At 42.7% G+C, this 71,845-nt stretch overlaps 2 protein-coding genes and 1 pseudogene across 3 annotated transcripts; 1 reads left to right on the top strand and 2 right to left on the bottom strand.

Annotated features, from left to right (window-relative positions):
- The first annotated feature begins 3,817 nt into the window (after positions 1-3,817).
- LOC119822287 (testis-specific H1 histone-like) lies at positions 3,818-4,813 on the top strand. The gene has a single exon (XM_038341346.1). It carries the CDS (start codon positions 3,818-3,820, stop codon positions 4,811-4,813), a length of 996 nt encoding a protein of 331 aa, XP_038197274.1.
- Positions 4,814-28,746: 23,933 nt separating this feature from the next.
- Znf641 (zinc finger protein 641) lies at positions 28,747-33,603 on the bottom strand. Of its 2 annotated transcripts, XM_038343469.2 has the most exons (6): positions 33,417-33,594; positions 32,687-32,778; positions 31,771-31,831; positions 31,339-31,468; positions 30,648-30,761; positions 28,747-29,819 (listed from the first exon to the last, which is right to left on the bottom strand). In XM_038343469.2, the coding sequence occupies exons 1-6, from the start codon at positions 33,549-33,551 to the stop codon at positions 29,065-29,067; spliced, it is 1,287 nt and encodes a 428-aa protein (XP_038199397.2). In that variant the 5' UTR covers positions 33,552-33,594; the 3' UTR covers positions 28,747-29,064. The 2 variants fall into 2 exon arrangements, with proteins under 2 accessions (XP_038199397.2, XP_038199396.1); XM_038343468.1 differs by lacking the exon at positions 31,771-31,831 and having other exon boundaries at positions 33,417-33,603.
- Positions 33,604-52,716: 19,113 nt separating this feature from the next.
- On the bottom strand, positions 52,717-53,929 carry LOC119823939 (annotated as a pseudogene).
- Between the last annotated feature and the right edge of the window lie 17,916 nt (positions 53,930-71,845).

The following is a 71,845-nucleotide window of genomic DNA, read 5'->3' as shown; positions in this document are numbered from 1 at the left end:
TGGGAATAACAATTATAAAGGTATCTTGACTTCAGAATTTGGGTCTAAGAATATATTGCTTTAGAAAAGAGGGTCTTCTTTGGTTTCCACAGAGGATGAGAACCTGTAAATTCATTGCAGGATAATATGGTTTAATAGACTACAACTCCCTGAGAGGTTGCCGTGAACACCTTCAAAAATTACTTTACCCAATAAACATCAGGAAGAAGTTTGGACAAAACTACACCCATATTCCCAAATATTGTTTGTAAATGTTTCTTTACATTTAAAGGGGGAGCCGGGCGGTGGTGGCGCACGCCTTTAATCCCAGCACTCGGGAGGCAGAGGCAGGCGGATCTCTGTGAGTTCGAGGCCAGCCTGGTCTACAAGAGCTAGTTCCAGGACAGGCTCTACAAAAGCTGCAGAGAAACCCTGTCTCGAAAAACCAAAAAAAGAAAAAAAAAATAAAGGGGGTTTGCTATAGAGATTTGCATTGGTATAGATCTTGGTTTATTGATACAAATTTAATGTCAATCTTGTTATATGTATATTTCTGCTTGTGATTAAGGTATTTTGATTGTATAGTTCATTTTAAAAATGTAATGTATAATTTAAATATATGTTAATAGATAATCATCTATAATAGTCAAGCTTGTATTCATGTTAGATTTTCTAGATGTGTAGAGATATATTTCAGTTAGATAGGTATTCTTCAAATCTTTCAGAGACCTTCACAATATGGCAATTAAAATGTTTGAAAACTGCCGGGTGGTGGTGGCGCATGCCTTTAATCCCAGCACTCGGGAGGCAGAGGCAGGCGGATCTCTGTGAGTTCGAGGCCAGCCTGGTCTACAAGAGCTAGTTCCAGGACAGGCTCTAAAAAAGCTGCAGAGAAACCCTGTCTCGAAAAACCAAAAAAAGAAAAAAAAATGTTTGAAAACTGAAGACTTTTTAAGACAGTGAGAAACATCTGTTACTGGTAGCACCAATTACTTCAAGAGGATGGTGGGCATTGGAGAGGCTCGTTATAGAGTTGGTTGATCATTTGGCAAGAAACTGCTCTTGCCTAGACTGCTTGATAAACTGGACATGAGGACCTGCAGAGAAATGACTGCTAAACTTGCCTAAAGGTGAGATGATCCTTTGGGGTTCCTGATTCATGAAAGAGTCTGCTAGACATTCTGCAGGACACAAAAAAATGTGATGGACAAACTGCCAGTATAGGCAGAACTGTCTTTGAAATTTCCTGCTTTGTGGAAAAGTCTGCTGGATACTATGGGCCTGTAGGCTGAAGATGGATGCCCCAATGGTACAGAAGAACTTTGGGTGACTGTCTAGTTAGCGAGATGTCTCTGTCAATTCTAGAATTTTAGAAGTTGCTTGCAATGCACTTCCTGCTTGCGTAGATAATATTATATGCTTCTGGAGTCTTTGATGGAGTTGAAGAATTTATAGTTATAGTTTTCCTTAGTTATGATAAAAGATAAAATAGATATAAATATTGTAATTGTAATTCTTGCTTGATAACTGTTTTGTTATATATGTAATTTTACTATGTGAAAGTTAAAGCCTTCCTTTTTGTTTAAACAGAAAAGGGGAAATGGTGTGGGAGATCCTTCTGTCTATGTGTTGCTTTTATTGGGTAATGAATAAAGAAACTGGCTTGGCCTATAGCATGGGAGGAGAAAGGCAGAGTTAGAGAGAAGCCATGGAGCCACTGGAAATAGACAGTGGGAACATTATCCGGTAAGAAACAGCCACATGGCAATATACAGATTAATAGAAATGGGTAAAATCATATATATATATATATATATGAGTTAGCCAATAAGAAGCTAGAGATAATGGGCCAAGCAGTAATTTAATTACTACAGTTTCTGTGTGACTATTTTGAGTCTAAACTAGTTGGGTGGCTGGGAACCAACATGCGGCCCTCTCCAACAGAAACCAGGAAGAAGGCAAAAAATGAGCACTACGGAAAAGGGATGAAAAAGAAAAATGTATGAATATTATATATGAGGATGCCATAATGTAACCCCTCTTTCATGATGAATTCAAAAAATTAATTAAAAGTAACTGTCTTAATTAAGATTTCTATTGCTCATATGAAACACCATGACCAAAAACCAAGTTGGGGAGGAAAGTGTTTATTAGTCTTACACTTCAGCATTGCTGTTCATCACTGAAGGGAAGCAGAACAGGAAGTCAAACAGGGCAGGATTCTGGAGGCAGGAGCTGATGCAGAGGCCATGGAGAAGAGCTGCTTACTGACTTGCTCCACAGGGCTTGCTCTGTCTGCTTTTATGTAGAACCCAGAACCACCAGCCCAGGGATGGCCCCACCCACCATGATCTCTATAGTATTTTGAAAGTAATTGGCCCTTATAAGCTCATAGGGAATGGCATCACTGGGAGATGTGGCTTTGTTGGAGTAGGTATGGCCTTGTTGGAGGAAGTATGTCACTATGGAGGTGGACTTTGAGGTTTTATATATGCTCAAGCTATTCTCAGTATCTCAGACTACTTCCTGTTGCCTGCAGGTTCAAGATGTAGCTCCTTCTTCACTCTCAGCTCCTTGTCTAGCACCATGTTGGCCTACATACCTCCATGTATGTATGTAGTACCATGTTGGCCTGCCATGATGATAATGGACCAAACCTCTTGAACCATAAGCCACCCAATTAAATGATTTCCTTGATAAGAGGTTCCACGGTCATGGTGTCTTTTCACAGCCCTAGAAACCCCAAGACAATCACTAATTGTGAAAATCCTTACAGCTAGATCTCATCAAGGCATTTCTCCAACTGAGGTTCCTTTCTCTGTGATGCCTCTAGCTTGTATCAAGATGACATGAAAACAGCCAGTAAAGTAACACACATAAGCAGAAAATCTTAGGAGGTATTTCATCATAGTGAAGCTTTCGGCTTGGTTTTCAGTTGGCATTTTAGCTTGAGGTGTTGGACCACCACATCTTCTGTTAGAGTAGCATTCTGGGTTTATGGACCTATGTCTCCTAACCAAAATCCAGGTTTTTTTCTTTCCTAAAACTTCCTACATGCATTGTACCCTTACATACCAAATTAAAAACAAAACAAAAAAGCGCGTAGGATTACTGAAATAATTGTGGTTGTGGTAATTAAGAAGGATCAATTGGCCTAGAGAGCGTCAGTTTTGGAGAAAGAATTTTAGCAAGAGCTTGAAAGTTTGTCTAGGCAGGGAAAAAAGTAGAGTGGATAGGCAATCCAAGAAAGTATTTTCTGGGGATTTGAAACCTGGTTAGTTCTGGCCATTCTGTCTATGGGAAGGAGGCCTCTCACCTTCCCATAGTGAGAACCTGAACAGCAGGGAGACCACAGAAGAGCTTCTTTCTCTCCTGCCCTTGGGCTCCTTCCACTGCATAACCAGGTTGCTTTGAGACAGTAAGTGCAGAGATGGCAGTGAGGGTGGGGGTGGGGCCCTGAGCTTTTGTTTCTTCCTTTTTACACACATCATATTGGTTTCTTGGTGTGGGTTGGGAGCAGCTCCTCTTTTCCTGGGTGAGTGTTAGCACAGTTACAGAAAGATAATGAACTCCTGCAGGAACTGACCCAGATCAAATCCCTGGAGGGAAGAGAAAAGCAGCTCTGAAGAACTGGGGGGGATGGGGGGGGCAGGGGGCGGGTGAGGATGGGAGTCATAAAAGTCAAAGGAGGTCAGTCTGCAGGCAAGCTGTGTCTGCCCTCCCACCAGGTCACAAGCATGGAGGCCTCCCTTTGTGACGTGGGCGCCCCAGAGCTCCATACTTTGTTAGTCCTGAGGCCAGATCAAAGTAGGGGGCCCCGCGTAGGGAAGCGGGGCCCATGGCTGAGGGGGCCCAGCCCAGAGGAGAATCCCAAGGCGCAGAAATTACGATCCAAATCCAAGAGCCTGCAGAGAGAACACCGGGAACACCGTCCAGGAAGGGCCCGCGCTCGGTGCTCAGGGTGTCCCAGCTACTGCTCAGGGCGATCGCTGACCAGCCTCGGCTGACTCTGGCAGAGCTCAAGAAGGAGCTGGGAAATGCTGGCTATGAAGTGCGCCGGAAGATCAAAGGAGACAACGGGGACTCTACCAGGTCTGAGAGAGGTACACTGCTGCGGGTCAGTGGCAGCGATGCCACAGGCTACTTCAGGGTCTGGAAGGCTCCTAAATCTAGGAGAAAGGTGGGCCGACGCTCTTCAAGGAAGACCCTGCTCCAATCCCGATCCCGACCCCAATCTCGATCACCAAGACCATGCAGACCCGGCTCGCGTCGCAAGGCAGCCAAGAAGGCCAGAGAATTCTGGAGACACAAGTCTAGGACTTTGAAGGCAAAGTCCAGGATAACCAGATCAATGGTCAGGACAAGAGTCAGGTCAAGGGCAAGGGCAAGGGCGAGGTCAAGGGGGAGGTCAAGAGCAAGGTCTAGAGCCATGGACCAGGTGTGTGCCAGGGCCCAGGAACAGGCTTGTGCCAGGGGCAAGGAACAGGCTCGTGCTAGGACCAGGACACAGGAGTGTGTCCAGAGCAGGGAGCAGGAGTGCACCAACGCCAGAGAAGAGGCACATATGGGAGCCAGGATGCAAACCAGGGCCAGGGCAACGGAAAACATCAGAGCAGGACCTTCAAGAGAAGACAGCAGGTCTCCATCTAAAAATGAGAGCAGGTCAAACTCGAAATCCAGGAACGAGAAGAGGCAGGAACCTGAGAGGCTGGTAAAACGAACCATCCAGAAACCAGCTGTGGCCAAAGCTGTCAGTGGTTCCAGCCAACAAGGAAAAGCAGGCACCAAGGCTTCTGCGAAAAGCGAACGTCCTGGGTGCTCGAGGAATCCTTAATGCCGAAGCTGTTTTCTGGGCGCTGTTTTTTGTTTTTTGTTTTCCAGACAGGCTCCAAGGAGAGTAACTCTCTTTCATTGAAGCTATTTACAAGACCTTCCTGTGTCTGTGTTTCCTCTTGCTCACCACTGGAAGGGAAAAGGGTGGTTGTTGAGGTGAGATCCATAGCACAGGGTCTTGGAAGGGGAGGGGAGCAGGAATTGAGATTCTGCTATACCCACGGGGCCTTTCATAAAGAAAGGAAATAGGAAGAGGGAAATCACCAGGGCTACACAAGAATGCCCGCCAGGAGCGCCCTCAAATCCTCAATGAGTCCTTGAGACGAGGGCAAGAGAAGAATAACCTCTGAATGTCCTACTAATTCAGACATGTCTTTAAATTAATTTTGGGGTAAAACTTGATTACAGGGACTTTGTAGCTTTTATCCTGAATTACAGTATTTTATATACAGTATATAAAATCTTGGACGTGAATGCAAGGTTAAATGAGGTCGTGGGTGAAAGCATTCATCATGGGGTGTGGCACAGTGTAGGCATTCTGGACAAGTGTTAAATGTGTGTAAGTGGTTCCTGATGGGGCGCTGGTGTCAGCAGAGCAGGACCAGATGGGGACTTAGAAAACTCAGGGTTCCAGTCAGAGCTCTGCTCTTCTGACTTTAGCCATGCCATTCTCCTAAGCACCTGTGGTCTTGGATTGTTTATTTGTAAAATATTGAGATTGTCACACAATGTCAGAAAAAAAGAGACTAAACCTCATAGTGTGGACTCGACTTAGCACAATTCAGCAAAGGGATTGAGAGCTAGGAAAGTGTTAACTCTCAGAGGGGAAACTGCTAATATTGACAACACGCTTCTGAGAAGTGCAGGCAAGAAGGCAGCCAGAAAAGGAACACTTTGCTCGTGCACTGTTCTAGAACAAGTCTACTGTGGGCGCAGTGAGCCTAGAGTGAGCACAGGTATGGTTTAGCTCTGCATGTGAGGGTGAGGGTTAGAAGGAGCTGTTCTCTTGCCACAGCTGTGACTCTAACTTCCTGGATAAGGAAGGCATCAGGACACAGACCGTCTGCCTCCAAGTGAAGCCAAATAAGTGAGAGAATGGTTGCTTCTGGGGGTGTTTTTATTTTTGAAAAAAAGGTCATAGTGGACATGGGAGCTTTTCCCAGTTGTATAGCTGGCCGTGTTTTTCCCAGGACAAACTTCATCATCCACAAGGGAAAATTCAATCAGTATGCATTCACGTTATGTATAGGAAAGCATGCTACTGTGAACTTCCTTTCATGCACAGGAATGACCATGTTAATATCACCAAAGCCAAATCAGAAAGCACTGGCAGTGTGTCTCCCATGGATGTGATCTGAAGTGTGAAACCCCCACATCTGCAGTTCTGAGCACTTGAATGTGAGTGGCCGAGTGAAGCAATAGGAATGAGAATAGGGTCGACCTGGAGAGAGGAACATTGTCTACTGGACACAGAACAAAGCTAAATGCCCTTATGGCTGGAGGTTACGGCATACCCTTCTAGTCCTGGGTTTTAACTCAAAAAGTACAATGATCTAGAATTATTTCTACCTAAAATAAGCTGTGAAAGACTCTGGTCACTTATCTATTTTTCTTAGAAACCACCACACTTCTCTTATTACTGTTTAAGCAAAATATCATTCAGTACAACTTAATCAACCTTATATTACTTTGATTAGAACCAGTAGCAAATAGGAGATCCAAACCCTGAGCCTGTCTGGACTAAGATGATTATTCCATTTATTTTCATTGATAAATTCTGGAGTAACTATTTTAGGAAAATACAGGAAATCATGGACTCAATTCAGGCTGCCCAGTTCATTGGGCTATCTGGGTGCACTATCAAAGGACTTTCTCCAAATAGCTAATTATATCTCTCACATCCAGTCATTAATGCAAGACTCCGGGTCCTATCCTGAGAACACTAAAGTGAATAAGTCATAATCCCCACTTTTAATATACATTGCATGGGAACTTTTGATTCTTTTAATCAGAGCAAGGAAGTGAATGTCCCTAAACTCAGTTCTTGGCTTTCCTCTTACCACACCTGTCTAATACAATGATCATCAGATTATTACTGGGAGTAACATTTTAGTGAACATTTATGTGAAACTATGAACAAATATCTGTTTACACCAGATAAGGAACCATGACAGATAAAGTGAGGCTACAACCTCAGTCCAACTTGGTGAACATGAGTTTTATTGGGGCTACAATAATGTGGGTGAGAGTTTACTGACAGGAGCAGAAATGACTCGAAGACAGCTGTATCATTCCCAGCCCTGTGTAAGACCACTCACAGCCCTGTGTAAGACCACTGCTTGCTCTCTGACTTCACTCTCTGGGGGCTTTGTTAACTCTTGTGGCAGACCCATTTCCTTCTCCTTGTAGACCCTTCCAGACCTTTACTCTCCTAGTCCAAGCCCATTCCTTTAAGCCAGCCTCTAATATATAGAAACACATTCTACCTGGAAGCCCCAGGAACCACATATGGCAGGGACTCAGAAGTACTCCCTACCAGACAAACCATAGTCACCACAGTTTCCTCAGATCCAGAGCTGGTTACAGAACCAAGGAACAGAGCCCTCAACCCAACAAAGACCAGGTATCAACACCTACAGTCATGGATATCCACAAATCTAGAAACCTAGATGCCACTGAGAAACCACACTCACACCACCCTAAACAAGAAGCCTCCGCCAGAGCCCAGGAACTCTCCTACAGTAGGCCCCGAAGAGCAAGACAGCTGAAGTAAAGCCAAGCCTTCAAATAGCTGTTGTGAATATGCTTAAAACTGCAAAGAGGAGATCAATCAATCCCCTATTAAAGTCTGTGAAAGCATAAACAGTGGAAGGAAGTGAACGGAACAGTTCAATGTCTGAAATTAGAAACAATCACTAAAGAAAACCCAAATTGAGGTAAAACTGGATATTAAAGTTTTAGGAGGTGAAACAAAATATGTCTCACCAACAGAGTATGAGACTTATGTCTTAAAGTTTCTGTTGCTGGGAAGAAACATCATGACCATGGCAACTCTTTTTTTTTTCCCATAGTTTATTTTTTTTTCTCATTTTTTTATTAAAGATTTCCATCTCCTCCCCTCCTCCTCCCCCTTCCCTCCCCTCCCTTCCACGCATACCCCCACTCCACCCCTCTCCAAGACAAAGAGCCATCAGGGTTCCCTTCACTATGTTAAGTCCAAGGTCCTCCCAGCTCCCCCTAAGTCCAGGAAGGAGAGCAACCAAACTGACAAGGCTCACAGTGAGCCCGTCCATGCTGTAGAGTTCATGTTCATTGCCGTTGTCCTTGGTTTCTCAGTCCTCCTCCACCGTCAGCCACATCCAGAGAGTCCGGTTTGGTCCCCTGTTCCATCAGTCCCATTCCAACTGGACTTGGTGGTCTCCCGTTAGCTCTGTCCCACTGTCTCAATGGGTAAACACACTCCTCACGGTCCTGACTTCCTTGCTCATGATCTCCCTCCTTTTGCTCCTCATCAGGACCTTGGGAGCTCAGTCCGGTGCTCCTATGTGGGGCTCTGTCATTTTCTCCATCCAATGCCAGGTGAAGGTTCTATGATGATATGCAAGATATTCATGAGTATGGCAATAGGATCTGGACATTTCTGGCACCCTCTCCTCAGCTGCCCAAGGACCTAGCTGGGGGCGTCTTCCTGGACACCTGGGAACCCCTCTAGAGTCAAGTCTCTGCCAACCCTAGAATGGCTCCCTTAACTAAGATATATAATTCCTTGTTCCCATATCCACACTTCCTATATCCCAACTATCCTATTCCCCCAAGCTCTTCCCATCCTCCACTTCACACTTTTCTCTCCCCATCCCCCCTCCCCCCATCCCACCCCACCCCCATGTTCCCATTTTTTGTTCGGAAATCTTGTCTACTTCCAGTATCCAGGAGGATAACTATATGTTTTTCTTTGGGTTCACCTTCTTATATAGCTTCTCTAGGATTTTTTACGGATTATAGGCTCAATGTCCTTTATTTATGGATAGAAACCAATTATGAGTGAGTACATCCCATGTTCATCTTTTTGGGCCAGGGTTACCTCACTCAGGATGGTGTTTTCTATTTCCATCCATTTGCATGCAAAATTCAAGGTGTCATTGTTTTTTTTACCGCCGAGTAGTACTCTAATATGTATATATTCCACACTTTCTTCATCCATTCTTCCCCTGAAGGACATCTAGGTTGTTTCCAGGTTCTGGCTATTACAAATAATGCTGCTATAAACATAGTTGAACAAATGCTTTTGTAATATGATTGGGCATCTCTTGGGTAAATTCCCAAGAGTGGGATTGCTAGGTCCTGGGGTAGGTTGATCCCAAATTTCCTGAGTACCTCCACACTGCTTTCCAAAGCGGTTGCACAAGTGTGCATTCCCACCAGCAATGGATGAGTGTACCCCTTACTCCACATCCTCTCCAGCAAAGGCTATCATTGGTGTTTTTGATTTTAGCCATTCTGACAGGTGTAAGATGGTATCTCAACATTGTTTTGATTTGTATTTCCCTGATTGCTAAGGAGGTTGAGCATGCCCTTAAGTGTTTTTTGGCCATTCGAACTTCTTCTTTTGAGAATTCTCTGTTCAGTTCAGTGCCCCATTTTTTAATTGGGTTCATTAGCATTTTAAAGTCTAGTCTCTTGAGTTCCTTATATATTTTGGAGATCAGACCTTTGTCTGTTGCGGGGTTGGTGAAGATCTTTTCCCAGTCAGTAGGCTGCCTTTGTGTCTTAGTGACAGTGTCCTTTGCTTTACAGAAGCTGCTCAGCTTCAGGAGGTCCCATTTATTCAATGTTGCCCTTAATGTCTGTGCTGCTGGGGCTATACGTAGGAAGCGGTCTCCTGTGCCCAAATGTTGTAGAGTACTTCCCACTTTCTCCTCTAACAGGTTCAGTGTGTTCAGATTGATATTGAGGTCTTTAATCCATTTGGACTTGAGTTTTGTGCATGGTGATAGACACGGATCTACTTTCATTCTTCTACAGGTTGACATCCAGTTATGGCAGCACCATTTGTTGAAGATGCTTTCTTTCTTCCATTGTGTGCTTTTAGTTCCTTTATCAAAAATCAGGTGTTCATAGGTTTCTGGGTTAAGATCTGGGTCTTCTATTCGATTCCATTGGTCAATTTCTCTATTTTTATGCCAATACCAAGCTGTTTTCAATACTGTAGCTCTGTAATAGAGTTTGAAGTCAGGGATGGTAATGCCTCCAGAAGTTCCTTTACTGTATAAGATTGTTTTGGCTATCCTGGGTTTCTTGTTCTTCCATATAAAGTTGATTATTGTCCTCTCAAGATCTGTGAAGAATTTTGATGGGATCTTTAAGGGGATTGCATTAAATCTATAGATGGCCTTTGGTAGTATTGCCATTTTTACTATGTTGATCCTCCCAATCCAAGAGCAAGGGAGATCCCTCCATTTTCTGGTATCCTCTTCAATTTCTTTCTTCAAAGACTTAAAGTTCTTGTCAAATAGGTCTTTCACTTCCTTGGTTAGAGTTACCCCAAAATATTTTATGCTATTTGTGGCTATCGTGAAAGGTGATGCTTCTCTGATTTCTTTCTCTGCTTCCTTATCCTTTGTATATAGGAGGGTGACTGATTTTTTGGAGTTGATCTTGTATCCTGCCACGATACTAAAGGAGTTTATCAGCTTTAGGAGTTCTTTGGTGGAATTTTTCGGGTCGCTTATGTACACTATCATATCATCTGCAAATAATGAAAGTTTAACTTCTTCCTTTCCAATTCGAATCCCCTTGATCCCCTTGTTTTGTCTTATTGCTATTGCTAGAACTTCAAGCACTATATTGAAGAGATAAGGAGAGAGTGGTCAGCCTTGTCATGTTCCTGAATTTAGTGGGATGGCCTTGAGTTTCTCTCCATTTAATTTGATGTTAGCTGTCGGCTTGCTGTAAATAGCCTTTATTATATTTAGGAATGACCCCTGTATCCCTAATCTCTCCAAAACCTTTATCATAAAGGGGTGCTGAATTTTGTCAAATGCTTTTTCAGCATCTAATGAGATGATCATATGGTTTTTTCCTTCAGTTTATTTATATGATGGATTACATTGATAGATTTTTGTATGTTGAACCAGCCCTGCATCTCTGGGATGAAGCCTACTTGATCATAGTGGATAATTTTTCTAATGTGTTCTTGGATTCTGTTTGCCAGTATTTTATTGAGAATTTTTGCGTCAATGTTCATGAGTGAGATTGGCCTGTAATTCTCTTTCTTGGTTGAGTCTTTGTGTGGTTTAGGTATCAGGGTAATTGTAGCTTCATAAAAAGAATTTGTCAATGACTGTTTTGTTTCTATATTATGAAATACCTTAAGGAGTATAAGTATTAGGTCTTCTTGGAAGTTCTGGTAGAATTCTGCATTGAACCCATCAGGTCCTGGGCTCTTTTTGGTAGGGAGGTTTCTGATAACAGTTTCTAATTCTTTGCGACTAACAGGACTATTTAGAGCATTTACCTGGTCCTGGTTTAACTTTGGTATATGGTACTTACCTAAGAAAGTGTCCATTTCTTTTACATTTTCCAATTTTGTGACATACAGGCTTTTGTAGTAAGATCTAATGATTCTCTGAATTTCCTCTGTGTCTGTGGTTATGTCCCCTTTTTCATTTCTGATCTTATTAATTTGTGTGTTCTCTCTCTGCCGTTTGATTAGTTTGGCTAGGGGTTTGTCAATCTTGTTGATTTTCTCCAAGAACCAGCTTCTTGTTTCATTGATTCTTTGGATTGTTTTCTGTGTTTCTATTTTGTTGATTTCTGACCTCAGTTTGATAATTTCCAGTCTTCTACTCCTCCTAGGTGAGTCTGCTTCTTTCTTTTCTAAAGCTTTCAGGTGTGCTGTTAAGTCTCCAATGTGTGCTTTCTCCGTTTTTTTTTAAGTGGGCACTTAGTGCTATGAATTTTCCTCTTACCACTGCTTTCATAGTGTCCCATAAGTTTGAGTATGTTGTGTCTTGATTTTCATTAAATTCAAGAAAGACTTTAATTTCTTTATTTCTTCCTTGACCCAGGTGTGGTTCAGTAGTTGACTGTTCAGTTTCCATGAGTTTGTAGGCTTTCTGGGGGTAGCATTGTTGATGAATTCTAATTTTAATCCATGGTGATCCGATAAGATGCAGGTGGTTACTAATATGTTTTTGTAACTGTGGAAGTTTGCTTTGTTACCGAGTATGTGGTCAATTTTCGAAAAGGTTCCATGAGCCGCAGAGAAGAAGGTATATTCTTTCCTGTTTGGATGGAATGTTCTATAGATGTCTGTTAAGTCCATTTGGTTCATTACCTCTATTAAGTCTCTTAATTCTCTGTTAGGTTTCTGTCGAATTTACCTGTCCATTGGTGAAAGAGGAGTGTTGAAGTCTCCCACTATCAGTGTGTTTGGTTTGATGGCTGCCTTGAGTTCTAGTAATGTTTCTTTTATATAAGTGGGTGCTTTTATATTAGGGGCATAGATATTCAGGATTGAAACTTCATTCTGATAGATTTTTCCTGTAATGAGTATAAAGTGTCCCTTTCCATCTCTTCTGATTGATTTTAGTTTGAAGTCAACTTTGTTAGAAATTAGTATGGCCACACCGCCTTGTTTCTTAGGTCCATTTGCTTGATAAACCTTTTCCCAACCCTTTACTCTGAGTAGATGTCTGTCTTTGTGGTTGAGGTGTGTTTCTTGTAAACAGCAGAATGTTGGATCCTGTTTTCGTATCCAATCTCTTAGCCTGTGCCTTTTTATAGGTGAATTGAGTCCATTGATATTAAGTGATATTAATGACCAGTGGATGTTAACTCCGGTTGTCATTTTTTATTTGGTAGTAGAGATTGTGTGTTTCCTTTCTTTGAGATGTGCTGGTGAAGGGTCGCTAGATGTCTGAGTTATTTTGGGCAATGCTGGACTTCTTTGTTTGTGAATTTCCTTCTATTACTTTCTGTAAGGCTGGATTTGTGGCTATGTATTGTTTAAATTTGTTTTTATCCTGGAATATTTTGATTTCTCCATTTATAGTGAATGAAAGCTTGGCTGGGTATAGTATTCTGGGCTTGCATCCATGGTCTCTTAGTTTCTGCAAAACATCTATCCAGGACCTTCTGGCTTTCATGGTTTCCATAGAGAAGTCAGGTGTTAGTCTGATAGGTTTACCTTTATATGTTACTTGACCTTTTTCCTTTGCAGCTCTTAATATTCTTTCTTTATTCTGTATGTTTTGTGTTTTGATTATAATATGGTGAGGGGATTTTTTTTTTGATCCAGTCTATTTGGTGTTCTGTAAGCTTCTTGAACCTTAATAGGAATATCTTTCTTTAGGTTTGGGAAGTTTTCTTCTATAATTTTATTAAATATATATTCTGGACCATTGAGCTGTATTTCTTCTCCTTCTTCTACGCCTATTATTCATAGATTTGGTCTTTTTATTGTGTCCCAGATTTCCTGAATGTTTTGTGATGAGAATTTGTTGGATTTGCTGTTTTCTTTGATCAGTGCATTTATTTTCTCTAAGGTATCTTCAGAATCTGAGATTCTTTCTTCTATCTCTTGTATTCTGTTGGTTATGCTTGTTTCTGTAGTCTCTGTTTGTTTACATAGATTTTCCAAATCCAGTTGGCCCTCGGGTTGTGTTTTCTTCCTTGCCTCCATTTCAGTTTTCAAGTCTTGCACTGTTTCCATTATCTGTTTGATTGTTTTTTCTTGGTTTCCTAGGATATCATTTATGGATTTACTCAATTTTTCAAACTTTTTGTTATTCTTCTTGTCCATTTCCTTAAGGGAGTTTTTCACCTCCTGTTTATGGGACTCTATTACTTTCATAAAGTCAATTTTTCTACTTCTTCTTGATTAGTGTGTTCAAGCCCTCCTGTTATAAGTTCGCTGGGTTCTGGTGCTTTCATGTTGTTTTTCAAATTGTTGGAGGAATTCTTGCATTGGCGCCTGCCCATTTCTTCCACTGAATAGTCCCCTTTGGGACTTTTTTTTAGAAGTTCAATTCACCCCAAAGAATTCAATTCACTCACCCCAATGAATGATGGATCCTCTGGCAGACTGTCAGGTCTCCTTGCAGGCCAAGCAGCTCACTGACAAAGGGCCTACCTCGCTGCAGGCAGGCTAATGAAGGAGGGGACCTCCCACTGGCCAGGGTGCATTCAATTCCAGGTCCCCCGCACCCAAACAGGCTGAGCTGTGGGATTTTGTGGCCCCAAAGACGGGAGGATGAGGCAGGGGGAGGGGGGAAGATTCTGGGTGCAAGCTGGGAAGGGACAGGAAGAGAGAGGCAGTATCTGGGGAGAATAACCCCTGCAGGAAGAACAGGAAGTGTGCGGGTGGGGGGGAGAATTGAGGAATGTCGGTGGTCCCTCTCCGGGCTGCTGTCGCGGTTCAGGCACTCACTCTTCACTCACCCCAATGAATGATGGATCCTCTGGCCGACTGTCAGGTCTCCTTGCAGGCCAAGCAGCTCGCTGACAAAGGGCCTACCTTGCTGCAAGCAGGCTAATGAAAGAAGGAGGGGACCTCCCACTGGCCTGGTGCACTCAATTCCAGGTCCCTGGCGCCCAAACAGGCTGAGCTGTGAAATTTTGTGGCCCCAAAACCCATGGTTTATTTTTTTATATTTAAAATTTCCATCTCCTCTCCTCCTCCTTCCCCTTCCCTCCCCTCCCCTCCATCCATACCCCCCTCCCTCCCTCTCCAGGCCAAGGAGCCATCAGGGTTCCCTACTCTATGTTAAGACCAAGGTCCTTCCAACTCCCCCCAGGTCCAGGAAGGTGATCGACCAAGCTGAGAAGGCTCCCACAGAGCCCGTCCATGCAGGAGAATCAGAGCCCAGCGCCATTGTCCTTTGCTTCTTAGTCAGCCCCCACTGTTGGCCACATTCAGAGAGTCCGGTTTGGTCGCATGTTCCATCAGTCCCATTCCAACTGGAGTTGGTGATCTCCCATTAGTTCTGTCCCACCGTCTCCATGGGTGAACCCACCCCTCACGGTCCTGACTTTCTTTCTCATGTTCTCTCTCCTTCTGCTCCTCATCAGGACCTTGGGAGCTCAGTCCAGTGCTCCAATGTGGGGCTCAGTCATTTTCTTCATCTATCGCCAGGTGGAGGTTCCCTCACGGTTCTGACTTTCTTTCTCATGTTCTTTCTCTTTCTGCTCCTCATCAGGACCTTGGGAGCTCAGTCCAGTGCTCCAATGTGGGGCTCAGTCATTTTCTTCATCTCTTGCCAGGTGGAGGTTCTATGGTGATATGCAACAAATTCATCAGTATGGCTATAGGAACTGGCCTTTTCAGGCTCCCTCTCCTCAGTTGCACAAAGAACTAACTGGGGGCGTCTCCCTAGAAACCTGGGAACCCCTCTAGGGTCAAGTCTCTTGACAACCCTCAGATGGCTCCCTAAATTAAGATATATGCTTCCCTGCTCCCATATCCACCCTTCCTGTATCCCAAGCATCCCATTCCTCCGAGCTCCCTCCATTCTCCTCTTCATGCTTTTCTCTCCACATCTTACCTTGGCCACGTCTCACCCCACCCTCAAGTTCCCAATTTTTGCCTGGCGATCGTGTCTACTTCCAATATCCAGGAGGATTACTATATCTTTTCTTTTTGGGTTCACCTTCTTATTATCTTCTCAAGGATCCCAAATTATAGGCTTGATGTCCTTTAATTATGGCTAGAAACTGATTATGAGTGAGTACATCCCATGTTCATCTTTTTGGATCTGGGTTACCTCACTCAGAATAGTGTTTTCTATTTCCATCCATTTGCATGCAAAATTCATGATAAACATTTTCCCAACCCTTTACTCTGAGTAGATGTCTGTCTTTGTGGTTGAGGTGTGTTTCTTGTAAACAGCAGAATGTTGGATCCTGTTTTTGTATCCAATCTCTTAGCCTGTGCCTTTTTAGAGGTGAATTGAGTCCATTGATATTAAGTGATATTAATGACCAGTGGTTGTTAACTCCGGTCATTTTTTTGTAGTAGAGTTTGGGTGTTTCCCTTCTTCTAGTTGTGCTGGTGAAGGGTCGCTAGATGCCTGAGTTACTGTGGGCGTAGTTGGACTCCTTGGTTTGTGATTTTCCTTCTATTACGTTCTGCAAGGCTGGATTTGTGGCTACGTATTGTTTAAATCTGTTTTTGTCCTGGAATATCTTGTTTTCTCCATCAATGGTGAATGCAAGCTTTGCTGGGTATAGTAGTCTAGGCTTGCATCCATGTTCCCTTAGTGTCTGTAGCACATCTATCCAAGCTCTTCTGGCTTTCATGGTTTCCATTGAGAAATCAGGTGTAATTCTGATAGGTTTCCCTTTATATGTTACTTGACCTTTTTCCTTTGCAGCTCTTAATATCTGTTCTTTATTCTGTATGTTTTGTGTTTTGATTATTATATGGCGTGGGGATGATTTCTTTTGATCCAGTCTATTTGGTGTTCTGTAGGCTTCTTGTACCTTCATATGAACATCCTTCTTTAGGTTGGGGAAGTTTTCTTCTATAATTTTGTTGAATATGTTTTCTGGGCCTTTGAGTTGTAATTCTTCTCCTTCTTCTACCCCAATTATTCTTAGGTTTGGTCTTTTCATGGTGTCCCAGATTTCCTGGATGTTTTGTGTTAAGACTTTGTTAGATTTGTTTAGTTCTTTAATCTGTGAATTTATTTCCTCTATAGTATCTTCAGAGTCCGAGATTCTTTCTTCCATCTCTTGCATTCGGTTGGAAATACTTGTCTTTGAAGTTTCTGTTCGTTTACTCAGAGTTTCCATTTCCAGTCTTCCCTCAGCTTGTGTTTTCTTCATTACCTCCATTTCATTTATCAGGTCTTGTACTGTTTCCCTTACCTGTTTGATTGCTTTTTCTTGTTTTTCTTGGGTATCTTTGAGAGATTTATTTATTTCGTCTACTTTTTTGTTTGTCATCTCCATTTCTTTATGACAGTTTTTTACCTCCTGTTTAAGGTCCTCTAATATTTTCATAAAGTACTGTTTAAGGTCGGTTTCTTCTATATCTTCTGGGGTAGGGTGTTCAATTCTTGTTGTTTCAGGATGTCTGGATTCTGGTGATGTCATGTTGCCTTTCATGTTATTGGAGGAGCTTCTTCTCTGGTCTGCTCTATTAGGTGTTCTGCGTACTTTTTGCATCGACGCCACTGTGTCTTTCTATAATCTACTTCCTTATATTGTTTCTGTGTTGGTGAAGGTTACATGTCCAAACCCACTTCCACACTATTTGAATGTCAAGGGTTTCAAATTAGCAAATTTCTCCTCCTCTCAGCTCTGGGGAACTCCAACATGGCAAGCTGCCTGGTTGAGCTGACTCTCATTAAAGCCAAAAGCCAAGCACCCAGAAACATGAAAACTGGCAGTCTGAGGATTTAATATAAGGACAACATAACAAGGTCCAAAGAAGAGAATTTAAAACCTGAGGTGGTGTGAGCATGAAAGCATGGATGGAGTAGACAGCATGTCAGAATTTCAAGTATTTGTTGAAGCTAGTTGCAGACAGGGGCGCTCCCAATGAATTCAGAATCACAATGGCTGTCCTTTCTTTATTCTCAATTCCGTAATATCTATCTGTATAGTTTTCAACCATGTATCAGAAAATACCAGATTTGTTAAAAAGGTTTCTCAAGTCGTTGAGAGCAAACACAAGGAGACAATCAGCCTGAGAAACCCTCAGAGGCATCTGAAGAACCACCCTTAAGCTGGGTTCCCCTAGGCTTCTTTCTATTGCATGGAGTCCCTACGGCCCTGTGCTACACTCAAGAGGTAAAGAGGTTCTACCTGCAGCCTCAGGGGGCTTTTTCTTAAAAGATCAGTGGGTCAGCCATCAGCCTCTATGGCCCTTGTCCAGTCCCTTTCAAAGCAACCCTGGAGTCAACTTTCTCTGTGTCTTAACTCCACCTGAGCCCACTTCAAGCTTCCTGTAGCTTCCCCCAAATATCTTGATTCTGTGATCTTGCCTTGAGGTCAGTTGGAGGAGGTCATCACCACCTGGGGCTTCCTACTCCAGCACTTGCAGAGTGGCCCCGAGACTGGGTGGAGAATTGGAGTGTGGGGAAGAGTGTCCAAGGTCTGTCCTCATTCACAGGCCCTACCCTCTCCATGCAGCACTGCAGCGCCCTCTAGAGCTAGTCACTGACCCAGCAAAACTGGGAGCTGGGCAAGGTGAGGGGGCTTGTTTTCGAGGCTGGGGCGACTGGGGGCTGGTTGAGATCGAGGCACAACCTCCCCTTCACCCCACCAACATACCCCTTAGCAATACTCTGTCATCGCTTTTAAAAAATCTGGAGAGAAGGGGACCTGACAGTCTGCCAGAGGATCCATCATTCTTTGGGGTGAGTGAGGAGTGAGTGCCCGAACCGCCGCAGCTGCCCGGAGAGGGACCACGGACACTCCACAACTCCCCCTGCCACCAGCACACTTCCTGCTCTTCCTGCAGGGGTTATTCTCCCCGGAGACTGCCTCTCTCTCCCTGTCCCTTCCCAGCTTGCACCCAGAATCCTCCCCCCCTCCCCCTGCCTCATCCTCCCGTCTTTGGGGCCACAAAATCCCACAGATCAGCCTGTTTGGGCTCTGGGGACCTGGAATTGAGTGCACCCAGGCCGGTGGGAGGTCCCCTCCTTCATTTGACTGCCCGGGGCAAGGTAGGCCTTTGTCTGAGAGCTGCTTGGCCTGCAAGGGGACCTGACAGTCTGCCAGAGGATCCATCATTCTTTGGGGCCATCTACCCAGAGGAATCAGACTCTGGCCTCCAGGAAGAGATGGGCAGGCGCCAATGCAGGAGCTCCTCCAACAACATGAAAGGCAACATGACATCACCACAATCCAGACATCCCGAAACAACAAGAATTGAACACCCTACCCCAGAAGATATAGAAGAATCCGACCTTAAACAGTACTTTATGAAAATAATAGAGGACCTTAAACAGGAGGTAAAAAACTGCCATAAAGAAATGGAGTTGACAAACAAAAAGGTAGACGAAATAAATAAATCTCTCAAAGATACCCAAGAAAAACAAGAAAAAAGCAATCAAACAGGTAAGGGAAACAGTACAAGACCTGATAAATGAAATGGAGGTATTGAAGAAAACACAATCTGAGGGACGACTGGAAATGGAAACTCTGAGTAAACGAACAGAAACTTCAGAGACAAGTATTTCCAACCGAATACAAGAGATGGAAGAAAGAATCTCGGTCTCTGAAGATACTATAGAGGAAATAAACTCACAGATTAAAGAACTAAACAAATCTAACAAATTCTTAACACAAAACATTCAGGAAATCTGGGACACCATGAAAAGACCAAACCTAAGAATAATTGGGGTAGAAGAAGGAGAAGAATTACAACTCAAAGGCCCAGAAAACATATTCAACAAAATTATAGAAGAAAACTTCCCCAACCTAAAGAAGGAGGTTCCTATGAAGGTACAAGAAGCCTACAGAACACCAAATAGACTGGATCAAAAGAAAGCATCCCCACGCCATATAATAATCAAAACACAAAACATACAGAATAAAGAACAGATATTAAGAGCTGCAAAGGAAAAAGGTCAAGTAACATATAAAGGGAAACCTATCAGAATTACACCTGATTTCTCAATGGAAACCATGAAAGCCAGAAGAGCTTGGATAGATGTGCTACAGACACTAAGGGAACATGGATGCAAGCCTAGACTACTATACCCAGCAAAGCTTGCATTCACCATTGATGGAGAAAACAAGATATTCCAGGACAAAAACAGATTTAAACAATACGCAGCCACAAATCCAGCCTTGCAGAAAGTAATAGAAGGAAAATCACAAACCAAGGAGTCCAACAACGCCCAGAATAACTCAGGCATCTAGCGATCCTTCACCAGCACAACTAGAAGAAGGGAAACACACAAACTCTACTACTAAAAATGACTTAAGTTAACAACCACTGGTCATTAATATCACTTAATATCAATGGACTCAATTCACCTATAAAAAGGCACAGGCTAAGAGATTGGATACGAAAACAGAATCCAACATTTTGCTGTTTACAAGAAACACACCTCAACCACAAAGACAGACACCTACTCAGAGTAAAGGGTTGGGAAAAGGTTTATCAAGCAAATGGCCCTAAGAAACAAGCGGGTGTGGCCATACTAATTTCCAACAAAGTTGACTTCAAACTAAAATCAATCAGAAGGGACACTTTATACTCATAACAGGAAAAATCCATCAGAATGAAGTCTCAATCCTGAATATCTATGCCCCTAATTTAAAAGCTCCCACTTATGTAAAAGAAACACTTCTAGAACTCAAGGCAGCCATCAAACCACACACACTAATAGTTGGAGACTTCAACACTCCTCTCTCACCAATGGACAGGTCAATCAGACAGAAACCTAACAGAGAATTGAAAGACTTAATGGAGGTAATGAACCAAATGGACTTAACAGACATCTATAAAACATTCCACCCAAATAGGAAAGAATATACCTTCTTCTCTGCGGCTCATGGAACCTTTTCGAAAATTGACCATATACTTGGTAACAAAGCAAACTTCCACAGTTACAAAAAAATATTAGTAACCACTTGTGTCTTATCGGATCACCATGGATTAAAATTAGAATTCAACAACAATGCTACCCCCAGAAAACCCACAAACTCATGGAAACTGAACAGTCAACTACTGACCCACACCTGGGTCAAGGAAGAAATAAAGAAAGAAATTAAAGTCTTTCTTGAATTTAATGAAAACAAAGACACAACATACTCAAACCTATGGGACACAATGAAAGCAGTGCTAAGAGGAAAGTTCATAGCACTAAGTGCCCACTTAAAGAAAACGGAGAAAGCACTCATTGGTGACTTAACAGCACACCTGAAAGCTCTGGAAAAAAAAGAAGCAGACTCACCTAGGAGAAGTAGAAGACTGGAAATAATCAAACTGAGGGCAGAAATCAACAAAATAGAAACACAGAAAACAATCCAAAGAATCAATGAAACAAGAAGCTGGTTCTTGGAGAAAATCAACAAGATTGACAAACCCCTAGCCAAACTAATCAAACGGCAGAGAGAGAACACACAAATTAATAAGATCAGAAATGAAAAGGGGGACATAACCACAGACACAGAGGAAATTCAGAGAATCATTAGATCTTACTACAAAAGCCTGTATGCCACAAAATTGGAAAATGTAAAAGAAATGGACAGTTTTTTAGATAAATACCATATACCAAAGTTAAACCAGGACCAGATAAATACTCTAAATAGTCCTGTTAGTAGCGAAGAATTAGAAACTGTTATCAGAAACCTCCCTACCAAAAAGAGCCCAGGACCAGATGGTTTCAATGCGGAATTCTACCAGAACTTCCAAGAAGACCTAATACCTATACTCCTTAAGGTATTTCATAATATAGAAACACAAGAGTCACTGCCAAATTCCTTCTATGAAGCTACAGTTACCCTGATACCTAAACCACACAAAGACTCAACCAAGAAAGAGAATTACAGGCCAATCTCACTCATGAACATTGACCCAAAAATTCTCAATAAAATACTGGCAAACCGAATCCAAGAACACATTAGAAAAATTATCCATTACGATCAAGTAGGCTTCATCCCAGAGATGCAGGGCTGGTTCAACATACGAAAATCTATCAATGTAATCCATCATATAAATAAACTGAAGGAAAAAAACCATATGATCATCTCATTAGATGCTGAAAAAGCATTTGACAAAATTCAGCACCCTTTTATGATAAAGGTCTTGGAGAGATTAGGGATACAAGGGTCATTCCTAAATATAATAAAAGCTATTTACAGCAAGCCGACAGCTAACATCAAATTAAACGGAGAGAAACTCAAGGCTATCCCACTAAATTCAGGAACACGACAAGGCTGTCCACTCTCTCCCTATCTCTTCAATATAGTGCTTGAAGTTCTAGCAATAGCAATAAGACAACATAAGGAAATCAAGGGGATTCAATTTGGAAAGGAAGAAGTTAAACTTTCATTATTTGCAGATGATATGATAGTATACATAAGCGACCCCAAAAACTCCACCAAAGAACTCTTACAGCTGATAAACTCCTTCAGTAACGTGGCAGGTTACAAGATCAACTCCAAAAAATCAGTCGCCCTCCTATACACAAAGGATAAGGAAGCAGAGAGGGAAATCAGAGAAGTATCACCTTTCACAATAGCCACAAATAGCATAAGATATCTGGGAGTATCTCTAACCAAGGAAGTGAAGGATTTATTTGACAAGAACTTTAAGTCTTTGAAGAAAGAAATTGAAGAGGATACCAGAAAATGGAAGGATCTCCCCTGCTCGTGGATTGGGAGGATCAACATAGTAAAAATGGCAATTCTACCAAAAGCAATCTATAGATTCAATGCAATCCCAATCAAGGTCCCATTAAAATTCTTCACAGAGATTGAGAAGACAATAATCAACTTTATATGGAAAAACAAGAAACCCAGGATAGCCAAAAAATCTTATACAATAAAGGTACTTCTGGAGGCATTACCATCCCTGACATCAAACTCTATTACAAAGCTACAGTATTGAAAACAGCTTGGTATTGGCATAAAAACAGAGAAGTTGACCAATGGAATCGTATAGAAGACCCGGATCTTAAACCACAAACCTATGAACACCTGATTTTTGATAAAGGAGCTAAAAGCACACAATGGAAGAAAGAAAGCATCTTCAACAAATGGTGCTGGCATAACTGGATGTCAACCTGTAGAAGAATGAAAGTAGATCCATATCTATCACCATGCACAAAACTCAAGTCCAAATGGATTAAAGACCTCAATATTAATCTGAACACATTGAGCTTGATAGAGGAGAAAGTGGGAAGTACTCTACAACAAATGGGCACAGGGAACCATTTCCTGCGCATAACCCCAGCTGCACAGACATTAAGGGCAACATTGAATAAATGGGACCTCCTGAAGCTGAGCAGCTTCTGTAAAGCAAAGGACATTGTCACTAAGACACAAAGGCAGCCTACTGACTGGGAAAAGATCTTCACCAATCCTGCAACTGACAAAGGTCTGATCTCTAAAATATATAAGGAACTCAAGAGACTAGACGGTAAAATGCCAATTAACCCAATTAAAAATTGGGGTGCTGAACTGAACAGTGAATTCTCAACAGAAGAAGTTCGAATGGCCAAAAGACACTTAAGGTCATGCTCAACCTCCCTAGCTATCAGGGAAATGCAAATCAAAACAACTTTGAGATATCATCTTACACCTGTCAGATTGGCTAAAATCCAAAACACCAATAATAACCTTTGCTGGAGAGGTTGTGGGGTAAGGGGTACACTCATCCATTGCTGGTGGGAATGCACACTTGTGCAACCACTTTGGAAAGCAGTGTGGCGGTTTCTCAGGAAATTCGGGATCAACCTACCCCAGGACCCAGCAATTCCACTATTGGGAATCTACCCAAGAGATGCCCAATCATACAACAAAAGCATATGCTCATCTATGTTCATAACAGCATTATTTGTAATAGCCAGATCCTGGAAACAACCTAGATGCCCTTCAGTGGAAGAATGGATGAAGAAACTGTGGAATATATACATGCTAGAATACTACTCAGCGGTAAAAAACAATGACATCTTGAATTTTGCAGGCAAATGGATGGAAATAGAAAACACTATTCTGAGTGAGGTAACCCAGACCCAAAAAGATGAACATGGGATGTACTCACTCATAATCGGTTTCTAGCCATAATTAAAGGACATCGAGCCTATAAATTTGGGATCCTTGAGAAGATAATAAGAAGGTGAACTCCCAAAAAAAGATATAGTAATCCTCCTGGATATTGGAAGTAGACACGATCGCCAGGCAAAAGTGGGAACTTGAGGGTTGGGCGAGACTGGGCCAAGGGAAGATGGGGAGAGAAAAGTGTGAAGGGGAGAATGGGGGGAGCTCGGAGGAATGGGGTGCTTGGGATATAGGAAGGGTGGATATGGGAGCAGGGAAGCATATATCTTAATTTAAGGAGCTACCTGAGGGGTGTCAAGAGACTTGACCCTAGAGGGGTTACCAGGTTTCCAGGGAGACGCCCCCAGTTAGTTCCTTGGGCAGCTGAGGAGAGGGAGCCTGAAAAGGCCAGTTCCTATAGCCATACTGATGAATTTCTTGCATATCACCATAGAACCTCCACCTGACGATAGATGAAGAAAATGACAGAGCCCCACATTGGAGCACCAGACTGAGCTCCCAAGGTCCTGATGAGGAGCAGAAGGAGGGAGAACATGAGGCAGAAAGTCAGGAACGTGAGGGATGCGTTCACTCATGGAGACGGTGGGACAGAACTAAAGGGAGATCACCAACTCCAGTTGGAATGGGACTGATGGAACATGCGACCAAACCGGACTCTCTGAATGTGGCCAACAGTGGGGGCTGACTGAGAAGCAAAGGACATTGGCGCTGGGCTCTGATTCTTCTGCATAGACGGGCTCTGTGGGAGCCTTCTCAGCTTGGTCGATCACCTTCCTGGACCTGGGGGGAGTTGGGAGGACCTTGGACTTAGCATAGAGTGGGGAACCCTGATGGCTCCTTGGCCTTGAGAGGGAGGGAGGGGAGGTATGGGTGGAGGGGAGGGGAGGGAAGGGGGAGAAGGAGGGGTGGGAAGGGGGAGGAGGAGCGGAGGGAGGGGGAGGAGGAGTGAAGGAGGTGGAAATTTTTAAATATAAAAAAAAATAAACCATGAGAAAGAAAAAAAAATCTGGAGAGATGAACGAGGAATAGAAATTTAGAATAGGGCACTTTAGGTCTTCCTTTTGGGCCTTCCTGCCTACCCCTGTTGAGCCAAGAATTTAGGGAAAGGAATGGAAAGACAGGTTGACGTCAGCATGGTAGAATTAAAGATGAAACTAGGCAGTGGGCAGAGGAACAAATGGGATCACGATGAGGTGGAATTAGCCAGAAACTTGGAGAAAACTAGGTTCTCAGAGACAGAAATAGGGCAAAATAAGATACTTTTAGAAAGGGGTGAGATTGCTCAGGCCAAACAAAACCCAGATAGAAGTGAGGAAGGAACAGGAAGTATGTTGCTTGTGGGGAAGCAGAAGTGGTGGCAAGAAAGAGGGGCAGTGCCTGAGGTGTGGACTCAAGCGTTTGTTTTGTTTGGAGTGTAAAATAATGAGATATTGAAATCTCCAGTCTCAGTCAATTACAGGAACTTGACATTTCAGATATTGGTGGCCAACTCTCGTTCTTTGGGGACAAGGAAAGAAACTAGGGGACAGGACCCAGGATGAGCCTCCTGAGTGTGATGTTCCAGTTAGAAGGTAAAGCAGCATCTCTGCTTGGATGAAATCTGAGTCTCCAGCCAGTGGTCCTCATTCTGGAGGGCATGCTTAAAAATCATCATTGGGGTCAAAGACCACACTTTTAGAAGCACAGTGTGGTGTAGGAGGGTTCTGTCTATGTGTTACTTTCATTGGTTAAATAAAGAGACAGCCTTGGCCTAGTTGATCGGGTAAAATCAGGTAGGCGGGGAAGACAGAACAGAATTCTGGGAGGAAGAAAGCAGAGTCAGAGATAGCCGCCCGCCATGAAGCTGCCAGATCAGACATGCTGAATCTTTCCCGGTAAGCCACGACCTTGTGGTGACATACAGATTATTCGAAATGAGTTGAATCAAGATGTGAGAGTTAGCCAAGAAGAGGCTAATTGACCAGGCAGTGGTTTAGTTAATACAGATATCCGCGTGATTATTTCGGGCATAAGCTAGCCAGGTGACCAGGAGCCAGGCAGGACCAAACAAAGAGCGGCCAGGGCAACAAGTAGCCTGCTGCCCCTCTTCACTACACCATTGTGGTAGAGCACACAAGGAAAGATGGGATTTTGTCAGCTCAGTTTCACGCAGCCCTGTTCAGTGTGATCCACTGAAGAAGGACAGAAGAAATCTCAAGGTCTGGGACAGGGCTCACACTGCCCTTGCTGGAGACAGGAAACAGTGGTTTCTTTGTAGGAGTGTTGGGAAGGGAGAAGCTTTGTCCCAAACCATGGCCCCCATACCTCCTCTGAAAGCATAGCATTTCTCTAGCAAGGGACAAACGTTTCCACTCTGGTTTAGAATACAAAGCACCTTGAGAAAGCAATACCCTCTGGGCTACAGTGTGCTGTGTAAGGGTTCTCTAGGAGAATGAAAGGGGGGGGGGATAACCAGAATAGTGAGGACATACTGCAAACAGGGAAGCACATGGGCTCCTCCAGGTGGGGATAGACCACCCTATTTACAATTTCCCAGAGAGAACACTGGTACATTTTATTTAAAGGGGCCAGTGCAGGGCTCCAGAAAGCTGACTTGACATTTAAGAGCACTTGTTGCTCTTGCAGAGCACAGGGATTCCATTTCCTACACCCACATGGTGGATCACAATCATCCATAACGACAGTTCTGGGAGATCCACTGCCCATGTCTGACCTCCGAGGGCATCAGACACACGTAGTGCACATACATACATTCAGGCAAAACACGCATACACACAAAACTTTAAAGAGTTAAAGGGATAGTGTGGTCATGAGGTACAAGAGTTGAGAAGGTGAAAGGTTGAAGTTGTTCATTTAATGGCTGTTGCTTGTTTTATTATTTGTCCAAGGCGGTGGTATTGGACCGAGGTAGACCAGATGAGGAAAGGAGCCAAAGGACTGTTCCTTTTGCACAAAGCCCTTGAACTCTACTTGCCTGTCAGGAGGGTGCTGTATGTGCACCTCCACTTTGGGGGCTCCACTTTCTACCACTGCAATGACTAGGAGAGAGAAAAGGCTGGAGGTTAAGTGTGGTTATCACCAGGCACAATTTGATAGGACGAAAGTTAACTTCCGCATGCCCTTAAAGCCAGCTGTGCGAGCTGATCTGTGAGTGTGTCCGTGTCCCTCAGAACAGGGGATGGTGTAAGCAGATTCCAGTAGTGTAGACCCGGCCTTGGCCTCATCTCTCAACACCTCTAGGATTTTAATCCTTAAAATATGTCCCGAATCTTGCCTTGTACTTCTTGATGCGGGCATATATACAACAACCACGAGTCAGGCAGGAATAAATTCCTTCTGGTTTTTAGACAGAACCTCATTACATAGCTGTTGCTAACCCAGAAGTTAGGGATCCATCTGCTTCTGCTTCCCAAGCGCTGGGATTACAGGTGTGAGACACCACAATGAGCCTTTGAATCGCGTTCTCTTACAGAGGGCGTTGCCCAGAACTGACTTAAGTGGGAGATTTTTCTCTTTCTCTTAACACTGACTCCAAACTGACTTTGTTCCTGGGGCCTAGGGTAGGGTCTGCTCACAAAGGGCTGCCCGCTTTTGCTGAATTCATCAGAACACAAGACAAATACATTCTGGCTCCAGAAGGAAGGCTAGTCTCAGCAGTAGGAGGGAGTTAGGGGTGGGAATGCTTAAGTAACCAGAATGCCCAGTCAGCGAAATGACTCTACTTCAATTCCTCTTGAGCCCAGGGCCCAAGAGCTCTGTCTGATTCACCCAGAACTTTCTGAGCAGAACCCCCATCAACTAGATTGCTGCAAACCACTTCCTCCTGCTTCTCTGGCTAATTCCAACTGTGTTTGAGAAATGAATGTCTTAGGGGAAACAAAAACAGCATGTAAGCTTTGAAGAGAAATATATCCACTTTTACATACTTTGCTCTTTCCCTCCTTAACTCCAAACTTCTCTTATATAGAAAATAAATTGTATGTTGTAAGACTGGTTAGATTATAAGATTAATACCACCACCAAAATGAAAAACAGTGGCCAACTCATGAGCCAACAGATGTGAGGGCATTGGTAGGAGCTCTCGTGCAGGTGGCTAACCTTAGAGTCAAGAGTCTCTGTGTAAGGCTATTCCCAGAACACAGAGGAACGAACCCTCTCAGAGAGCTCTTTATCCTCACCAGCTGCCAGGCTAAGCTACAGCCTTTTCCCCTAAAGTTCCTTTTCCTGGAAGAATGAGATGCTAGGCAACAGTTCTTCCCTTTGAAGAAGCTAAGAAAATCCAACAAGAACGATGGGAGTGACTTCCGGTGCTGCTATTCCTGTCCTAATCTTCTAGCACTTAAAACAAGACAAAACTGCACTGAGCACGACCCGCCGGCACCTTGCCTGAAGTCAACAAAAAACAGTCTCTTTCCATCTATATGGGAAAAAATAATTTTCATCACAGAGATTCGGATGTGGATATACAAATCCACAAATGTCTACATCCCAAGAATACCTGGGAAACTGTACACAACTTAAGCCACCATTGCACCGTTCTACTGTGAATCCCTTTACCAAAGAAAACCAGAAATGCATTCTGTCCCCATGAGTCTTACTCTAGAACACAATCTAGAAAACCTAGCGTGTCCAGTCTGCCCTGAGCATGCTTTTCACAAAAACCCTTCACACATACACAGACACCAAATACAAAGGGAAGGCTCTTGAGGGGAATAGTGTTTTCTTCGGCATGGGCCTGGATTACTTGGGGGTGTAAGGTCCATCCTTTAGCTTTGTAATCTGATCCTCAGCCCTGTGTGTGTGTGTGTGTGTGTGTGTGTGTGTGTGTGTGTGTGTGTATGTGTGTGTGTCTGTGAGAATTGGGAGTGAAAGGCCACTCTATGTTTTTCAGAGGTAAGGGTGTGAGGCACGTGTAATGATGGGGAAGGATGACAGACCTATACCACAATGTCTGGCCCCCATGCTTTTGTAGATAAACATGGGGGTTCTGAGTGCCTGGTCACTGTTTCTTTCTTGTTTTTGTGTTGCTTTTAAACTCAGTGATGACAGAAATATGTTTCACAGGGTCACCAGTTCTGTGGGGATCTGAAATAGATACTGAGGCCAAATAAATTTAGAAAACATTACACTAATAGACACTAATTTGACTGCAGAAGTTCTCAGGGCCCTTGATATATTGACATGGCCGCTTTCACTTTCCTTCTCTTTGAAGAGGGGATATAATCAGCATACAAGGGTGATGTATAAATATTGACTTCAACATAGACTCCAACTAATAAGCATGAACCTCACCCATCACTACTGGTTCCACTGTTTTCTTGACAGTTGGTTCAAGCTGAATAATCACAGATTTTGTACTGTTTCCCAAAATTTTGCCCAAAGAACTCCGTTTTCGTACGAACTGGTAAGAAATGCTCTGGCCATCAGGTACAGGAGAGGGGAAGCTCTGGCAGTGGCTGCTGATAGTATGGCTGAGAGGTTTGACCATAGCAACAGAAGAGACAGATTTCAAAAGGCAGATGTCCCTCTGTCCCAGCTGCTCCCAGGACTCTGTCCCTGGTGGGTCAGCAGGTGCCTGTCCAGGTGGTGCTTGCGGCCAAAGCTCTTCTCACAGCGAGGGCAATGGAAGGGCTTCTCCCCAGTGTGGGTCAGCCAGTGTCTCACGAGGTGGTGCCTTCGGCCAAAGCTCTTCCCGCATTCAGTGCACACATGACACTTTGGCACCGGTGGGGCAAGCTGCTGTTTCCTGGCCCCGGGACTCTCTCCGATCTCTTGGCCCTTGTAGGACTTGCCCTCCGCATGTACTCTCTGGTGGCTGGCCAGATGGGAGTTGCATCGAAAATTCTTGCCACACTCAGAACATCTGCTTGGCTTGTCGCGTAGATGGGTTTTCTGGTGCCTAATCAGGTGATGCCTTCGCCCGAAGCTTTTGTCACACTTAAGGCAGCTGTAGGGCCTCTCCCCAGTGTGGGTTTGCTGATGCCTGGCGAGATGGGAGCCCCACACAAACTGTTTCCCACACTGAGGGCATGTATGGGGTTTTAAGAGAGACTCCATGCCACCACTACCTAGAAAGCTTGAGAAGCTGCCTTCCCGAAGAAAGGGTGGGCTGAGGAGCATGTCTCTCGGGCCCCTAGGCATGGACTCCCAGCTCCGAGCCTGCCCTGGATTCCAGGGAACAGTATCTTCAGATACACTGGATAACATCCTGGGAGGTTCAGCCTCTAGTTCAGGAGTGTCACCTTCATGTTCGCTTCCATTTCCTATGGGGAAGGAAGAATAGCACTCTTAGAAGGAGAGTCTGAAGATGCTATTCCAGCACTCAGTCCCAGGAAAAGTTGTATGGTGCCAAATGTTATCCCAGAGGGGCTGGAAGAACACGTGTGTGAAATCGCAAGGTTGTGCAATAGCTACAGGGATGTTCATGAGCCTGGTCTTAATGGGAAATGAGTCACGTTTTCATCTGAGACTCCTTACCTTCTAAATCTTCATTTCATTCATAAAACAGGAATGCCCCCCCCCCGTGTGTGTGTGTGTGTGTGTGTGTGTGTGTGTGTGTGTGTGTCTTTCTCTCTTTCCCAGTAAGACTAGAATCTTTCTTTTCAGGATTATATCCGCTCTTGGTATGCACTCAGTAAGTGATAAATACTCTATTATTTTTCTACCAACATTATGTATTTACTACTGTTCATTACTACCAGTCCCATCTTCACACCTGCATCTAAACAGAGAGGGAAGGAATGAGGTGCAGTCATCGCTGGTTAAGTCACCAGATGTCAGCATCAGTAGATCCATTTAGAAGACATCTATCTCTGCAGTGACTTGGACGCTGACCTACAGCGTCAATAACAACTCTTATCGGATGACTGTTACGTTTTGATGCTCTTCTGCAATCAGGTGTTAGCACATCTAGCTGTAATAACTTAGAAACAGGTATGACCTATGATTCAAGCCCACACAGCCTGACTTCAGGGTCTGCCTTGCATGCCTTCTGCACCCCAGCCTTGCTTTTGGAAATATAAGAACTCTGAGCTTTTTGGTTAGCGACACAGTAAAGACAACACCACAAGAGAGTGTTTCTGGGTCCTCACCTGTATATGTGACCTTTAGGATATCTCTCCCTTCTAAGTCCTGGGGGTCAGGTACCCACTGTTCTTCTCCTCCCTCTAGTTGAGAAAGCATGTCCAGTTTGGGAATCGGAAACCCTGCCCATAAGAAAAGGAAACAGATGCACACCAGCTTACTTCAACAGCAATTCTCTATTAATGAACAAAACCACTCCCTAGATTCTTACTCGGGATGCCAGGATGGAAGAGTTGAACACAAGCCTTCAGACACTTCTGTTAGTCCCTCTTTCTTTTTCTAGAAAACCACAAACTCTTTTCTTAAGAACCAGTTCTCTTTGACTCACAACCTCTCAGGCCATGTCCTTCTGGTCGCGACTGTACCTCAGATCCACTGTAAGTCCCACTGCAGTACCCTTACCTTCCCATGGGGGTGCTCCAGGTCCCAAGGATCTAGCTCCAGGTGTCCCTTTCTCTGCTCTCTAAGAAGTCTCAAATTCCCAACCAAGATGAGCTTCAAGTTTTCCCTCCATAATTTGGCATTATGTACAAAGAGATTCCTTGCTTCAACTCTTTTAGGCTTAGCCCAACATTCTTTCTTTGGTGGAAGTCTACCTAGACAGAGTCCCTGCCAAGGGCAGGTACTATCCAACAGCCCTCAGAGAGGTGGTCCCACCCTCCCAGGAGAGCCTTTCAGGAAGCAGAATGTGCTGCTTACTCAGAGAGACGACAATCCCACAGTTTTCCTGCATGACATATTCTCCATAAAAGTCTGTCTGCGAGGGATCCAGGCTCCGCCACTCCTCCTGGGAGAAGCACAACGACACATCCCTGATGGTTACCAGTCCCTGAAACAAACACAGAGGTTGTCTGCCAGGAGCTTCTCTGATGGGAAATACGATCTTACTAGGAAGGGCTGAGATAGTCCAGGAAGGATGGCGAGAGAGGACCCAGCTAGAGAACTGCCACCAGGTCAGCTGGCAAGACCCATAGCATTGGTGAAGAGAAAATGAGGAAAGAAATGAGATCAAGGAGTGAGTGAGGATCACGTCACTAGACGAGGTTCCCATGTGAGACCGTGAGAAGGCAGAGCCGTGACAAAGGCATCACTCCCTCTTTAACTATAGGTGTCTACTAAGTCTCCTCTTACCTCCTCATCCTTTCTCGCAGACTGTACCACAGCCTCCTTCCTCCACTCGACCTTCCCTTCTCTGTCAACACAACATGACATGAACAAAACACGCTGGCTCCCCTGGTATGCTATGATGTCCTATCAGATGCTACAGTACAGTGGGTAAGCCCAAAATCTGGAGCTAAGTGACTGTTGGCTCTACTGCGTCTTAGTGGTATTATCCGAATGCCTCCATCTCTCTCTGCCCCAACGTTCTCACAATAAAATGGAATGATTGCGTGGCTCTCATATTACATAGCACATACACGGTGCACAGGAAACACTGCAAGTGATAAGCTTTCTGCATGTGTTGCTATTAGCGATGCTGCTGTCTCTCCTGGCTAGTCTCTAAACTTGTGCTCTCTTCCTGCTTCTTCCTTCTCTTCTCTTTCCTAAAAGCTGCACAATCTACACAACCCTGTCTGCTTTGTGCTTTCCAAGCTTTCCCTGGACCCTCTCTTCTCACTTCCTCCAGGATTTTTTTCTTTTTTCTTTCTTTCTTTCTTTCTTTCTTTCTTTCTTTCTTTCTTTCTTTCTTTCTTTCTTTCTTTTTTTGAGAAAAGGTCTCATCATGCTACATAGACTGGCCCAAAATTCTTGGGCTCCGGCAACACTTGTGCCTCAGTCTCCCTTGTAACTGGAATTTCCCCTGCGCACCATCATACCTGATTATAGATTTTCTTCCCCAAAGAAACCAATTAGTTATTCTGAATTCCCCACCCCATCTCACAGATAACATTAAAAACCAATATACATCCCTTAGAAACAGAATCTACTCGGCTATAAGCATACCATTAGTGTTCATTGGAACTAACAAGCCAATGGGATGATGCCAAAGCTATAGAAAGGCAACTGCAGTGACCTTAGGAGAGGATGGGGCCAGAGAAGAACTCACCTGGGATCCGGCTGCAAGAAGTGCGGCTGCCATTTCCCAGTCTGCAGTGTTGCCCTCCTGGGGAACTGCAGGATCCCAGGGAGCAGACTGAGCTGATAAGGGGAGAGAGGAACTGTTAGAGATAAACCACCCATCTGTCCCAGCATGCACTGGGGCCCATTTACCTTCTCAATCTATGCTCCCAGGTAAAAACTCAAATGTATACATAAAAATGTAGAGGCCTTCACTCAACATGTTCTGTAAAAATTTAATGACATTTAATTGGAACAGGCATAGCTTGAATGGATTCTTAGCAAGTATCCTACATATTATTGACCGTTTTCTACAATAATAATAATGAGTCTCTAGTACTTCCTGTGTCTCCCACACCCAATACCATTAACGCTGCACTTGAATGTAGGAGGAACCACACTATGGGAGAAACAGAAGAAGCCCATTGGCACAGTTAGGGAAATGCAGGGCCCCACTGTGTACTGGATAGCAGGGTCCAGGAAAAACAGGCTGGATCTGGTATTATGTCCTTCAGTCCATGGCCCTTAGAGTTAATTGTTGCTTGAGATGTAGCTCAGGCTGGCCTAGAACTTGTGGCAATCTTCCTACCTTAGCCTCCAAGTAATGAGATTACAAGTGTGAGCAACTGCATCCATCCAGGTTGGGAATTTCTAACACTACTTTTTGAGCAGAGACTAGAAGACATCTAGTGCTTCCAAGGCACCCCGTGTGTCCTCACCCTTCTCCTGAAGGGACAGTGGCTCCTCTCCAAGGTCACAGTGAAGGTGCTCCAGTGGCCCTGGTGCTGCTCTCCACGGGCCCTCTTTCTGGTTTCCTCTCTCCATCTGGGGCTCTGCTCCATCCAGATGTACATTTGTTGACTCCCATCCTGCTCCCAGGGCTGCAGGCTGTTCAGAAAGCATTTCTGCAGCAAGCACAGACCGTGACCTGGAACACGCCAAAAGCAGCTACAGAAAGGGAGGGCGGGCATGACAAAGGCCACTTCAGAGAAGGCTGAGGATGACAGTGAGAGGAGCCTGACAGGAGACAAACTCGCAAAGCATGATGTTGAGTCAAAACTTTTCCGGAGGAACTAAGGAACTGACCAACGCCACGCGGTCAAGGCGCTGTCATTTTGGAGACCTCGTGCTATATATCCCTGAGGACCGCAAGAACTTCACTTAAAAATAAAAGAACAATCCCAAAAACCCAGAGGCTATCCGTTGCATTTCTATCATCCAAAGTGCAGTGGATGTGGGGGGAAATTCAGGAAGGAACGCACTCAACAAAGATGGGAGTGAGCAGACCCAGAGATTCTATGCCACAAACTGCAATCTCAGCAGCTGACTTAGATGTCCCACCCAGGGGCATGACCTGTCATGAGCACCTGTTCAGATAGCGTCTCCTGTAAGAAAAGCCTCAGCAAAGGGACATGTGTCCTGTCACTCATATGCAGGAATGAACAGTGATAGAAACATAGCAGAGAAACCAGGATCCCGGAGCCTATAGCTGAGGTATAAATGCCCAACATGGCCCTAACTGATGAGAGAAACTGCAGGTCAGCGAGGAGCTGAAGTAATTGGAGAAAGCAGAAAAGAACAGAGCTTGGACAAGAGATGGAAACCAGGTAAGCTGTGTTATTAACACAAACTTTTGGGGGAAATCAACAGCCCCATGGTCTGAAACGCAAACACACACTTGCTTGATAGGCACCAGTCACAATGCATTATACATATACATATATACTCAAGAATGGTGTGGAGAAGACAGGATTTGCTCATTGGAAGAAATTCAAGAAAGGGACAGCACACACCGTCAGTGGAAAAGCTAAAAATAATGGACACCGTTTTCGCTTGTCAAGCACAGAAGGCTGAGCAGTCACACCAGCTGTAAACATCTGTATGTATCAAACAGAAGGAACAGGTTCTGGACCCAAGAAAGAGATTTAGGTTAGTTTTGTTTTTAAAGAATCAGTCCTACAGAGCTTACGATCAAGTCTGCACTCTTCTTTGGACATTTTTAGAACAAGACAGGTCCCATTTGAGAATGACTTTCTGCTTGGCAATCTATTTTTGTGATTCTTACACAATACCCAAATAAACAGGGTCACCAAAAATCTCCCAAGAGTGGGTCAGAATTTCGGTAGCTACTTTGGCTATCACGTGATCACTCAGGAGGCTGGAAAAGGTTACAACAGACCTCAGGCCACTTACTTTCTTGTCTGTTTTTCTTTGACAAAAGATTTCTAAGCACAGTGTACAGGAAAAACAAATTTCTCTTTCATCTTTGAAGCCCAAAGATGGCTTTGGGGCCTCGTGGATGCATCCTGGACTAATACCCATAATAATACTAATACTGGACTAATAATAGTTTACGTGGTCTCCCTTTCAGAGACTTCTCATGAGAAAGGAAAAGAGTAAAGCATACTAAGGGGAAACCTCAATTATAGCTCTCCTCTGAATTTCAGCCCCTGTGTCCGGTTCATTTTTAAATGCACAGGGCACCGATCGCCCTTCTTCTCCATAAGCCACCCTTATTTTCTGGCTGCCTGCGCAAGTTCTCCAGCACATTTCAAGTGCAGCCTAGCACCTGGACACCTGCCTCCAACCCATTTCCCTCTCATGTCCTCGGCAGACAGGTCCTCCACGGAAGCCTTTCCCAAGAGCCCACTAGGCCGGCTGGACGACGACAGAAAAACCTTTGAAAATGCTGGCAAAACCCGAGCAAAGGAAGGCGTGGATAACTGTCACCTCATTGCATTCCCTAAGGAGATCATGGCAGAGCCAGCACCTGAGCTGCAGGATGAACCTGTTTTCTCTCCTTCCTTTCCTTAGTTCAGAATGATCCCCATCCGGCTGGAGCATAGGTTCTTGGGCTTTCCTTCCTGTTGTTTGCTTAGGTACCTGGGAGGCTGGGCAGCTGCAGAAAGTTTTTTTTTTTTTTTTTTTTTTTTTTTTTTTTTTTTTTTTTTTTTTTTTTTTTTTGTAGCGCGATCTGTTGCACAGAGAGATAGGGCCCTGGTATCAAAGAGTGGCCCAAGGGCACAGGGACGTAAGTGGCTCCAGTAGCCCCGCCACGGGTGTGGCACGGCCCGGGCCCCGAGCCTGCAGCGAGTAAGGTTTCTTCTCTCCGGGTCACAGCACCCCGGGGAGGGTCAGATTTCAGAAGACTCGGGCGCGGCAAAACCGGAGCGGGCAAAGCCGGGCCAGAAAACAGGTTCCCTCGAGCCGGGGCTACAGCGAGTGAGAGTAAGGGTGCCGCGGGCGTCCGCGAGAGTGACAGCAGTGGGACCGGGCACGCAGCATCGAGGCCACCGTCCCCACTGCCAGGCCGGTTCCCTCCCCCTTCGCCCGCCCGCGTCCCGGCCCCACTCACCCCGGCTCGGCCCCTTGGTGCTGCCTCCCGCCTGGCGCGGCAGAGCCCGCGGCCCGCACAGCCAGCGACAGGCGACGGCGGCCAGAGCGGGGCGGGCACAGGAAATCCCGCCGCTTCCGGGGCTCCTTGGTGCGGGCGGGGGTGGGCGCAGGCGGAGGGGACAACTGGACCCGTACTCGGGTCGCCGCAGCCCCGGGGCGCGCTGCTCCGGGGGTCCCGCCCACACCGGGTGCCTCCGACCACCCACAGCGCCCGGATGGCCAAGCTGGTTGGTTCCCTCTGGCTTGCCCTCGCGACAGCCAAGGCCGACCAGAGAGAGCACCGAGGACAGTGGACTCCGAAGGAAGCCTTTTGGTTCTACCAAGATGGTGCTGTATGAAGGGGGCTGTGCCGCTGCATGCTCTGCTCTTCTGAGCTGAAGAGACATGGGTTGCCAGCGTGCATACCACATTTAGAAGATTTGATTTTTTTTAAAAAAAAATGTAATAATTAAGCTATGTTAGTTAAGTATGTTAATTTCGCACATTACAAATGTGACCTGCGCTACATTTCTTCTGGGCATTTCCACCTTAAAGCATTAAGAGGAAAGTGACTGGAGAAGACCAGAAAGGCCTACAAAACTGATAATGGTAGAACCAGCTAGTAAATGTCACAGTGTTTCATCAAACATTATCAAAATCACTCTGCAAAATCTAACTGCTCGGACTTAAAGAATAAATGACTCAAGGCAGAGCATACGTGACAGGCATTTCTTTAATAGGCATTAACTTGCTGTTAAACGTCATTCGGTGTAAATGTATGCTGGAAATCAAAGAAAGAACTGTCAGGGGAGGCTTGCGTCAATGGCTATTTGCCATAAACTATAATGTGATTTGTTTTTAAAAATCTTCCCTGAGCTAGGAGCGAAGGCAAGTGATTGTGTCTGGGAGGGAGGTTGGAGACTCACGAAATCGGCGGAGGAGCAGAAGGGGAGGATAGCAGGCTCGCATCCCTCCAGCCCCTCACTGGATGTGTGGGAGTGATAGGACCAGAATGTTCAGCCTCAGCTCCCGTGCAGGTTCAGGGGTTCTCACTTACACACCATGAGAGGCGCTAATTAGTGTGAACTGACATCTCAGTGCCCGGACTGGTAAAGGGAAAGGCCTTTTCATACCGTTTGCAAAGCTCTGTGAGTTGGTTGAGACCAGGGGGAGGAGGTTCGGCTCTTTGCATTTGTGAAAGGGACCAGACACCTTTCATCTACTGTCTCCCCCATCTCAGTGACAATTCAGCAGCAGCTCTCTTCCCTCGTCTTACCCGTAGACTTGACTATTCTAAGGCCAATTCTGGAAATGTACTTAATCTTCCTTGTACCTGGAATCCATGCATCTGCTTACATGGCCACAATTAAATTTAGGGTGGCTGTGGTGTGAAGTGTGGGCGCCTGATAGACTCGAAGCTCCTGATGCATGGTGGTAAATTGAACATACCAGAACACCTAAACCAAACTTTACCTGAAAAGCCTGTTTAGGAGAAGCTGATAAACATCGTAACAGCCAGGATGCTCGTCTTCCCCACTGGAGGTAGGGGCATTGTGAGATACTATCCTACACCCTAGAAGAAGGAAAGGAAGCAAAGTAAATTTAAATCTAATGAAATGGGACACTAATGTTTAATGAACATCTATTTTATGCCAAGACACTATCTTAAACATCACAGGGAATAAACGTTAAGATGCAGTCATATTTGCTCTTGACGGTTCCATCTCTTTCACAATCAATCAACAAGTCCTGTCAAGTGTAGCTATTACTGCTACATGAGTTCAGGGGCATGGAGTGGAATGTTAAAAAAGAGAGAGCCCTGGTCTGAGTGCTAATCTGGTGCACCTGTCTCTGGAACAGTGTCTTATTCTCTTTCACCCTGATTATAGGGAAGCCCAACGCCACGCCACATTATGTGGAGAACAGCAGGCAGAAATCTCCACCACTGTTTAGGTGTTTCTGATGGACAGGTTTAAATACCAACTTTGGAGGTGGGATGTAAGAAGGGCACTGCAGACAGGAAGGTGCTAATGAGTGTGCTAGGTGCTACGGGAAGGTCACAGACATAGGCGTGTCTGTCTAGAGTAGAAAAGAAATAAAATAGGAAGCTGGTAGAGAGGGTCAAGAGTTTTATTTTAATTTGCTACGTCAGGTGATAGTCACTGTCTTTACACATTTGTTTATATGGAAATGATGTCACTATCTATGTGTTTATACCGAAATGGTTCTTAGTATATCCTTCTTATTATTATGGTTCTTATAACTTAGAACCTAACTGTCCCAGCCTATGCTTTTGGTAAAACTCTGCTTTTAAAAACTGAATGAATTGTCCTACAGTAGGATTCTAATATGTAGAACACAGGGTACTTTAACCTAACTAAGGAAGTTAACTAACTAACACTAACCCTAACCCAAAACCTAACCCTAACCCTAACCCTAACATAACCCTACTCTCCTTAGAATGTAGCAGTCCTTCCTGGGCACAGGGAGAGGTCTCTGACATTTAGAGTTCTCAGGAAAACTTTCAAATGTCTTAAGAGGTCAGTAGTCTTTGCCTATTAGCCCTGGCTCCTCCATCTTTATGCATTAATCCATAAATATTGAGCATTGGGGATTTTTACAAATTCTTGGTGCCTATGCTTCTCCACCCCTCAAGTCTAAAGATTCTAGTCTAGAATAGAATCTCTGTGGAATGTCTTTTTTTTTTTTTTACTTTACAGTCTTCCTTGGCAATTCTTATGTCAGCCCCTGCTGGGAGTCACTTCTCTATAAGATTCTCTTATGAATCAAAGACACAAATAAGTAAACAATTAAAAACACCACACCGAAAAGGTATTTATACACCTATGCAAAGTTATTTTGTCAGACTGTATGCATGCTTCTGCCTCTACTTAAGACATTTTGTACATTGATACAATTTCAGAATATATTTATATTGCACTATACATTTCTACCTCTGATCAAGATACTTATGCATTGTTCACATTTTGAGGTCATTGTCTTCATTTGCTGCATAGTTGTTTAAAGATTGTTTAATATTCTAATATGAAGTCTTAGTCTTTAAGCTATATAGGTATTAAGAATTATAGGTCACTAGTCATCCATGTTTGCCATACTTATAGTTAGACTAATCAGGTTCTTTAGATACATAGAGATTGTATTCTGCATAGATAGGTAATCTTCAACCACTTCAAAAAACTGTGGAATATGGCATTTAAATAACTTAGGGTTCTGTGAATGTGAGACACGATTGCTCCTGGCAGCACCAATCTACTTCCAAGAGAATGTTGAGCACCGGACACTCCACTTGGAGCTTATTTTCTTCTTGGAAAAACTGGCCTTTGGGCAAGCAACTGCCCATGCCTCAACCACTAACAAAATACACAGTGTCCAGACAGGACAAGCAGGATACAAGAAAAAGAGGCTGCTAAACCTTTCCAAGATAGGGTAAGATGGTCTTACAACTTTCCTGCCTTTGAAATGGCTGTCAGTTACTTTGGGCCTTAGCCAAAATTGGTTGTTCCAACGTTGCAAATGAGACTTTGGGTGATTGCCCAGGTGGCCAGCTGTCTCTGTCATCTACTGCATATTTTGAAAGCTGCTTGATTGCACTTCCTGCCTACTGAAGTCATATTGTCTCCCTTCTCAGGTCTTCCATGGGGTTGAAGACTAGATAGTTGTAGTTACTTTCCTCTTATGACTTAGCCAAGTCATTTCTAAATAAATCTTAGACTCCTTAGGATAAAATAATTGTTGAAATGTTTAGCATATGTTTCTTGTTTAATATTATTTATGCTGATTGTAATTCCAGTTTTTATACTTGATATCTGTTCTTATTGTGTATAGTTTTGTGTTGAGTTTGGAACTCTCCTATTTAGACAAAAGAGGGAGGTGATAGGGAACCTCCTTCAGCCAGTAGCCTTTGAGAAGCTGAACCAGGTTGGGCATGGCCTTGGGTACTGAAAAGGTGCACATCTTTTTCTCTCTCCTCTTTTACCTGGATGCTGGATTCAGTTCCTTTCCCCCATTTATGAAGAGGACTGTGATCTATGAGTCCCCCTTAAATGAAGAACCCCTTATTATACTTAGTTCTGAGCTAGTGTGGGATTAATTTATTCACATTCTCCTTTATCCCATGGGGAGTCAACAAAGTCTGTCATAACACTTGAGAAGGGACCAAGGCCCTCCACCCAGTATCTAGGCTGAACAAAGTATCCCTCCATAGGGAATGGGCTCCAAAAAGCCAGATCATACACTAGGGATAAATACTGGTTCCACTGCTAGTGGCCCACTAACTGCCCAAGCCAAACAACTGTCACACACATTCAGAGGGCCTAGTTCACTTGTATGCTGTTTCCCCAACTGTCAGTCCAGGGTCAGTAAGCTCCCACTAGCTTGAGTCAGCCATTTCTGTGGGTATCCTCATCATGGTCTTGGCCCCTTTGCCATAATATTGCTCCTCCCTCTCTATGACTAGACACCAGGGGTTCAGCCCAGTGCTTAGCTCTGGATCTCTGCATCTGCTTCTATCAGTTACTGGATGAAAAGTTCTATGATATCGTAGGGTGAGCGAGAAACCAGGTACTAGGGGAAGTCCCAGGAAACCACAGGGATGACCCTAGCTAAGAATCTAAGCAACAATGGAGAGGGTACCTAAACTGCCCTTTCCCTGTAATCAGATTGATGATGACCTTAATTGTCATCACGGAACCTTCATCCAACAACTGATGAAAATGGTTTTGTTTTTTTTTTTTTTTTAATTATAAACTGGTTGGCCTATTAGCTCAGGCTTCTTCTTCTTCTTCTTTGTTTTTTTCCTCATGGTTTATTTTTTTTTATATTTAAAAATTTCCATCTCCTCCCCTCCTCCTCCCCCTTCCCTCTCCTCCTTCTCCCCCTTCCCTCCCCTCCACCCATACCTCCCCTCCCTCCCTCTCAAGGCCAAGGAGCCATCAGGGTTCCCCATTCTATGCTAAGACCAGGGTCCTCCCAACTCCCCCCAGGTCCAGGAAGGTGATCGACCAAGCTGAGAAGGCTCCCACAGAGCCCGTCCATGCAGAAGAATCAGAGCCCAGAGCCATTGTCCTTTGCTTCTCAGTCAGCCCCCACTGTTGGCCACATTCAGAGAGACGGGTTTGGTTGCATGATCCATCAGTCCCATTCCAACTGGAGTTGGTGATCTCCCATTAGTTCTGTCCCACCGTCTCCATGAGTGAACACACCCCTCTCGTTCCTGATTTCTCCCTCATGTTCTCGCTCCTTCTGCTCCTCATCAGGACCTTGGGAGCTCAGTCCAGTGCTCCAATGTGGGGCTCAGTCACCTTTCCCATCTGTCGCCAGCTGGAGGTTCCCTCACGGTCCTGACTTTCTTTCTCATGTTCTCTCTCCTTCTGCTCCTCATCAGGACCTTGGGAGCTCAGTCCGGTGCTCCAATGTGGGGCTCTGTCATTTTCTTCATCTATCGTCAGGTGGAGGTTCTATGGTGATATGCAAGAAATTCATCAGTATGGCTATAGGAACTGGCCTTTTCAGGCTCCCTCTCCTCAGCTGCCCAAGGAACTAACTGGGGGCATCTCCCTGGAAACCTGGGAACCCCTCTAGGGTCAAGTCTCTTGACAACCCTCAGGTAGCTCTTTAAATTAGGATATATGCTTCCCTGCTCCCATATCCACCCTTCCTATATCCAAAGCACCCCATTCCTCCGAGCTCCCCCCGTTCTTCCCTTCACACTTTTCTCTCCCCATCTTCCCTTGGCCCAGTCTTGCCCAACCCTCAAGTTCCCAATTTTGCCTGGCGATCGTGTCTACTTCCAATATCCAGGAGGATTACTATATCTTTTTTTGGGAGTTCCCCTTCTTATTATCTTCTCAAGGATCCCAAATTTATAGGCTCGATGTCCTTTAATTATGGCTAGAAACCGATTATGAGTGAGTACATCCCATGTTCATCTTTTTGGGTCTGGGTTACCTCACTCAGAATAGTGTTTTCTATTTCCATCCATTTGCCTGCAAAATTCAAGATGTCATTGTTTTTTACCGCTGAGTAGTATTCTAGCATGTATATATTCCACAGTTTCTTCATCCATTCTTCCACTGAAGGGCATCTAGGTTGTTTCCAGGATCTGGCTATTACAAATAATGCTGTTATGAACATAGATGAGCATATGCTTTTGTTGTATGATTGGGCATCTCTTGGGTAGATTCCCAATAGTGGAATTGCTGGGTCCTGGGGTAGGTTGATCCCGAATTTCCTGAGAAACCGCCACACTGCTTTCCAAAGTGGTTGCACAAGTGTGCATTCCCACCAGCAATGGATGAGTGTACCCCTTACCCCACAACCTCTCCAGCAAAGGTTATTATTGGTATTTTAGATTTTAGCCAATCTGACAGGTGTAAGATGATATCTCAAAGTTGTTTTGATTTGCATTTCCCTGATAGCTAGGGAGGTTGAGCATGACCTTAAGTGTCTTTTGGCCATTCGAACTTCTTCTGTTGAGAATTCTCTGTTCAGTTCAGCACCCCATTTTTTAATTGGGTTAATTGGCATTTTACCGTCTAGTCTCTTGAGTTCCTTATATATTTTAGAGATCAGACCTTTGTCAGTTGCAGGGTTGGTAAAGATCTTTTCCCAGTCAGTAGGCTGCCTTTGTGTCTTAGTGACAATGTCCTTTGCTTTACAGAAGCTGCTCAACTTCAGGAGGTCCCATTTATTCAATGTTGCCCTTAAAGTCTGTGCAGCTGGGGTTATGCGTAGGAAACGGTTCCCTGTGCCCATTTGTTGTAGAGTACTTCCCACTTTCTCCTCTATCAAGCTCAATGTGTTCAAATTAATATTGAGGTCTTTAATCCATTTGGACTTGAGTTTTGTGCATGGTGATAGATATGGATCTACTTTCATTCTTCTACAGGTTGACATCCAGTTATGCCAGCACCATTTGTTGAAGATGCCCTCTTTCTTCCATTGTGTACTTTTGGCTCCTTTATCAAAAATCAGGTGTTCATAGGTTTGTGGTTTAAGATCCGGGTCTTCTATACGATTCCATTGGTCAACTTCTCTGTTTTTATGCCAATACCAAGCTGTTTTCAATACTGTAGCTTTGTAATAGAGTTTGAAGTCAGGGATGGTAATGCCTCCAGAAGAACCTTTATTGTATAAGATTTTTTTGGCTATCCTGGGTTTCTTGTTTTTCCATATAAAGTTGATTATTGTCCTCTTAATCTCTGTGAAGAATTTTAATGGGACCTTGATTGGGATTGCATTGAATCTATAGATTGCTTTTGGTAGAATTGCCATTTTTACTATGTTGATCCTCCCAATCCACGAGCAGGGGAGATCCTTCCATTTTCTGGTATCCTCTTTAATTTCTTTCTTCAAAGACTTAAAGTTCTTGTCAAATAAATCCTTCACTTCCTTGGTTAGAGATACTCCCAGATATCTTATGCTATTTGTGGCTATTGTGAAAGGTGATACTTCTCTGATTTCCCTCTCTGCTTCCTTATCCTTTGTGTATAGGAGGGCGACTGATTTTTTGGAGTTGATCTTGTAACCTGCCACGTTACTGAAGGAGTTTATCAGCTGTAAGAGTTCTTTGGTGGAGTTTTTGGGGTCGCTTATGTATACTATCATATCATCTGCAAATAATGAAAGTTTAACTTCTTCCTTTCCAAATTGAATCCCCTTGATTCCCTTATGTTGTCTTATTGCTATTGCTAGAACTTCAAGCACTATATTGAAGAGATAAGGAGAGAGTGGACAGCCTTGTCGTGTTCCTGAATTTAGTGGGATAGCCTTGAGTTTCTCTCTGTTTAGTTTGATGTTAGCTGTCGGCTTGCTGTAAATAGCTTTTATTATATTTAGGAATGACCCTTGTATCCCTAATCTCTCCAAGACCTTTATCATAAAAGGGTGCTGAATTTTGTCAAATGCTTTTTCAGCATCTAATGAGATGACCATATGATTTTTTTCCTTCAGTTTATTTATATGATGGATTACATTGATAGATTTTCGTATGTTGAACCAGCCCTGCATCTCTGGGATGAAGCCTACTTGATCGTAATGGATAATTTTTCTAATGTGTTCTTGGATTCGGTTTGCCAGTATTTTATTGAGGATTTTTGCGTCAATGTTCATGAGTGAGATTGGCCTGTAATTCTCTTTCTTGGTTGAGTCTTTGTGTGGTTTAGGTATCAGGGTAACTGTAGCTTCATAGAAGGAATTTGGCAGTGACTCTTGTGTTTCTATATTATGAAATACCTTAAGGAGTATAGGTATTAGGTCTTCTTGGAAGTTCTGGTAGAATTCCGCATTGAAACCATCTGGTCCTGGGCTCTTTTTGGTAGGGAGGTTTCTGATAACAGTTTCTAATTCTTCGCTACTAACAGGACTATTTAGAGTATTTATCTGGTCCTGGTTTAACTTTGGTATATGGTATTTATCTAAAAAACTGTCCATTTCTTTTACATTTTCCAATTTTGTGGCATACAGGCTTTTGTAGTAAGATCTAATGATTCTCTGAATTTCCTCTGTGTCTGTGGTTATGTCCCCCTTTTCATTTCTGATCTTATTAATTTGTGTGTTCTCTCTCTGCCGTTTGATTAGTTTCGCTAGGGGTTTGTCAATCTTGTTGATTTTCTCCAAGAACCAGCTTCTTGTTTCATTGATTCTTTGGATTGTTTTCTGTGTTTCTATTTTGTTGATTTCTGCCCTCAGTTTGATTATTTCCAGTCTTCTACTTCTCCTAGGTGAGTCTGCTTCTTTTTTTTCCAGAGCTTTCAGGTGTGCTGTTAAGTCACCAATGAGTGCTTTCTCCGTTTTCTTTAAGTGGGCACTTAGTGCTATGAACTTTCCTCTTAGCACTGCTTTCATTGTATCCCATAGGTTTGAGTAAGTTGTGTCTTTGTTTTCATTAAATTCAAGAAAGACTTTAATTTCTTTCTTTATTTCTTCCTTGACCCAGGTGTGGGTCAGTAGTTGACTGTTCAGTTTCCATGAGTTTGTGGGTTTTCTGGGGGTAGCATTGTTGTTGAATTCTAATTTTAATCCATGGTGATCCGATAAGACACAAGTGGTTACTAATATTTTTTTGTAACTGTGGAAGTTTGCTTTGTTACCAAGTATATGGTCAATTTTCGAAAAGGTTCCATGAGCCGCAGAGAAGAAGGTATATTCTTTCCTATTTGGGTGGAATGTTTTATAGATGTCTGTTAAGTCCATTTGGTTCATTACCTCCATTAAGTCTTTCAATTCTCTGTTAGGTTTCTGTCTGATTGACCTGTCCATTGGTGAGAGAGGAGTGTTGAAGTCTCCAACTAATAGTGTGTGTGGTTTGATGGCTGCTTGAGTTCTAGAAGTGTTTCTTTTACATAAGTGGGAGCTTTTATATTAGGGGCATAGATATTCAGGATTGAGACTTCATTCTGATGGACTTTTCCTGTTATGAGTATAAAGTGTCCCTTTCCATCTCTTCTGATTGATTTTAGTTTAAAGTCAACTTTGTTGGAAATTAGTATGGCCACACCCGCTTGTTTCTTAGGGCCATTTGCTTGATAAACCTTTTCCCAACCCTTTACTCTGAGTAGGTGTCTGTCTTTGTGGTTGAGGTGTGTTTCTTGTAAACAGCAAAATGTTGGATTCTGTTTTCGTATCCAATCTCTTAGCCTGTGCCTTTTTATAGGTGAATTGAGTCCATTGATATTAAGTGATATTAATGACCAGTGGTTGTTAACTTCAGTCATTTTTAGTAGTAGAGTTTGTGTGTTTCCCTTCTTCTAGTTGTGCTGGTGAAGGGTCGCTAGAAGCCTGAGTTATTGTGGGCGTTGTTGGACTCCTTGGTTTGTGATTTTCCTTCTATTACTTTCTGCAAGGCTGGATTTGTGGCTGCGTATTGTTTAAATCTGTTTTTGTCCTGGAATATCTTGTTTTCTCCATCAATGGTGAATGCAAGCTTTGCTGGGTATAATAGTCTAGGCTTGCATCCATGTTCCCTTAGTGTCTGTAGCACATCTATCCAAGCTCTTCTGGCTTTCATGGTTTCCATTGAGAAATCAGGTGTAATTCTGATAGGTTTCCCTTTATATGTTACTTGACCTTTTTCCTTTGCAGCTCTTAATATCTGTTCTTTATTCTGTATGTTTTGTGTTTTGATTATTATATGGCGTGGGGATGCTTTCTTTTGATCCAGTCTATTTGGTGTTCTGTAGGCTTCTTGTACCTTTATATGAACATCCTTCTTTAGGTTGGGGAAGTTTTCTTCTATAATTTTGTTGAATATGTTTTCTGGGCCTTTGAGTTGTAATTCTTCTCCTTCTTCTACCCCAATTATTCTTAGGTTTGGTCTTTTCATGGTGTCCCATATTTCCTGAATGTTTTGTGTTAAGAATTTGTTAGATTTGTTTAGTTCTTTAATCTGTGAGTTTATTTCCTCTATTGTATCTTCAGAGTCCGAGATTCTTTCTTCCATCTCTTGCATTCGGTTGGAAATACTTGTCTCTGAAGTTTCTGTTCGTTTACTCAGAGTTTCCATTTCCAGTCGTCCCTCAGATTGTGTTTTCTTCAATACCTCCATTTCATTTATCAGGTCTTGTACTGTTTCCCTTACCTGCTTGATTGCTTTTTCTTGTCTTTCTTGTTTTTCTTGGGTATCTTTGAGAGATTTATTTATTTCCTCTACCTTTTAGTTTGTCATCTCCATTTCTTTATGGCAGTTTTTTACCTCCTGTTTAAGGTCCTCTATTATTTTCATAAAGTACTGTTTAAGGTCGGTTTCTTCTATATCTTCTGGGGTAGGGTATTCAATTCTTGTTGTTTTGGGATGTCTGGCTTGTGGTGATGTCATGTTGCCTTTCATGTTGTTGGAGGAGCTCCTGCATTGGCGCCTGCCCATCTCTTCCTTCAAAAGGAGCCCGGAGGCATTTGGTGTCCTAGACCAATCTTTGCTGTGACTGAAACTGGTTGGATCTCCCCAGTGCCAGAGGAGGACCTATTCCTTGCGTCACAATCTGAAGAAGCCCGCACTCCCTTGCAGGAATCCTCAGACCTGCCTGGAGGCCAGAGTCTGATCCCTTTGGGTGGATGGCCTTAGAACAGGAGCAGGACACCTGAGAACACTAGGGAAAGCTTGGGAGACACAAGCCTGCAGAGGGAAGTGGGGGTAGGGGGTCTGTGCTCTCTTCCAGGGCAGGTTGCCCCAAGGTCCGCATTCACTCACCAGTTCAGATGGAATGTCAGGGCACAGGATCAGGGATTCCAGGCAGCCCAGGGTCGCAGCCCAGACAAAAGGGCCAAGGTGGGGGCACGGCGGGATGGAATACCACACAGCGAACCTGGCAGCACAATCTGAAGGAGCCCGCACCCCTCCTCAGGAATCCTCAGACCTGCCTGGAGGCCAGAGTCTGACCCCTTTGGGTGGATGGCCTTAGAACAGGAGCAGGACACCTGAGAACACTAGGGAAAGCTTGGGAGACACAAGCCTGCAGAGGGAAGTGGGGGTAGGGGGTCTGTGCTCTCTTCCAGGGCAGGTTGCCCCAAGGTCCGCATTCACTCACCAGTTCAGATGGAATTGAAAATGGGTTTTAAACAAGAAGAATGCATGCTTTGATTCCAAACATTTTTAAACCTCTTGCAAGGCCCAGATATTACGGTTAGAATCTTGCCATAATAACATCAGTTCAGTGTAGAGTGCTTGTTTAGCTTGCAAGAAGCCCTGGGCTCCATATTCAACTCCAGGAAAACGAAAGCAAAAACCTTGAGAGGACAGCCTTGTCAGCTCTTTGTTAGGTATCTAGAAGCACTTGGTATTGTTTGCCAGTGGTAGCAAGATTGATATTTAGGCGGGTCACTGATGAGGAAATAGTCTTAGGGTGCCAGGGTAAGGGTTAGGACAGCAGCCATTGTTTCCCAGGCTCTTGTCCAGAAAGAGAGTGGGGAGGAAGGTCTGTCTACAAGAGCAGGCATCTGTAGGGTAAAAGTGGGGAGGGGCAGGGAGTCACAACTTTCCTAGGGAGCTGAAAGAGATCATCACATTTCTGCAGGGAGCTTCCCTTTAGCAGACTGTTTGCAGAAGAAACATCTTGGGCCAGAGAGGAAGAAGATAGCTCTGCTAGGATGCTCCCGTAAGGGAACAGAGCAGAGCTCAGCTGTAGCAGCTCTCCAGGAGAGGAACAAGATCCCTATATCCTGCGGGAAGACCGTGCCTCACTGCACCCCAGCTTCAGGTAGCCTGGCTTCCAGATTGTAGTGAAGTGGCGGGCGGCTTCCCCCCACCCGGCTAGCTTTACCCGAAATAATTACATGGAAACTGTATTCATTTAAATACTGCTTGGCCCATTAGTTCCAGCCTCTTATTGGCTAACTCTTACATCTTGATTAACCCATTTTTAATAATCTGTGTAGCACCATGAAGTGGTGGCTTACCAGGAAAGATCTTAACCTGCTTCCATCTCCAAGAGGAGAGCTATTGTGACTGCCTGAGGCGTCTGCCCGACTCTGCTTTCTTTCTCCCACAATTCTGTTCTGTCTACTCAGCCTACCTAATTTTCTGTCCTATTAAAAGTCCAAGGCAGTTTCTTTATTAACCAATGAAAGTAACACATAGACAGATGACCCTCCTCCATCACCAGATAGACAAGACACCTTCCCTCCAAGGCTGAGCTTTCCTATTGTCGCTCTACCCCCTCCAGAGCTGTCCCATTGCGGCTTTAAGTATATCCTGGCTTTCCGATAAGTCAGGATGTCCCAACACCACTACTGTACCACATTCCCCTACATCACCCACATGCTAAAGGTCAATTGCATTTGACCGCATTAGTTTTCTTTTCAGTCAACATCTCAGAGATCAAGCAACATAAACTATGGGGCCAAAAAAGAGGACCTAGTCTTCAAGGAGAAATTCATACCTTCCATTTTTTAACCAATACACCTGTTCAAAAACCAGGACGGACCATACACCACCTATGTAGGTAACAAACTGGTGTTACTTTGAAAATATGCTCTGGGTTATTAAGAGAAATTTCAACTCAATTCAAATATGGCTTGTTTGTTTTTATTTAAACTGGGAGTTTTCAGTCAGCACTTGAAGTTGGCTTAGCTGGCACTCCTCTTTTTACCTGATCCCAACCAAAAAAACCATTATTTCTCAAGTTTTCAGCTAACGTCAGTTTTCTCCTACTTTGATGAACATGGAATCAGTCAAACTAATTTTGCCCAAACCAGCCCCAAAGTCCTACTCTAGCTCCTTCTGATGGGAATCCTGTGTAGGCCATGAGGGCTTCTTTCCACCCTTAGCATGGGGACCTTCCCTGTTTCATTTTGATTTGGTATTTTGTTTGTTTGTTTGTTTGTTCTGTTTTGTTTCCTTCAGTGCACAATCTAGAACCCATTTAACTAGAATAAGAGACATTTCCAATCCTGTGAATTCTCATGATCTACCTCACAAAGTCAAGACACAAAGTGGATTCAATTTTTCTTTAACCCCCGACCAAACCCCCGAGAGAGGCATACTGAATATCATCAGGTTCTACAAAGAGTGGTACAAACTTGGCAAAGATGAGCTTACAAGTATTCCTTCAGTATTTTCAGAGAGAATTCTGTCTCGTTTTTGTCTCCCTCTCCCTTTAGACTGCTACTGCCTTCCTGAAGGCAACCTCACAGCCAGTTTTTAAGACCTCCAATGACCTAACAGTAACACAGGATTTGAGAGTAAAACCTTTTGAGAGTCCTAATAATTTTCTTATTGCTTACCAATGCCTTTACTATTTCAAATGAGCAAACGTTAGAACACTGTGAGATCCTTCTGCGGCAGGACTTTGTACAGATTCAATAATGTGTTCTTTCTTTCCCCCTTTATCCTGAATTTCACCAAGATAGCTTTCTCCTGTAGGACCAAACTGAGGTTGAAATTCATGGAGGGTCATGGGGAGCAGCTGAAGTTTGGCACCATGAGAAACCAGGCCAGGACTCCACTCAACATGAGACCTCAGTTGAAGTAGAAGCCCTAGGACTGAAGGGGTCATGCAGAGAAGTTGAAGTTAGGCACCATGTAGCAAGGTCAGAGTACCAGAAGAGACAGGACAGGCTCTTGGTAGGTGCAGTGCAGTTGCAGTCAAGACCCCAAAATTTTGGAGGTGTCCCTACCATGGGATATTGTAGTGAGGAGCTGTAGGCAGGCCTGCTTTTCGTCCCGCCCAGCTCCCGGCCGCCTGGCTAGCTTATGCCCCGAAATAACAACACACAAACTGTATTCATTTAAACACTGCCTGGTCCATTAGTTTCAGCCTCTTACTCACATCTTGATTAACCCATATCTAATAATCTGTGTAGCACCACAAAGTGGTGCCTTACCGGGAAGATTCTAGCTTACGTCCATCTTGGGCCTGAGCTTCATCGTGTCTGACCCAGAGAGGAGAGGCATGGCGATTGCCCGAGGCATCTGTCTCACTTCCTTCTTCCTGTTCTGTCTACTCCACCCACCTAAATCCTGCCCTATCAAAAAGCCAAGGCAGTTTCTTTATTAACCAATGAGAGTCTTCCATCAGGATACCTCCCAAGGGAAGCGGAGGCTATGGGATAGAGCCAGCCTGAGCCTAGGAGGCAAGCTGTGTGTTCTGTGGCCAAACCCTTTGGGACCCAGAAGGTCATGCGTGAGTCCCTGAAGTCTGACTCTGGGCTTCACACTGTTGAATTCTGGTTTTGCTTTGCTTTGCCTGTGACTGTGCTCCCTGTTCTTCCCTCTGGGAGTAAGAAAATATGTAGCTTATTTTTGATTTTATGGGAGCCCACAATGAAAAGACTTTGGGGTTTTACAAAGACTTTGGAATTTCACAGATAATTTGGAATTTTAGAGGAACTTTGAATTTTGAAAAAGACTTTCAATATTTTTTTCCAGTTTGAAACTGTATTTTATTTTAGCATCTTAGGAATGTTAACCACATATCTTTAAGCAAAAAAAAAATCATCTTATAGTATTTTTTCTTATAATATCTTTAATGAAAAAGAATCCCAATATTTCTGGTGTAGAAATGATACTGAGTCTTTCTGAAATAAATGAAGCCTGTATTTCTTTCTATCTGTGGAACTCAGAAGTCTAAAAGCAAAGGACACAATTTTCAGAAGAGCGATTTCACCCACTTATGGTAATATTTGCAATATTAGAATATAATTAGTTATATTCAGAGTCCAAAAGAAACTATCTTTAGTAAAGCACAGCACACCATAGAAATTATGAAAGGAAAACACTCTTGAACAAAAGGAACACCGTGCAAAATTCAAATTTAAGAATATGTGATGGTTATCAAGGACTTTAAACACATGCTCTGTCCAAATACAGCTTCTTCTTACATGTAACAAGATGCATCTGTGTCTGCTGTATGAAGCAGTTAGACCTGCATAGACATATGACTTCAGATGTGTTAATTTACATATGCACTCTGTGGATTTATCGTTTTTCTTTATCCTTGCAGCAGGAGAGAAAACAGGCATTAAATACACCACAGTATTTAAGAGCTAAATAGGACAAATGAATCTTTCATCATATGTAAACAATTTAAACTCTTCAAAATACAAAGATGTATACTTCAACATCAACTCCAGAATTGCATTTGTTTCTCAGTTTCATAAGCAAACCTAAAACCAAAGGGAAGCTCCCTTCCAATAACTTCTGATATGATAGGACTTCACAAGTGTCAAAGTTTAATATTCAAACAAGCAACCCCACGGTCCAATAAGATACCACAGCTGTTCCAGGTATGACCTTACAATGACCGTGTATGTACTCTATATGAAATTAAACTAGCAATAAATATGCTTCCACAATTATGTTGCAAAGTGATGAGGCTAATGAAAAAAAAACTTTAGCTCAACAAGAAGATCAAGAGGACAGGCAGACAGGTATTTTGTAACAGGAAAGGTAATTTTTGACAGAAACATAGAAAGCACTTTTTCCTCTATGTGGGAATGATAGGGAACATCTATGTGAAACAGTGGACAATAGCAGAACTAGGGATCCTAACTCCACTGCAGTGCTGAAAATAAAAATTGCCCCTGCAGCACAGTGTAAGATTTAAGTGGAGCTTACACAAGGTCAAACAAAAACCTAGGACTTGCTGCTGCGCTGTCCAACATTTCAGTTCTACCCAGGTCAGATCCAAATACTGGTGGTCCCAAGAAATTCACTGAAATAGATCATTTTGAAATAAAACATTAAAAAAAGACAAATCAAGATGCTTTAGTAACCATATGCCCAACTCAATCAACTTAAATGATTTTTATTTACTTCCCAATAACAAATCTTTATTTCCATTCATGAGAGCAGTAAGTCGACCATATTCAGCTTCCTTACCCAGTAATTCAAAGGAAAAACCCAAAAAGATTAGTAAAGAAAAGTGGAGGAATAAATACCCCCTAAATTTTTAAAAAATATGTTTAATGTTGAAAAATGTTTATAATTCCTAGTAGGAAAACATTATCTGAATGAAGACCCTAATGGCAAACCACTGTAAAATGCTTCAGCTGCATTTGATGCAGAAGGGTAAGGATAGTCTTCGAAGCACCCCAGCTCTCCTGATGAGGTCAGAGGTACACTGGTTTGTATTATTACAACATCCAGTAAGTGAGCTAAGCTGCTCTTCATTCAGCAAGGGCTGTTTGACATTACGCTTGACCTCCAAACCTGGCTGACAATTTACTGATGAGATTCATAACCTTTGGGTTGCTCTGATATTTTGACATATTTGCTGGGTTCTGGGCCACATCCTGGAAAGCCACCATGACTTCTGGATCCTGCATTGCTGCAAGAACCTCAGGGTCACTGAGGATTTCATTGAGTCCAGGCATTCCTCCCATTCCAGGCATTCCCCCAGGAAAACCACCTGGAAAAGAGCCATACTGAGGCCCAGACAGTCTTCTGGCTTCTTCTTCCCTTTGGGCTCTTTCATGCTCTTTTTGAGCCTTCTTCACCCTTTCTATTCTTTTATCTCTCGCTCTTCACGTTTTTCCTCATATTTTCTCCGATGTTCAGCAATTTTTCGAGCCCGAGGTTGAACCTCTTTCAGCATTGCACTGGCATCCTCGTATAGTCCAGTTTACAGGCAAGGGCCAGATCCTGAGCTGCTTCTTCCCAGTGACCCAAGAGTCTGTGTGCTTTCCCTCGCCACCTGTATGGCTGAGCTGAATCAGGGTTTATTTCAATGGCTCCGTCAGTCTTGGATAGCAGCATTTGGCTTCTGTAATTTTTTTTTTTTTTTTGGTTTTTCGAGACAGGGTTTCCCTGTCCTGGAGCTAGCTCTTGTAGACCAGGCTGGCCTCGAACTCAGAGATCCGCCTGCCTCTGCCTCCCGAGTGCTGGGATTAAAGGCGTGCGCCACCACCGCCCGGCTGGCTTCTGTAATTTGATGAACACACTGGCTCTCTTGGCATACAGAATAGCCAAGCGAGGATTTAGCATGATGGCATCAGTGAACAAGTCAATTGCTTTCTGCAGCTCACCATCATTTAGGGCTTCAATGGCAGCCCCCTTCTTTTCATTTGCTTGATCCATCATCTCCTCAGTTATCTCTGCATTTTCGTCTCCCATCTCTTGAGGGGCATCAGTGTCTGGCTCAATTACACCTTCATTGTCAATTTCTAGATCACTCTCCTCACTTGATGGTTCCCCCGTCTTTATGCTTTCCTCTGTCTTATTATCTCTTTTTTCTTCCTTGACATTTTCTTCTGATTTACCTTTGTGAGTAGCAGGTGGTACTTTATCTCCCATGCTCTCCACCCACTCCCTCAGGAAACGCATTTCCTCAGTGTGCAGGACACTCGGGTCCTGCTTACACATCTCCACGAAGGCCAGAAGCTTGCTCACTTTGTGGGGATCCATGGTCGGGAGGCGGGAGGCGAGGGGCGGCTGTGGAGGCCCAGGTGCGGCTCAACGTGACCGAGTGGAAGGGGCAATATTTTTTAAAGAGACAAAAAGTTTAAAGTGTTTGATTTTTAAAGACGGCAGGACTTTTAACGTTGGTGTGTTTTATATTGTGATATTAATATTAATGTCAACTTTTAAAGTTGATGTGTTTTATATTGTGATATTAATATTGATAGCCCATCCTGGGGATGAGCAAGAAAGAAAAGGTTATGGTTTGGTGGTGATGTGTTTCTGTGTCGAGCTAACAGGGGGTCAATTGTGCTGGCTAGTTTTATGTCACACCACATACGAGGTCATTTCCATAGGGACTTTAGCTTTCTTTGTTGTAAACATGAGAAGCATGTGCTGGGAGTCTCATGGCCCGGGGGCAGCACTAGTGTTTGAACTAGTCTTGTCTGCCTCTCAGTGTCCTGCCCTCCGTGGGTTCTTCTGTTCTTATGAAAGTGTCATGTAGTGTGTGAGTCATATGCAGGTCCTCTGGACGATGCCTTCCTGTCACCTGGCTGTCATATTCAGCCATAGTCTCCACAGCTCAGCGCCAGCTGCTGTAGAAGCAGAGGAGCCCAAGGACAGTAAGAGCCGTGGTTTGAAAACTGCACATTGCATTAGTTTCACCGTTTGTCAAATTGAGTAATTGAAATACTTTTATAATAATATAAGTAGTGATAGCATTTTATAGTATACAAATCATATAATATCATATATAATAGTAATTTTATAAAAGAAATAATCATTGAAATAGCAATATAGCCCACAACAATGTGCAAAAAAGCAAATTTATATATATATATGTCTGAGTGAGGGCTGGCATAAAATTTTGAAAACTAGAAATTATTTGTCTACTGAAAAATATGATAATATGGGTTGGGAGACGGCCTAGTGGGTGTTTGCTGTGCAAGGCTGAGGACTGGGGTCTAGGATACCAGAACCCACAAAAAGTCTAACTTGTTTGGTGGCCACCTGTAATCCAAGCACTCAGGAGGCAGAGATGGGGAATGCCTAAGGCAAGCTAGTCAGCTAGACTGCCCAGAATCAATGAGCTCTAGGCTCAATGTGAGTCCCTGCTTCAGTAAATAAACAAACTGGAGAGCGGTCCAGAAAGGTATCCAGCATCCACTCGAGCCCTCACCCGACCCCTCACACACTTTGCATGCATGCTCCCACCCCACCCCTCACACACATTGTGAAAGTAGGGACCAAACTCGTGGGACCTTGGTATGCGTCTGAACTATACTGTTGGCCAGCTGCCTGGCTTTGAACAAGAAGGCAGACCTGAACATAAATCTCCATCCTCACATCTGAGTATCACTGGAGGATGATTGTGCGTTTTAGCTTGATCTAACCTTGCTACTGGACTCAAGCTAGTCCCCGCCCACCTGCCTCATGTCCTTGGAGCCTTCCCTCTCTCCTCAGTGAGCATCTCTCCAGAGTACCACCCCTGGGCTTTGTCATCTAGCATGGGGCTTTCCTGGTGTTGCCTTTGGTTACAGGTTCTCCTGCAATGATTTAGAGCTGCTTAAATTTCTGGGGTAAAATTGAAATAATGGGAGCTCAGACACCCTGAAATTCTGTGCATGTAGTGTAACATGATAGTCAATATCCATACCACTTACAAAGACTTGAAAACTAAAACCAGATGAAGACACTTTCTTCATCTATCTAGAGATGAGCTGTTTTCAGTCGTAATGTGTTAGGTGAGCAGAGCTTGGTGAGACCTTTCGCACTCAAATGTTGGTAGCATGTATCTGTGTTTGATGCTTTGGAAAATAGGATGTTTAATCATCTCCTTAGGAAATTTATCCTGAACAAAAACACTGTGCATTTCAGTGTTATTTGTGGCAGTTACATTAAAATTAACAGAGAAGGCATAGTTGAAACACACGGCAGACTATTTTTAATGATTAAAGTGATTGTAGAGGAGAGACATAGATATTATTGATATAATGCCTACTAAAAGGCTATAAAATAGTTTAGACTTATTAAATTATATGAAATATATACACAGTGGGATCCCTGTAAGAAAAATGAAAACATAAGTGACTGCATAGAATAGTAAACTGCTCAGTTTTAAAATGTACAGTTTTTTTTTTAAAAATATGCTTTTTATGATTTCAGTGAAAAATTTCTCCTGTGGGAAGGGTAATATACAACTCATATCCTAGCGCTTAGCTGCAAACTCCTCGATCCCACTAAGCAGCGAATCCTTCCTTTCCCACACTGCTTCTGCTCTGCATGCTGCCTAAGAGGATTCCACCTGGTGGGAGAAGCCATTGTTCCGGGTGGCGCGTAGCTGCCCACTAGAAATGGGTTCCACAGTTAGATTTTTTTTCTATCAGCTACTCTGTCTTTTATCTGCCCCCACTCTAGAAGCTCCCCAATGTCAGATGTGTAGTCTGGGAAGATGGGAGGTGGCTGTTTCTCTGTATTGAAGCCTGGTAGAGAAGGCTGGAAAGGCGGCCAACGGGAACAGAGCCTCTGGAACACAGCATGCTGTGAGCTGAGAAGGAAGGAAACCAAAGACGTTTCTCTCTCACTCAGTCTGGCTGTGCACTGTGTGAGCTCCTTGAATAAATATTTATAGACACCTGGTGTCTGCGATTTTAGATAATGGAAACTTTAAAAAATCTTGTTTGTGTCAAAGTAAACAAAAAACAAGGCTGATAGATTTTGCTTTATCTCTAACAGTTTCTGAGGAGCTGAACAGTCAGACTGTTTTCTCAGATTCAGAATTTCTTGAAACTGGGGCTCAAGACTAAGTGACCCTTAAAGTGATTTCAGACCAAGGTGTTAGAATTTAGACAAGAAATTCCCCACCAGTGAAAATTAGAATTCTCCTAAGTCATTGTCACTGTAGTTTGGGATTACTCGTGCTGGCCTATACAGCTCCCACAGGTAGAGCTGCCCCTCCCCATTCCAGACCAGAAGGAATCTGATCAATGACAGGAATGGGAGAGTGAAGATCAATAGTGTCAGACTGTTGGACTTCCTACAGTATGCCAGCTCGTCCTGCCCTACTTGTGAATATAAAAGGTGTTTTCTCCTCCTCCTCCTTCTTGTGGAATATTCTTTGAAAATGTGTTACATTGGTTTATGGTGTGGAACATTTGCTTAATGATACAAAGATGTGTTGCATTCTTTTATGTTGCATTTGTTTAACTCTGTAAAGCCATGTTACTTTGCCTGTCTAAAACACCTGATTGGCCTAATAAAGAGCTGAATGGCCAATAGCAAGACAGGAAAAGAATAAGTGGAGCTGACAGGCAGAGAAAATAAATAGGAGGAGAAATCTGGGAAGAGAAACTCAAAGGAACAAGAAAAGAAGACGCTAGGGGCCAACCACCCAGTCAAACAGCCAGACACAGAATAAGAAGGAAAGAAAAGACACAAAAACAAAAAAAGGTAAAAGTTCAGTGGCAAAAAGTAGACAGGATAATTTAAGAAAAGATGGTTTGAAACAAGACAAGGTAAGGCAGGGCATTTATACGTAATAATAAGTCTCTGTATGTATTTATTTGGGAGCTGGGTGGCACAACCCCATGAGTCAAAGAGCAAAGAGAAAAAAAAACAACAACACTTCCTCCTCTTTTCCCTACCCTCCCTCGCTGAGGATCAAACCCAGGACCTCATTTACTTTAACCTAAACCTTTTGTCTCCTTTACATGCCTAGCCCCTAATCCCTCATCTCAAGCTGAGTTCCCAACACTGTGGAAGTTTTGGGACTCTTCACACCTGGAACTGGGAAAGGATGGAGGAGCTTGACAAGCTTGTTTCTGCCATCTGTTCATATCAAAAGGTAATGACACAGAATGCTCCAAGAATTCTGTTATGGTTCAGAAGTTGGTTTTCTTTCCCATCAAATAAAAACTGTATGGTGAATGACATAAGCAATAGTGAGAATGTGTCTAGTTTTGGGTAAACACTAAAAATGTTGACAAGTATGTCTTCCAACTGGATAAACACTGAAATGTTGACATGCCAGCATTCTGATTGGATAAACACTAAAATGTTGACAAGTGTGCATTCTGACTGGATAAACACTAAAATGTTGACATGTGTGCATTTGGACCAGATAAACACTAAATTGATGGCATGTGTGCATTCTGATTGGGTAAACACTAAAATGTTGACATGCATGAATTCTGATTGGCTAAACACTATAATGTTGACATATGTGGATTCTGATTAGATAAACACTAAAATGTTGGCATGCATGCATTCTGACTGGATAAAGCTAAACTGTTGGCATGGGTGTGAAGATGGATGCTACAAAGAAATCCCACACTAGCTCAGAATTTAGTATAATAAAGAGTTGTTTATTTAGGGGTAGACTCACACATCACAGTGCTCTCCATGAATGGGGAGCAGGAACCAAATCCAACAGCCAGAAGAGAGAGGGAATGTGACTTTACATCAGCATTTATAGTATAATAGGCCATGCCCAAGTCGGTGGGTAACTTAAAGGCTACTTGCTGTAGGATTTTCTACAGCATCTTCCCTTTTTGTTTAAATAAGAGAGTTCTAAGCCTAATACAAAATTATATACAATAAGAACAAATATCCAATATAAAAATTAGAATTATAACCAGCAGAAACAATATCAAGCAAGAAACATGTGATAAATGTTTCAATAATTATCCTATCCTAAGGAGTTTAAGTTTTGTATTATAAATCACTTGGCCAAGTCATGAGAAGAAAGTAACTATGACTATCTAGTCTTCAAAACCATCAAAGATCTGAGAAGGGAGACAATATTACTTGAGTAAGCAGGAAGTGCGACCAAGCAACCTCTGAAATGTGCAACAAGTGACAGAGACAACTGGCTATCACCCCAAGTCTCATTTGTAACGTTGGAGCAACCAACTTTGGCTAAGGCCTACAGTAACCGACAGACCATTTTCAGAGGCAGGAAAGTTGTCAAAACTGTCTTACCCTATCTTGGCAGATTTGACAGTCCTTTTTCTTGTATCCTGCTTGTCCTGTCCAGACATACTGCATGAAGGCGTAAGTCACAAACAATCACACACCAGTTTGGAATTATGATTAATAGAATGGTTATTTATTTGAAGGGAAAAAATTTACAGATCACCATCCCAGACAATAGCCCTCTGCGCCATCAGGAAGGGAGCCTAGTTGCCGGAAGCAGAGCCGGAAGCCAGAGAGCAAGTGGAGGGAAGTGGCCACATTTTTAAAGAGAGAGACCATGCCCCAATGGGATGATATCTCAGCAGTTACTGGCTGAAGGAGCGGAAGGAACTCCCACAACACCTCCCCCTTTTGTTTAAGTAAGAGAGTTCTAAACCTACTACGAAATTATATGTAATAAGTACAAATATCCTATTCCAACTAGTTTAAGTCTTGTCTAATAAATGACTGGGCCGAGTCATGAGAGGAAAGTAACTACATTTATATAGTCTTCAACCCCATCGAAGATCTGAGAAGGGAAATAATGTTACCTGAGTAATTAGGAAGTGCATTCAAACAACTTCCAAAACATGCAACAAATCACAGAGACAACTAGCTACCTCGGCAATCACCCAAGGTCACGTTTGCAGCACTGAAGCAACCAACTTTGGCTAAGGCCTAACATAACTGACATACCACTTTTAAAGGCAAGAAACTTTTCAAAACTATCTTACCCTGTCTTGGCAGGATATGACAGTCCTGTTTTATCTATTTATGGATACTCTGTATCTCTGTCAGTGGTTGAGGTATGGGCATTTCTATCCAAAGGCCAGTTCTGCCAAGAAGAAAGGCTCCAGGTGGAGTGTCTTTGGTGCTCAACATTCTTTCGGGAATAGATTGGTGTTGCCAGGAGCAATTGTGTCTCACTACCATGGAACTCTGAGTTAAATTAAAGGCCATTTTCTACAGCTCTTTGAAGAGGTTGAAGATTATCTAGCTATACTGAATATAATCTCTATGTATCTAACGAACCTGATTAGTTTAATTATAAATGACATAGATGACTATTGATCTATATAATTCTCAATACCTATTAACTTAAAGACTAAGACAATAAACAACTGTGCAATAAATGAGGACAATATGACCTACAAATATAAACAATGTACAAATATACAATGCAATATGGTAAATATATATCAATATATAAATAATATATAAGTATCTTATTCAGAGGTAGAAATGTACACTGCAATATGGTAAATATATACTATATATATCAATACAATATATATCAATAAATGAAAAATGTTTTAAACAGAGGTAGAAACATGCATGCATACAATAGTCAATATAATTTAACTTTGCATCAATATACAACAATCGATACCAATATATTTGTCTAAAAACAGTAACTCACAATTATAAATCTATTATCCCATCATCCAATTATCCCTTTTTTTTCAAAAAGGTCCCTGAGTTTATAAAATTCCTCTCCCAACCCCCAACCCTCAACTGTATACTAATTATAATCAACCCTTAAATGATGTCCCTAAACCCAAGGACAAACTTTACTGGGAGAGGGGACGTCGTCCTCTAGAATTACTTCTAGCTGTCATGGGGGCGACGTTCTTTCTGGGGGATCCTGTGAAAGTAAAATGATGGTTAAATTTCAAGATCAGTGTCTTTTAAAATTGCAAATAGTCTCTGAGTATTTTGTGCAGGTCTGGCCAGAATGTTGTACAAGATGTGCATCATTTCAGCTAACCAAGTTGGAACCGTCTTGTGCAGCTGGTACCCAAAACAGGTCGTGTAGCTATCAGTATCATGACGTCATATCAACCAGGTGGAGTTGTTGTTATGGGGCCCCATCTTCTTCCTGGAAACTTCAAATGTCATTGCAGGAAAAACTCATTGTTCATTGTGAAAAACTTAAACATTAATCATATAGACATATATAGACATACATATATTCAATGAAAGGCACGATATTCAATGAAAGTCATGATAGATATGAAGAAAAGCAAAGATGTTTTCTAAACTCATATTTCGTTCTGTCCCATATCATGGTTCTTGACATGAGACAGAAACTCCAGAAATTCTGGGTTTTTCTCTTAACAACAGGCTTGGAATTAGAGAGGGACTGAGCCAGAATCCAACTCCAAAACCAGCTCTATAAATTTAGAAATATGATTTAGTATATTTTACTTACGGAACCTGTTCAGTTTTCTTGATAATTGCTATTGGGCAGTTATTTTTCTATCTGCCGGTGTTCAAACATCCAGGGTCCCTTGAATTTTTCAAAGACAAGTGTTTACCTGTGGAGGTAAGAACAGAACCTTGCCCCCATTCTATATGTTTTTCTTACCACCTGTATGAATATCATCATTGTGGATGAGCCGTCATTTCACCTTTCCAAGAGGTTTCTCCTCCTCAAATCAAACCTTTATTAATTTTGATGGTATCCACAATTTTTCTTCTCCTGTGGAAACAAGAGCAAAACCCCTTCCCCAACGTAGCACATCTCCTGACTTCCACTGAGAGGTCAGCACATCTTTGAAATAAATCAGTTGATTTAGTTCAGCAGACTTTTTCATTATCCAATGTCTTTCTGCTGCTGTTGTTCCTTTCTCATTAGCGTTAAGAAAATTCAAGGTTAATAAAGCATTATGCAATCTATTTCTATGGGTATTTTCCATCCCTTTCTGTTTGTTCAGCATATCCTTTATAGTACGATTTGATCTTTCTATAACTGCCTGACCTGTAGGATTATTTGGTATACCTGTAATATTCTTTATATTATAATAATCAAAAAGGCATTTCATTTTCTTAGATACATATGCTGAACCATTGTCTGTCTTTATTTGTGCAGGTATACCCATGATGGCCATAACTTCCAATAAATGTGTGATTACTGAATCAGCCTTTTCCGAGCTCAGGGCAGTAGCCCATTGAAAACCTGAATACGTGTCTATGATGTGGTGTACATATTTTAATTTACCAAATTCCATAAAGTGAAACACATCCATCTGCCAGATTTCATTCCTTTGAGTACCCTTTGGGTTACTCCCTGCAGGCAATGGTGTTTGATTATAGAAAGAACAAGTAGGACATCTCTTTATAATCTCCTTAGCTTGTTGCCATGTAATAGAAAATTCTTTCTTTGGGCCTTTACTATTGACATAGTGCTTTTTATGATATTCTGAGGCCTGCAACACACTTCCAATCAATAATTGATCAATCTCAGGGTTACCTTGTGCTAGAGGACTAGGCAGACCCATATGGGACCGGATGTGTGTTATGTACATTGGACAAAGCCTATTCCTGATTATGTTTCGTACCTGGATAAACAATGAAGTCAACTCTGTGTCATCTGGTATAAATTCAGTGGTTTCAATATGCAAGAGAACTCTTTCTTTATATTGTGAATCTGTAACTATATTAAGAGGTTCTTTAAAATCCCTTAGCACCATAAGAATGGCATATAATTCTGCCTTCTGGACAGAATTATAGGGGCTTTGTTCCACCTTACTCAATTCATCTGACTTGTAACCTGCTTTCCCTGATTTATTTGCATCAGTATAAAACGTATGGGCTCCAGTTATTGGAGCATCTCGTACAATTCTAGGAAGAATCCAAGAATTTCTCTTTATGAGGCTAAGTCTATCACTTTTGGGATAGTTGCTATTAATTTCTTCTAAAAAATTAGCACAAGCTCTTTGCCATGGTTCATTGTCTTCCCATAACTTTTTTATTTCCTCAGTAGTAAAAGGCACTATAATTTCTGCTGGGTCTATACCTGCTAGTTGACGAAGTCTCAGCTTACCTTTTATAATTAATTCAGAGACTTTTTCCACATAAGTTTTTAATTTTTTACTTGGTTTATTAGGTATAAATATCCACTCTAAAATAATATCTTCCCTCTGCATTAAAATCCCTGTAGGAGAAATTCTGGAAGGCAATATGCCTAGAATGCAGCTAAGATTTGGGTTCACCCTATTCACATGTGCCTCCTGTAATTTTTCCTCAATCATTGTTAGTTCCTTTTCTGCTTCAGCTGTCAGTTTTCTGGGACTATTCAAATCTTTATCACCATCTAAGGTTTTGTTTAAATGAATTATTAGGTCAGGTGTTATCCCAACAGCTGGTCGTAGACTGGAAATGTCTCCTAACAATCTTTGGAAGTCATTAGATTCTGTAACCGGTCTTTCCTAATTTGTGCCTTTTGCGTTTTAATTTTCTCTAACCCTATTCTGTAACCTAGGTAATTAATAGAATTTCCTCTTTGAATCTTTTCAGGGGCAATTTGTAATCCCCATTTAGGCAAGACTTTCTTTGCTTCTTCAAATATCCTTTCTAAAGTATCTTTATTTGAATCAGATAACAAAATGTCATCCACGTAATGATAAATTAAGGACTTGGGAAATTGCTTACGAATTATTTCCAATGGCTTACTTACAAAATAGTGGCACAATGTAGGACTATTGAGCATACCCTGTGGGAGGATAGTCCATTGATATCTCCTAGTAGGCTGAGAATTATTATAAGTAGGCACTGTGAAGGCAAATTTTTCTCTATCCTTTTCTTGTAATGGTATAGTGAAAAAACAATCTTTCAAATCAATAACTATAAGAGGCCATCCTTTTGGTAATAGAGAAGGCAAAGGAATTCCAGATTGTAGTGGGCCCATAGGTTGAATCACCTTGTTGACAGCTCTTAGATCTGTCACCATTCTCCATTTACCAGATTTCTTTTTTACAACAAATACAGGAGAATTCCAAGGGCTGGTTGATTCTTCAATATGGTGAGCATCTAGTTGCTCTTGTACCAGCTGTTCCAAAGCCTGTAATTTATTTTCAGCTAGCGGCCACTGTTTGATCCATATTGGCTTCTCAGTAGCCATTTTAAAGATAGGGCTGTTGGTACTTCTAAAGGTTTGCTATTTGCTGTATGTTCTTGTACAGCCTGAATGGCTGGTGACCTTTTCCCATAATACCTAATCATATCCTTCCCAGAATTATGAGTTCCTGGAACTACAGGAATGTTATTCTGGGTATTCCATTGCTGTAGCAGGTCATGGCCACATAAACTTATTGCAATATTGGCTATATATGGCCTTAGTCTTCCTATTTGTCCTTCAGGCCCTACGCATTCAACCCATCTTGTGCTTTGTTTTACACGAGATAGGGTTCCAATTCCCAGGAACTGAACATCTATCTCTTGAAGAGGCTAATTCAGATGCCAAGATTCTGGAGTAATGATATTTACATCCGCACCTGTGTCTAATAAGCCTTCAATAAAAATGCCATTTATACAGACTCTTAGCTTTTGTCTTTGATCGTTAATAGAAGTCTGCCAAAATATACGTTTATTCTGTCCTACTGGATTTTTTGACTCATCCTCCACATGTAATTCATCCTTTAGACCAGTATTACCTTTTACAGCAGAAATTGGAGCTTTTAATTTTCTTGGTGAGGCACGTTTTCCACTGCTACTGGGAATGACTGGGCCACTGTTGGCTTGGGGGCCTGCAAGAGGCCCCTCAAGGGGTTTCCCAATTGTATCGGGTTGCCTTGTCTGTCTGTTGTTGACCTGCATTTGTTGGACCAATGTCAGCCTTTACCGCATCTCCTACATATACCTGAAGGCCTAGGTCTCCTATTTTTGTCATTCCCAGAGGAGATATTATTCCTAGAAATTCTTTGTCTGCAATCTCTTTGCAGATGTCCTAATTTACCACAATTAAAACACCTGGCAGTTTGATGTCTCCTCATTGTTTTGGAAATTGCTTCTCCTACCCAAGATTCATCATTATAGCTAAACGTCTCAACATTCATTGTATGCTGAATCCATTCATCCATAGGTGCTGATCTAGACTTTAAAGGCCCAATTATCTTTTTGCAATCTATATTTGCATTTTCAAAAGCTAGAGATTCAAGAAGTATTCGTCTAGCTTCTGGGTCTGTTACCCCTTTGTCCAGAGCCTTAATTAATCTTTGCAAAAAGTCAATAAAGGGTTCTCTCTGTCCCTGCCTAATCCTGGTATATGATTCAACCCTTTTCCCTGGATCTTGTATTCTATTCCAAACATTTAAGGCTGCCTTATGACATAATGACAATACTTCTTCGTCATAAAGAGCTTAGACCTGTGGATCAGCATATGCTCCTACACCAAGAATTTGATCTTGGGAAACCTCCATACCTTTTGCTCTTCCTTGCTGTTCCATATGTTTGGATTCTTCTCTGAAATAAATTCCAAACATCAAGGAAGGTCCATCATCTAAAACTGGAGACACTAACTGAGAGAAATCATGGGAGGTAGCTCTGACGTTAGAAGCCCAAGTCCTTATCATTTCCTTAACAAATGCAGAGTGCAAGCCATAATTAATGATAGCTTGCTTAATTTCTTTTAGATCATTCATTTCCATTGGCTTCCATCTAGCTTCTTTGACTCCCTTTGAGCCTTTAGAAGTTGATGCTTTGTCAGAATAAATTACAGGGTATGTCACTAAAACCCTGGGTAAGCCAGTTCTAATAGCTGGTGGTGGCACTGTATCCTGTCCTTGTGCCTCCTCACTCTGTTTACCAGCTCCAATAATTTCTTCAATCTTTTCAAATCTTTTTATCATTGTCTCTCTTAAATCCTGAATCTCCTGACCTGCATGAGTTTCTAGTAAAGACTGTATGGTTCTTAGGAGTGTCATATTCTTCCTTAATGATAGAATATTGAAAAGAATACTGAAACCTAGTAACCAGTAAATTAAGGTATCCCCATAGTCATATAAACCTTGCGTGATATAATCCATTGTATTAGTAAACAAAACAGTAAAATTTACATTGGAAACGAAAACGAACATATTACCTATTATCCAGGAGGTGGTGCTGTTGCAGAGTCGTGACTAGAACTGCTGCAAAGGTGATGAAAACAGGGTCCTGTTTCAGTGTCAGCCTTAGTATTTGTTAAAAACTGGGAAATGAGAGTTGCTCAACAAAGAAAATGTAATTAAATCAATTCCTTACACGAAACCAGAAACCCAGAATCCAGGGGTAGAAAAGAGCAACCTGGAGTCCACATATGCCTCCATGTGACAGAGCCGCCGTGAGGGGTTGCAGCTTTCGGCAACCACTTGCACTCTGGTTTGCGCCACGTAAGCGCTGCGCTTGCAAGGGAGATATAAAAGCCTCTCAGAAAAGAGTAGGCCAGGTAGGCAGAGACTGTGTGGGCCTGTGGAGTTTAAATCCACATGGGGAGGCAAACGATAGGGTGCGTGGGGACTTGAAGTCAATCTGAGGTGTGTAAAGGGAAAATATAAAGAATTTCAGCAAGAAAATCCACTGTGATAATTTATATTAAACTGATGGCTCCACACACAAGGCACAGGCCACGGCTGAGGGAAGGAGGGCTCACACCAAGCCGAGCTGGTGGCAGGCAGCTGAGCAGGGAAAGGAGGGGTCCTAAAACCAAATGTTCAGGTGCCAGATAAAGGCGTAAGTCACAAACAATCCCACACCACTTTGCAATTATGATTAATAGAATGGTTATTTATTTAAAGGGGAAAAACTTACAGATCACCATTCCAGCCAACAGCCCTCTGTGCAATCAGGAAGGGAGCCTAGTCGCCAGAAGCAGAACCAGAAGCCAGAGAGTGAATAGAGGGAAGTGGCTGCTTTTTTAAAGTGAGAGAGAGACCACACCCCCATGGGCTGGTATCTCAGTGGCTATTGGCTGAAAGAGCGGAAGGAGCTCCCGCAACACAGCTTATAGAATTTGTCTCTGTGCCTTAAAAAGAGCAGCTGAGCCGGCATGTGTCCAGGGTATCTCTGAATGGAGGCTTAGTAGAGAGGACATTGTGTGAAGTTGTGAACTTGAAGCCTACATTGCCTTAGAGATCCCAAGCTATTAGAGATACCAAATGTAATGATTTCAACCACAATAAGACTGACACTTCTAAGTTCTAGGAGCTATGCGTGTGCAGACAAGCATGCCTAATGGCTCCTAGGGATGTTAAAGGGCCTGGCATCACCCATGCCCATACATGGTTGCATCATCCATGTATGACTCAGCTAAGCCCTTGTGCACATGTGTGGTTCTATCATCCATGTATGGCTCAGCTATGTATGACATAGCCATGTCAACCCCCTGTACACATGTGCTAGGCAGCTTTTAAAAGCTGGATGCTCTCTCTCTCTCTCTCTCTCTTTCTCTCTCTTTTCCTCTCCTTCTCTGCTCTTCTCCCTTTCTTCCCTTTCCCTTCCATAACCCACTAAATAAATATCCAACCTTACTCTGCATGGCGTGCCTATCCATGTCTCTGTCTCTCACAGTGGTGTGGCTCTCTGCCTGGAAACAGCCGCTTTTGGAGACCTGCAGCATGGTCTCAAGGCATGCCCATCTGTCTGTCTCTCCTCATGGAACTTGCTGCCCCTCGTGGCCCACTGCAGCCACTCAGGGAACTGTGCCATCCCTGCCTAGGACTGGCTGCTGTTGGGACCCTTTGCCCTCTGCCTGCTGCCACTTTGTGGTCTCATGGCCCACTGCCTGCTGCAGCCACCCAGGAACCTGCAGCATTTTACTTAATCTAATACATTATACTCATAAATTGGTGCATAGTCAAATATTTATCAGAGGATTATTATTGAGCAACTAACAGGAGCCAATGCAGAGACCCACATCTAAGCACTTCTTATGAAATTATGGGAATCAATTACTTTCAAATCACCTTCCACTCCCTGGTACCCATAAACTTATAACAATATCATAATGCAAATGTATTTAGTCCAACTTCAAAAGTCCCCATAATCTATCACAGTGTTAACGATGTTTGAATGTTTAAAATCTCTTCTGAGACTCATGGCAATCTCTTAACTGTAATTCCCTGTAAAATTAACATCAAAAAGCAGATCATATACTTCCAATATATAATGGCAAAGGATATATATTATCATTTCAAAATGTGAGAAGGGAGTATAGTAAGGAATTACTTGACCAAAGCAGAACCAAAAACCAACTGGGCAAACTCCAAATTCTGCATCTTCTTATCCGATGTTGAAATGCTCTTCAGATCTCCAACTTTGTTCAGCATTGTTGACTGCAATACACTTGGTCTCCTAGATGTTAGCAGCTGTTATCAGCTGTCATTGTGCAGAGAGAGAGAGAGAAAGAGAGAGAGAGAGGAGAGAGAGAGGAGAGAGAGAGAGAGAGAGAGATGAGGAAGAACACAAGGGGGAAGGGGAGAAGTGGGGAGAAGGGACAGAAGCTGTTCTTAGAGAGGGAGACTCAGGTTGGAAGCTGAAGATCAGCTTGCCTCAGCTGATGGGGAAGGAATAGGCATGGCCTGTCTTTTGAAGGGACAGAGTAGACCATTACATTTAGCACCATATCATTAGGGAGAATTTCATTGGTTTTTTTTTTTATTGTTGTTGTTGTTGTTTGTGTTTGGTTCTATCCTGAAACTCTGGGCTGTCCTGCCTCTGATTCCCGATCAGCCAAGCAGAGTCAGGAATGGGATCCTTCTTGTGGCACGGCCATAAGTTGGACCAGTTATACCACATTTACACCCTTTATAACAACAGGTCTTTCAGGAAGAACAGACTGTAATTGTATGGGATACAAAATGACCTTTCCCTCATTACCCCCACACCATGGGTCCTTAGAGCAATAACATTCATTCTTTGTTTTCATAGTCAAATCTACATAAAGTCAATCCCCCCTGCCCTCGACAATTACCTTTGCTCATAGACCACATAGGAATTTCAAAAAGATAGGAAACCAGCATGCCTGCCCTTACTGACAAACAGGTCTGGACATCCCCAAAGCTGGTTATCACAATAGAGATTGGGGTGAGGGGAGTGGGTAAGTTCAAGGTTCAGGGATGTCTAGTGATTTTACCAAATGGTTTGGAATGTCAGGTATTTTCCCTTACATGCTAACCCTTCCTGGGGTGTCAGCCTTTCCTGAAGTGCTACTTTGTCAGGTTCTACTTGTTTGTTTGTTTGTTTGTTTTGTGTGTCATTCTGATATGCATGTTGATAGCATTGATTTTGCCTGTGGAATTTTTAAAATTATGTCTGTAAAAGCTAAAAACCTGTTGGGGATTGACCCTTCTCTCTGCTTCTTCACCCCAAAGAATAAGAACATGCAGAGGAAACATGCATGAGTTAATTTATTTTATTTACCCTCAGACCTTAGGAATCAGGTTTTGCTTGCTGTATATGTCCTGCTCTGAATCCTGAGGGGATGTGAGGCTGTTCTACTTGAGGTCCCCCAATATGCCCGCAGTCCACCAGCAAATCTATGCTATTTCATCTTCCCAGAGAGATACATTCACCTCCACTTGGGCCCCCCTTGTTCCTAAGACTCCATGATCTGTGAATTGTAGCATGGTTGTCCTTTACTTAGCAGCTAATGTATAATTTAGATGAGTAGTTACCCTGTTTGTCTTTGGGGGTCTGTGTTACCTCACTCAAGATGATCTTTTGCTGAGGAATAATCCTTCCGTGCTCTGAGAAAACATGTTGCTCTCATTGTTAATAAAAAGCTGATTGACATGATTTTCAGGACAAAGAGAATGCTGGGAGGAAGAAGGGCAGAATCTGAGGAGTCTCAAGCCAGATGCAGAGGAAACAGGACATGTACAAAATGACTGGGTGGGTAACAAGGCATGAGCCACGTGGTAGAACCTAGATTTTTAAAAATGGTTAATTTTAAGTTGTAAGAGCTAGTTAGTAATATGTTTGACCTATAGGCTGAGCATTTATTAATTAATTTTAAGCCTTCATGTTGGTTATCAGAAAACTGGCAGGCAGGAGAGAGAAGTTGACCTACAAATAGCAATCCAACATGGTGTACCTATATCCACATAAGACCTAAGAAATCTTTAAAAATGTTCTAAACATACAAAAATGAGCCAAATGCAGTTTTCTAGCAATGTCCTCTGGGAGTTTCCAGAATCCCATGAGCTAAGTTGGATGATAGGTTCCCACACTCTCTCACACAGACTGAGGTACAGACAGGTGTCTCCCAGATGCTGCCTGTGGGATTGAGCCACCAGTTGCTGCATAGCAAGTTTGGGGTTTTGCTCATGCAGACAGAAAAGGTTACAAATGTTCAGTAAAGATAGATGCAGAGGGAAAAAACTTCTAAACAGGTTACAGTGTTTAAAACATAAAAAGATTTGGAACAGAAGGGAAAAAGGGTATATAGATAGTCATTATATGTGTGTTTTTGCGTATTTCCTTTGTGTTGTGTGTGTGTGTGTAGTTTTTAAAACAGTAAAGTAAAATCCTTAAAAACAGAGCAAAATAGTATAAAAAAGCCATGTAAACATGGAAAATATACAGAGTCTGGATTCTGTATGTTATTGTGTTAACTTTAAATTTTTTGGCTGCTAAGACACTGAGTTATGAAAAATGATTGATTTAACCAACCTATATATTTTGACAATATCTTGACTTCAAAATGCCAGTCAAATGTTATAATACTTTGGGGGAGAAGTTATGGTTTGGTTTTGACAGGAAATGAGAAGCTATGGATTCATTCATGGTTGAAAGTGTTCAGGTTTGAGCAGAGAAGAACCCCTGAAATCCTGATTACAGACATAAGGAAATAAACCTAGCAAAACTACAAAACACATAGTGTATATTTTTTCTACTCAAACACAAAACAAAAACAAAATCATCTTTAATTGACTTGTACATACCACTTACTCCATACTTTTAATGTATGTTACCTTTAGAAGTCATATATTTTCAGAACAAGGGAAACAAATGCCAGTGGAAACAGATGGCACAGGTGATCCTGCCTCTCATAATGCCCATGTCACAATCTTCTCAAAACTCTGCTTTAAGGTTGCTGACTGAGATGATTGAGCCCAACAGACTACTCCACCAAGACGTAATATCCTGATTTTTCTCAAGGTTCCCCCAAAGGTACCAGTGCTCATAAACAATAGAAAGTCTAGAGAATGATACCCATATTCCTAAAAGATGGGTTATGGATATTTATCATCATCTAATAAGGATTGGTTACAAGTTGTTATTGGTCGTGGTTAAAAAAATGCTAAACAAATGAGTTAAATTCAAAGGTTTATTTCTGAAGAATAAAGGGGGATAAAATATAGAAATGATGAGATAAAAGGGTAAATTATTGTATCTACTTTACTCCAAAAACAACTATTAAGCTTAAATATCTTACATTAGTATGGATATTGATTTATTGATACAAAATTAAAATTATTTTAATTATACTATATGTATGTTTTCACTCTCGTTTTTGATACTACTAAGTTTTGCAGCTCATTTAAAAAATATAATGTATAGTTGAGATCAATAGTTATCTATAACAGTCAAAGTTACAGTAATGTTAGGTATGTTCTCAAGGTCATGAACAAATCTATTAGATAGACAATGGCTTTTACATGCTTCAAAAACCTCCAAGATATAGCATATAAAATGTTTAATGATTTAAAGCTTTCATGACAGTGAGACACATCTGCTCATGGTAGGACAAGTTTATTTCAAAAGAAGATAATGAGCATCAAAGAAACTCTGTATGGAGATTATTTATGACAAAATTTAGACATTTTGGCAAAGAAACTACCCTTGCTTCAATTGCTGAGTATACTGTCCAAACTGGACCAACAGGACACAAAAGAAAGTGACTGCCAAACTTTACCAAGAGAAATAAGGACAATACACTGTCTCTCAGAAAGTCACTAGATATATACTAGGCCTGTAGCCCAAATATGTTTCAATGAGAGACAGACAGAGTTAGAGTAACTGTCAGTGACTATCTCAGAACACCCTGTGCTTGAGTCACCAGAACCTCATTCCTCATGGTACATGCACCAGAATGTGTGGGTGTCTGTTAAGCCAAATACCAGGTATTTCCAAAAAGAGGCCTATTGATTGTTCTGTCTGTCAATAGACATAAGATCTTAAGGTGCTCAGTATCGATATGTGACCACAGAA

Source organism: Arvicola amphibius, chromosome 9 (assembly GCF_903992535.2).
Source record: "Arvicola amphibius chromosome 9, mArvAmp1.2, whole genome shotgun sequence".
NCBI classification, from domain to species: Eukaryota; Metazoa; Chordata; class Mammalia; order Rodentia; family Cricetidae; genus Arvicola; species Arvicola amphibius.
The sequence above is the reverse complement of the archived record's forward strand: the minus strand, read 5'-3'. Positions and strand labels throughout refer to the sequence as shown.

Excerpts from the sequence above, each read along its gene's own strand:
- Znf641 (XM_038343469.2), bottom strand. The coding sequence starts at position 33,551 with ATGTACATCTGGATGGAGCAGAGCCCCAGATGGAGAGAGGAAACCAGA. Across the intron at positions 32,779-33,416 it reads ACTGTCCCTTCAGGAGAAGG|CTCAGTCTGCTCCCTGGGAT; the intron begins GTGAGGACACAC and ends TCCCCTTATCAG. Across the intron at positions 31,832-32,686 it reads TTCTTGCAGCCGGATCCCAG|AGAAGGGAAGGTCGAGTGGA; the intron begins GTGAGTTCTTCT and ends TTGTGTTGACAG.
- LOC119822287 (XM_038341346.1), top strand. The coding sequence starts at position 3,818 with ATGGCTGAGGGGGCCCAGCCCAGAGGAGAATCCCAAGGCGCAGAAATT.